General features: G+C 38.1%; 2 protein-coding genes across 13 annotated transcripts in view; both read left to right on the top strand.

The window, feature by feature from the left end:
- G3BP2 (G3BP stress granule assembly factor 2) overlaps positions 1–11,559 on the top strand; it is an 88,585-nt gene extending 77,026 nt beyond the window's left edge. For 5 of the 9 annotated variants that reach the window (XM_069594384.1, XM_069594387.1, XM_069594386.1 and 2 more), the window contains 5 exons: positions 941–1,039; positions 5,344–5,446; positions 6,687–6,815; positions 8,143–8,261; positions 8,591–11,559. In XM_069594384.1, the coding sequence (XP_069450485.1) occupies positions 941–1,039; positions 5,344–5,446; positions 6,687–6,815; positions 8,143–8,261; positions 8,591–8,863 (723 nt within the window). In that variant the 3' untranslated portion in view covers positions 8,864–11,559. The remainder of the gene's footprint in view (positions 1–940; positions 1,040–5,343; positions 5,447–6,686; positions 6,816–8,142; positions 8,262–8,590) is intronic. The other 4 variants (XM_069594389.1, XM_069594391.1, XM_069594388.1 and 1 more) reach the window with 1 other exon arrangement.
- A 6,738-nt stretch (positions 11,560–18,297) lies between these two features.
- On the top strand, positions 18,298–63,413 carry CDKL2 (cyclin dependent kinase like 2). Of its 4 annotated transcripts, XM_069594380.1 has the most exons (15): positions 18,298–21,089; positions 22,499–22,583; positions 23,621–23,820; positions 34,737–34,931; positions 37,180–37,358; positions 39,021–39,133; positions 41,835–41,974; positions 44,347–44,435; positions 46,210–46,345; positions 47,789–48,087; positions 50,254–50,347; positions 53,695–53,818; positions 54,044–54,150; positions 60,166–60,254; positions 61,297–63,413. In XM_069594380.1, exons 3-14 carry the CDS (start codon positions 23,653–23,655, stop codon positions 60,229–60,231), a joined length of 1,710 nt encoding a protein of 569 aa, XP_069450481.1. In that variant the 5' UTR covers positions 18,298–21,089; positions 22,499–22,583; positions 23,621–23,652; the 3' UTR covers positions 60,232–60,254; positions 61,297–63,413. The 4 variants fall into 4 exon arrangements, with proteins under 4 accessions (XP_069450481.1, XP_069450480.1, XP_070148536.1 ...); XM_069594379.1 differs by lacking the exon at positions 22,499–22,583 and having other exon boundaries at positions 20,562–21,089; XM_070292435.1 differs by lacking the exons at positions 22,499–22,583; positions 61,297–63,413 and adding an exon at positions 60,965–61,111 and having other exon boundaries at positions 20,562–21,089.
- Positions 63,414–72,089: the final 8,676 nt, after the last annotated feature.

Below are 72,089 nucleotides of genomic sequence, written 5' to 3'. Positions count from 1 at the left end.
TACAGTGCCGTTAATGAAGCATGACTTTTGTTCTGTTGTGTTAATTGCTGAATAGTAAACTGTGCTTTTTTATGTGTATGAAAGAAGCTGTGGGGTTTTTTTTTGTAATTCTGAGGAAATCATATTTCACCCCCTAAAAAACACCCCTCAGAATAAAATTTAAGATTGATTCTTATCTGTGTGCAGTGTTTAGTACCATACATGAAATTATTCGAGTCCATGTAATAAAGCCAAGTGTTGCTCTTCCATTCTGTATTAAGTCCTCTACACACGGATGCAAATAGGAGTCATGCAGTTTCCCAAGTTAAAACAAATTGGCCTATTGTTAAAACAAGTGATAACGTGTGCTATTTCTGGTTTAAATGGGAACAATTTCCTTACTACACCAAACTGTCTTGGAAAGATGAGTGATACCCATAGTGTTTCATTTAAACCTACCTAAAACATCTTTTATCTTTCTGTAAAGTAGGTATATTTGGGTAGTGAGAGGAGGAGATTGCTTGTTCTATTTGTGAATGTCTGTTAAAGTTTCCAGCTAGTACTCTCTTCTTTCCTGTCCTTCCTCTCTCCCCTTAGCGCCATCACAACACCTTATCTTCCCCCCAAAAGGGGAAATAAATTGATTCTATTAGGTTCTTATTTTTCTAGCATGTGTAGTTGTTAGTGGTTTTGCTTGCCACTTGCTCATCTACTTAGAGCATATAGGAACTTGCTTGTGGATTTATTTAGTAGTTCAGACAAACAGTCATTATCTTGCATAATGAGATTTTGAAACCTGGCACATAGACTGGCATGTGTGTGTGTGCCTTTCTTTTTAGGAGTCCTCCAATATAGAGCAATAGTTTAGAAATGAAAAGAAAATATATATTTGGAAGTTTCCCTATAGGAATGTTGGTGGTTTTCCATGATTAGTAGTCTAGGTTTGTTGCATTTCCTGCAGGCTTTCTCCTGGGCTTCAGTGACCAGTAAAAACCTGCCTCCTAGTGGCACTGTTTCTTCCTCTGGAATTCCACCCCATGTTAAAGCACCAGTCTCACAGGTAACCAATCTGTGAACACATTGGATTGTATCCTTGTTACATTGCCAATTGCTTATCTTTTTCATACTTTTTAAAATGAGTCAATCAGAAATTATGGATTAAATATACAGAAAAATTGTATTAAATGTCAGTTGCACCCACTTTAAATGCCAGATCTCCATTCATCATCTGTATAGGTGGTATTTGGGGTATGGGTGTGTGAAATACAGATTTAGTTAGTTTTAACAATATATATTGTCATTTAAAAGCCTTCTTAAAATAACCAAAAAACTCCTTTTTATAAGTTTAAAATATCATTTAGCAAAAATATTAGGGAAGAAATTTGAAAGCCACAGAGTAGTATGGCATTATAAAGAATCGTTGTTTTTTTAAAACAGAAAACTTAAAAAAAAAAAAAAACAAAAACACTGCCTAAGCTCTCAGTCTGTAAGTGGTTCATACTGTTTAATTGAAGCCTGTACCAACTTATGACTGTAGTGTTCACCTTAACTGATCATTCTAGTATTCTACCTTTTGTCTGTCATCTTACCCACCTCAGAGCTTTCAAAAACATTGAAAAATAAAGACACTGGCTACCTAATGTGTTCATTAGATACACTTTAGAGTTAACCAAATTCTAAAGTAAATAGGCACAGTTAAAGGGTGTCCAGTACTTCTCCTACATTTTGAGTCAAGCTTCATTCCGGTATAAAATTTACATGTAAAATGGTTAGTGCACATAAAATTGTGTTTATACACTTCTTTTTGTGCTCTAAACATTGAAACTGTGAGATTTCAGAAGTAGCTAGGAATTATTAGGCAGTCTGCCTGGTGTTGGTACACATAATTAGCTATGTAATAGAATACGTGGCCTTGTGGTAGCTTTTTTTTTTTTTCAGCTAGATATTCAGGAAATACTGAGTAATTACCTCAGAACACAAACTAGAAGTCTGTCTTAATGAAGATAATTATTTTGCCAAGTACCGATTGTACTTTTCTACCCATCTGAAGACTCAATAAGTGATTTTCTGAATTTTCTTTTGGAATTCTTGGTTTCTTACCAGATTTGTGTTTGGAATCTTTTGAATTATTACTTGAATTTCAGAGAGTTGGCTACATTTATTTTAAACTTAGTGCTTTGTTAAAAGTTAGAGTAACTAATGCCTATTATGCCTTTAGTCTGGCACCACACATTGTGCAAAGTACTTATTTATTCTTACCTAATCCTACAACCACCTTGTGAGAATGGTTACTATTATTATTCCTGTTTCACAGACAAGTAAATTGAGACCTCGAGTACTTCACCTAAGGTCAGACAGCTATATAAATAAAATAGCAGGGCTTCGAATTCATGCAGTTGGATACCCATGCAAGCCTGTAGGTTTCTTCAGCCCTTGCAGGGCAGTGTGTCTCTGTTTACATCAAAGAAGAGGAGTGCTATATCTAAGTCATGTCTGTATATTACATTATATTAGATCCTAGCCTTTTGTCTAGAGAAATAAAATTTTAAGAAAAAAAAAATAAGGGTAAGAGACTGGATTGTGTTTTAATAACCTATCCCCTTATTAAGACAAAATTTTAAACATTTATAATATAAACTTTAAGTTTGTGATCTCATTAAGCTGTATAAGAATGGATTCATAATTGTTTTCCTTTTGATTTAATAAACCATTCAGTTTTATTTTGTCACTATGGTATAGTATCCATTTCCTTAACACTTAGAGCATAGATTATTAATAAAAGGCTTCCCAGGTGGTGCTAGTAGTAAAGAACCCGCCTGCCAATGCAGGAGACATAAGAGACATGGGTTCAATACCTGGGTCAGGAAGATCCCCTGGAGAAGGAAATGGCAACCCACTTTAGTATTCTTGCCTGGAGAATGCCATGGACAGAGGAGCCTGATGGGTTCCAGTCCATGGGGTCGCAGAGTCAGATATGACTGAAGTGACTTAGCACACATTAATAAAAGGAGAATTAAATGTAATTCCAAAGTATTGGTAGGCATGAATTTAGAAGTAGTTAGGTTATTTTCTTGGCAGATTTGTTGGAAGTTGATTAGTTCATTTAAATAGCTTTTGTTTGGTTGAAGTACACATTAGTTGTGGTTTTACCTGCTGTTACTGAGTTGATTTGATGGTTTCATTTTTATTTCATATTCTGTTTACTTTCATTTGTGGAATTTGTCATGTGAGCACACTTTCTGGTTGCATGGAATCAATTTTCAGGCCTGAAGGTTGTATGTGGTTGTCTCAGTTACTTTATCTCCTTGGAACAAAAAGTTTTCATGAAATTAATCCTAAAGAATTGTAAGTGCATAGTTGGCTTAGTTGACACATATTGAAAGAAATATTGATAGATTTTTTTTTGTCTCATATTTTTCTTGTACTGACATCAAATATCTAAAAAGTTGCTAAATTCATGTATGGGTTATTTGTAAGATGTTGGAACTTATTTAAACTTGTGTTTTTAATATTAAATCCTTAAAGGATAATAAGAACTTTTTTGTTTTGCTACTTGTAGTTATTTTTGTTTTGGTTATCTTTTGAAAAGAATCTGAATCAGTCAGCTAGAATTCTTTTTCTTGGATTGAATGAATTGAGGTTTTTCTAGATATTTAAATTAAAAAGTGTGATTTGCTTTGTTCCTTAAGTATTAGCTTCATCAAACTTTAGAAAATATCTGTTCTTTAATAAGGTTTTTTATTCATATTGTTCAAGTTGTGCTTTTAAGCCCTGCCCTCCTCAGTTGAAATTTCTAAATAACTTGCCTTTTCCAGGCACCACATCCATCAGATTATTATGTAGTCTTAAATTCTAAATACAGATAGCAGTGGTCTCAGGGCTGTAATGTTGGCTCCCTGGTCAGGCTAGAACATTCTCCTACAGGTTTTGAATTAGAGAACCAAATATAATTTAATTTGAAATGAACTATTAGTTACTGAACATCTGTGTCTAATAGCACTGTACTTGGTACTTTTTCTGGCATAGAAATAAGATATGGTCCTTGTAGGAATAAAAACACATAAATAATTTAAAATGCCTAAAAGAGTTAGACACTGAAAAATTTTTTTTTTTAGCTAAAAATTCTAGAACATGGGAAGCAACTTCATTTTGAGAGAAGTAGGAAATCTAGAAGAAAAATAACTGAGTGAGACAGGCAAATTTATTAAAGACTGCTAGGATAGGAAATAAATATACCTTTTGGTTACAGTGGGTGAAACAAGAAATTGTTTTTGGAAAAAACATAGCTCTTTGTATCAAAATTTGTCCTTGCAAATTATAGTATCCCAGTTATATAAACTATGAAAGAGTTTGAGCCACTCTTGGGCTGAGGTACTCAGAGGTGGTCAGCCATAAAGATAGCTAGTTTTCTGACTTGAGGACACATTCTCCATATTCCTGCTGAGTGTTTTCAGCATTCTTTGAAGGTGCAAATGTTTTCTCTCTTCCTTGGACCATAAATATTTGGGCAATAGACTGCCTGAAGAAGTTGGAAATACTGAAATGCCATGTATGAAGGAAAAGGTAATAGATGTAGATGTCATTTTATGTTTTTAACATAGTTATTTAATTACATGTATTTAATTTAGCAGTTAGAAACTTTTGGAGGGTAACTTAAAATGTATCTATTACTTCTCCTACCACCCTCAAGAAATAGTTAAGAAACATTGGGGTCAGTCCTTAAATAAATGCATACCTCTCTCATAAGGAAGAACAACAGGGAGCTAAAGGACATCTTTGACTGTTTGAGATGCTATAAACGTTCCTGTATTGTTTTTTGTGTGCATCTTAACTTTAAGGTAGTAGTTTTAGGTGCCAGCGTATACTAAATTTTATATTTTGAATTACCAAAATATTGATTTAAAAATTATTCATGATGTGGAGTTTATATGAGCACTAAATTTGAAGGGCAGCAAACTAGATAATTAGAAGTATGTATCATATATTCTTGTCTTCCAAAGATAAAGACGGCTGTTTATTTTGTATATGTATTTACATGAAATGGCTCATCTTGCATTTTTTACTTTTGTAGCAGTATCTGTCTCAATGTGGATGTAACTTTATTGAAAAAATATGGTTGTAAAAAACAGCTTATTATGAATTATAACCTAGAGTGAGAAAACAAAATTTACCCTACAGTCCTAGATTGGTACAGAATATCTTTATAAAAATTTATGTTTCACATATATAGGACATATATTAAAAATATTCTAGACTTAAAATTACCATAATGCCTGCTGGTGATTTGGTTGTTGCTTTAGTTTGGTTGTTTTTCTCCTGTGAATTGTGTTTCTTTGTAATGTGTTTTTTTCCTTTGTATTTTAGCCTAGAGTGGAAGCTAAACCAGAAGTTCAATCTCAGCCACCTCGTGTGCGTGAACAACGACCTAGAGAACGACCTGGTTTCCCTCCTAGAGGACCAAGACCAGGTGAGTCAGCCCCTCCTGTGATCTTCAGCAGTTAGCACTTGAAAAGTTAGAGAAAACTGAACTGAAAAAATTTTTTTTAATTATAATGTATTTTATATGCAAATCCTTTTAGTACCAAGTTGCTTAGAGGCTAAAGTAATCTGATATATATACAGCCTGGGTAAAACTAACTTTGAGGGGAAATTAGTTGACATGCCATAGAGACATGTATTTTGAAAATGTTAAGAGAATTTTGAGACACATTTTCTTTGGTTATTGTCACTGGTTCTAAGAATTCAAAACCGAGCTGCCAATAACCTACTCGCTTACTTAGCACTCTTATCTCTTCACAGATAAACAATAAGCACACCCTGATTCTTCTTATTTTGATTGTCTTAGGTATTAAGTAAGTTGCCATGATTTTTGACTTGTTTCCATTGTTAGCTAATATATGTAGAACCTATATTTGAATTCTATAAATATGTTTAGATTGCTTTCGGGAGGAGGTGGGAGACAGTATATACATCATATTTAGAAAATATACTTTTTTTAATAAAAAAAAGTGTGTTATTAAACCAGGAGTTATGGGAGCTGGGATTTATCCCAGCCTTGTCACTGAGTTTGTGATCTTGGGTAAGACCCTTAAATCATGACATTCTCTTAAACCATTCAGTTACTACACAAATTTTTTCTGTATGATGCCTTTCTTTATATGCCTCATTCTGTTCTTTGTGGTAGTGGGAGGATCATATAAGATTTTACATATGTATATATGAGCACCCTAAGGTGTATAAAAGGTTATATAAATGACAGTATTGCTGTTAAATTGACTGATTTGGCTATAATTTTATACAATAATCTTTTTATACAAGATTAATTTGTGAACTGTAAAGTACTAAACAAATATTTAGTACAAACATCTCACTGTATCTAAAATCAGTTTGGTGCCTGGGTGATGCAAGAGTTTGGTTAAGGAGAAATACTTGTACTGCTGATACTTGGCTTTCACATGATCAGACCAGTAGATCTAGAAGAAGGGACTTTAGCAATCTAGTCAATACCTTCCGGTAACACTTCGGTGTCATGTTGTTTTCTAACTAACCTGCTAATAATAGGCAGTTCCACAACTCAAAGGAGCTTATTATCTTATTAAACTAAAACAAGAATATCAAGTGTTGGGGTTTTTAACTTTCATTGCTTTGAACTAATTTTTATTATATGACATTGTAAACTTTAATATCTGCTCTGTTCCTCTTCTCAGGCAGAGGAGATATTGAACAGAATGAATCTGAGAACCGCAGAATAATTCGCTATCCAGATAGTCATCAACTCTTTGTTGGTAACTTGCCACATGATATTGATGAAAATGAACTAAAAGAGTTCTTCATGAGTAAGTGGTTTAGTTTGCTTTATGGTAAAATTAAGCAGGAGGTGAAGAGAATTTTTTTTCTAATCATAAGACTTATTCTTCTTGACGTTTATTTCAGAGAAAGCATTCTGTTGTTAATAATCAGGATTTTCACATAATATTATATTGCAGATAATTGACGGTAATGCCAAATATTTCTGACAACTATTTTGATTTGCTGTAGTTTCTAGAGTTAAAAAAAAAATTTTTTTTCTAGACTTTTCTTCCCCTTTGTTAGTTACCGATTATTTTTTTAAACTTTTTAGCTTGTATTGGGGTGTAGCCAATTAACAGTGTTATAGTTTCAGGTGAACAATGAAGGAACTCAGCCATACATATACATGTATCCATTCTCACTCAAGCTCCTTTCCCATCCAGGCTGCCACATGACATTGAGCAGAGTTGCATGTAGCTCTACAGTAGGTCCTTACTGGTTATCCATTTTAAATATAGCAGCGTGTACATGTTGATCCCAAGCTCCCTTAACTATCCCTTCCCTTTTATGTGTGCGCCCCGCCCCCCCCCGCCCCGCCTCCCCCGCCTCCCCCCCCCCCCCCCGCCCCGCCTCCTGAAACAATAAGTTCGTTCTCTGTGAGTCTTTTCTGTTTCATAAGTAAGTTCATTTGTGTTGTTTCTTTTTAGATTCCATGTATCATGTCATATGATATTTCTCCTTCTCAGTCTGACTTACCTCACTCAGTATGGCAATCTCTAGGTCCACCCATATTCCTGCAGATGGAATTATTTCATTCTTTTTAATGGCTTAGTAGTATTCTATTGTATATGTGTTCTACACTGAGGAGAGTTCTTTTTTCATAATACGATTTTTAAAAAAACATTTACGTCTGTACATAGTGTGTATCTCTAGGTACCGGTCACCTTTAATTGATCAGGAGTATAAGGTTATATCAGATGTTTCCCAGTGAGTGTACTTCGTGTTGATTGACCTGGTTCTGTAGAGGTTAGAAGAAAGAGCTGGGTGAATCAGTCTTAAATTTGGAAATGGGATTCATCCGGCAAATACAAATCTAATATAGAAAATAAAATTGTCTCTCTAAAATGTGTAGGTAACTTTTCCTTTTGAATGGACTGACAAAGATGCAGGGCAACAGAATAGGCTAGTTGTTGGCATGTTAAATGAATAACCTGTAAGAGTGAAAGTACCTTAATGCACTGGCTATAGCAGCTTGCAAGTTGTGTTTTGAAATGGATCAGGAAGAATGAGGTATTTTATTCTGAACAGTTAAAGTTACAAAATATTCTGTTAAAGTATTTTATTTTATCCTTTGTGTAATGTATATTTTCACAGGTTTTGGAAATGTTGTGGAACTTCGCATCAATACCAAGGGTGTTGGCGGAAAGCTTCCAAATTTTGGTTTTGTGGTTTTTGATGACTCTGAACCAGTTCAGAGAATCTTAATTGCAAAAGTAAGTGACTTAAATGGCATAATTGAATACCTTATTATTCCTGTTGTATTTAATGTGAATAAGTCTTTTTTAAATGGTACAGTTAAAAATAGTTTACTATGAACTAGTATTTATGCAAAGAATAAAGATATGTTAGTAATTTTAAAATTTGAGGTATGGGTCATTTTAAAATAAATGTGTTTGATTATTTACTCTGGTAAAGAAGGTTGGATATCGAGAATGGATTGCATATTGAGAATTTCGAAAGTTTTTTTTATGTTTTTCACTATTTCTTACACCACTGTTACCGTCTAACCTGCCCATGTACATTTTTTTCTTCCTTTTTAAAGCCAATTATGTTTCGAGGGGAAGTACGTTTAAATGTGGAAGAGAAAAAGACAAGAGCTGCCAGAGAGCGAGAAACTCGAGGTGGTGGTGATGACCGCCGGGATATTAGGCGCAGTGATCGAGGTCCTGGTGGTCCCCGGGGAATAGTGGGCGGTGGAATGATGCGCGACCGGGACGGAAGAGGACCCCCTCCGAGAGGTGGCATGGCACAGAAACTTGGCTCTGGGAGAGGAGCCGGGCAGATGGAAGGCCGCTTCACAGGACAGCGTCGCTGAGGCTCCACTGTTGGCAGAGTCTTGGCAGTGGTACATTATTCATCGTGTTTGCATTCTTGTTAATTTTTTTTTGGCTTTGGAATGTGACACAGCCTTTTTGATCATTTCTTTGATGTGAAAAGCATCTTTCGGTTATCAGTTAAATTGAGGTGGACATTATTTCCCCAATTTTACAACAGGATTCGCATTGTTAATTTATAAATCTAGACTTGGAGAATTAAGGACTGAGAAATGACTATATCTTAAACTGTCTACAACAAAGTGAACTTAAAAGGACATGCCCAACTGAATTCAGGTCCTTTGAGTCAAAAAAATCCTCTGCTGCACATTTTGTTTAAGTGTTACTGTTTCTGCCTATTATTGTTGGAAACACAAATAGTGCAATTTGTGCAATTGGAGAATCTTGCCTTTTTTTCTTGGCTCCCCCCAAAAATACAAACCAACAGAAACTTGTTATGCACTCATCAGAATGCACTAATGGGTACTCTGAACTCATTAACCTTGACATCTGCAACAGGAGGCAAGAGGGGAAAAAAATCTTTCATCTTTTTTTCCAGTAGAGCATAGTTTGTGAAATGATGAGGGCATTTTTACCTGCTTGCTGTGACCAGCGTGTGTACACATAAATCTTAACAAGACTACAAGTATATTCCAGAAGGAAGTCATTTAGTTATGAACGAAATAACAAAGATCAGAACTTCAAATGCTATGGTCTTGAATGTTAGACCAGATTTAGTAGCTCCATATCTAAGGTTTTTTTCTACCTGCCCCTCTTCAGTACAGGGATGGCTGGCTGCTCAACACACTCCTCCTCCCCCTTTTCCTTTCTTTAAGCTGTGTACAGTGAAAATTGTCTTTACTGTATTTTTGTTCTCTGGTAATGTAATACGCATGATGGTGCCTTCTATTAATACATCATTCCAGTCTTGCTGGTAATTTTGTACAGTATAGTGTATAAATTGCTGTGCTGCAAAGCCAAACAGCTGCAAAATGTTGAGAAATCATTGAAGTATATAAAAATTGCAGTATCTTTAAAATCAGTAAAATTGACTAGTATATTATTTACCTTGTTCTTCAGTTAACAACTTTGTGTTCTCTGTGGGAGGGAGTCTTGTGTGTTTGGGAGGCAGAGGGAAGGAGGAAGTCAGTTATTTGAGTCAAAGTCTCTTGTTGACTTTTCTCTTAGCCTGAAGGTGAACATTGAAGCGTATCACTTGAGAGGTGCTTGGAAAAGTCAGTCAACTTGATGTACATTGTTAGTGACCTTTTAAAAGCAGTCAGATTCCATAAATGGCACGTAAACCTAAAGTAAGGATACTGCAATTTTCAGAGAAAAAAGAACAGCAGCTCTTAAGTGTTTGCATTTTCTATTTGAGGGGGCAGGGAACTGTCATTCATTTTGCACAATTCTTGACCTGATGTCAGCACCCGAGTGGCTCTGAATTTAAGTCTGGGATGACATCTTTTATTTTTACATGAATCTCTAAACAATTCTGTGAGCAAAGTTTGTAGCTGCTGGATTATTGTCTGTCTTTATAGCAAGTTCCGGTAAACCACAAATATGACAAAGGATATCCGATTTTATGCTTGGAGTATTTGGTACCTACCAGTTTCTGATGTTTCAGGCCAGGAGTGGGGTAAATAAGTGTGACCACTTAAAGCTGCTTGTAGCATGGAAGACTTCTCCATTCTGTCTTAGTAAAAACAAACAAAAAATGCACTTGACATAATAGCAAACTGTTTCTTAATTATGAAACTGTTTGCTATTTAGTAAACTAGCAAATGATGCACATATTTTGTTTTCCATGTACTGGGCAATGTAAGTAAAATTAAGCCTGTCCCCTTTTTCCCCACCTTGAATGAGGTCTTCCATGTTCGAGGAAAAGTCTTGCACTATTGGATATATTTTGGGGACACAGATTTCTCAGTTTCCATTTTGGGGGGCTTAAGGATTTTTTTTCCTGTTTGAAATACATTTACGCTTTCTAATGTATAGTACTTGAAGTTCTTACAAGAAAATTACTTTTGAGTTTTGAAGCTTTTATTCAAACTGCTTTTAAATAAGTGGTTTCTTGTCAGTGTTTTTTTTTTTATATATAGCATATTGTTCCTCTTTCATTTCTTTCTCCTCCTTCATTTGATATATATATATGTAAAATTTTCAATCCAAGATATTGCCCTACCGCCCATGAAAACTGTTCTGGCACCAAAAGTAATGATAAATGTTAAGTGTAATAGAAAATTAAAGCAAAGAGCCATTCAGCTTCAGTCTTTACATACCATGAATAAAACTTTAAAACATCACATGGAGAAGTTTACATGGTGATTGTTCACCTGCAGTACTGTGGACTTTTAACATTTTGTCCCCTTTTCAGTGAACCAGAGTAAAAATATTCATCTACCGTAACTGTTATTTGCTGGGTTTTTTTATTGTTGTTGTTGTTTGTTTTTATTTTTTGGATGGTAATATTCTATTCTATCCTTATGACACTATTGCAACCAAATTGGCTTTACCATCTTGGCTTTAGTAGGTATAGAAGACAATGGATTACCATCTTTATTGCTGTAATGTGTTAAGCATTATATGCTAGTAGTATCTAGTTTAATTGTTTCAGGTGGAAAGTATTCTTTGAGTTTCCATTTTGAATGTGTTTGGACTAAACAAACAATAAACTACTGATGTCTGCAGCATTTTATTTATGTCCCTAATTTAATCTTTAGGTTTGTGTTCCGAAATATTTTCTCCCAGTTGCATTTCACACAGCCTCAGGAAATAAGGAATTGTTCTAACATCAACTGATGATTATTTGTGAAATTTGATATGTAAAATTATTTAAGACTTGGAACATAATTACTTGAACTGAGATAGATGCCAGTTCAGTTAGATAATTGGTAAACAAGATAGAGAATGTTAGATCAGAATAATAAGTAGTGAGGAAGGTGAGAAGCAGACTACTAAACGTTTATTTATTCGTTTTTAATAATCTTGGGTTTTCTAAAGGATTGCTACTTCATCTCAGAAGGAAAAAAGGATGGGAAGATCGAGGTGATCTGAAGTTATGGACATGACCAGTTCAGCAGTTGGAACAAACTTGTGAAGCTCTAAAAGAATATTAAAAGGGAAAAGAATCATTCACTCATAGTTAACAAATATATTCTAAAATCACAAGGCATATGTAATTTTAGAACTTGAGACTTTTACTTTGTTAATAGGGATAGTATAAGTGAATTTTTCCTGATATATTTATAACACTGTATGAAGATTCCATAAATCAATCTTTACTAGTTTGTACTGGAGAAAAGCTAGACTGTTGCAAGTACTTTTAGGAAGTAAGACTTAAGATTTTTTAAGTGTCTATTAAGCTCACTTTCAATTTTAATTATAATGTATAATATTTAATTTTATGGCTGTGGAAAAACATTATTCAGAAGGGATAAAATGTATGTGCCATACTATATTGAAAAAAATTTGAAGAAGTAAAGTATCATTTGGTCCAGGAAATATGGAACAAAATATTTGAAAGTTGAACCACACATGATGCTTCATTTCAGTTGTGTTATATAATATAGTCTTTGTATCAAGTAAATGAAAATGTAATGAATAGCTAGCTGTTCATATCTTTTCTTCAGGATGACTTGCTCATCATGATTTATATTTCAACTTCAGGTGAAGACTTGATTTTTTTTTTTTCCTTTCCAGTCTGTTTTCATAAGACTTTCTAATTATTGATCATTTTAATGCCAGAATTCTAAAATATCTTAAATGACTGGATAAATGAATTAACGTTTCATTATGTTCTGAAAGAGATTTCCCTTCATAAAAGATATGAGTAGGTTCATGGATCATAAAAAATGTGAGTAGTTTTGTTTAAAGCTATTTGCGTAGTTAAGTCAAAATTCCTTCAGTTTTCAAGGTTTTTTGACAATTGAAGTCTTCCAATCTGTTTATGTAGTATGTAACCACACCTTATACTTAAGAATTAATAGGAAATGAAATTGGTTTTTAGCATTACCGAATACTGGGCAAAATACTATAAGTGAGAGTTTAGAATTAAACATTCACAGTAAGATTACTACTCTTTTCCTTGATCTCCTAAGAATTTTGATAAAGCTGGCTGCCTATTTGGAATGCTTTCAGTTTTATGACAACTCATCACCCCATAACCACCACCACCTGCCCCCTACGCACATACCGATCCTTTCTGTCCTCAGCCTCTTTCCCCACAAGTTTTCTCTGAATGGTTTCATTTAGGCTAGGAATTACCTTAGCTTCAGTGTATTGTCCATTCAGTAAATTTCATGTAGTGTGATGATAAGAGGTGGGGAGTGTGAGGATTCAGTGAGTTAATAGGCGAAGCTCTTGAAACAGTGTATGGGGTCTTCAGTAAGTGTTACCTGTTACTTTTTTTGTAACAGTTGAATTTCTACTGTCTTAAGGATAACTATGTTTCAAACATTTCTTTTTTTAATCCTATTTTGCCTTGTCCTCTTAAACTCCTGGTGGTGGTTTAGTTGTTAAGTCATGTCTGACTCTTGTGACCTATGGACTGTAGCCTGCCAGGCTCCTCTGTCCGTGGGATTCTCCAGGCAAGAATACTGGAGTGGGTTGGCGACTCCTTCTCCAGGGGATCTTCCCGACCAGGGCTCCTGCTTGTAGGAAGATTCTTTACCAGCTTCAAAGAGGCAAGCCCTTTGAAGTCCTAGGTAATTCAAAATTCAGAAGTCCAAAGCAATGTGTTTTCTAACTGCCATGCTTCTCTAAGTGATGTGCATACTTAATTCTGTGTTAGTGAACATCTCTATTAACCTACAAATGTTTGAAGTCTCATCTGTTCTGCTTAATATTTTCTCTTTGTCTCCCTTCTGTCCATTTTTCAGGATGCAGGAAGATTTGTTCATGCTATTCTGATTAACTTTCACTGGCTTATTTAAGTCATTAACGATTGAGCTTCTGAATGCCAGGTGTGTTTTAGGCACTGTCGATAAATGATGAAATAAAACAAGGTTGCCTGTTCTCAGGTTAAAAGGTCTGAAACGGTGGTTGCATATTTAAGGTAGCTAAGGGGACTTCCCTCACAGTCCAGTGGTTAAGATTCCATGCTTCCACCTCCAGGGGAGCTCAGGTTCCATCTTTTTTTTTTTTTTATAAGGAGAAACTAGGAAGCTGACTGTGAGGAGGTGGTCTTTATGACAAAAACAATAGAAAGTTGAAGGTTTATTTGGCAGGATGGTAATTCTATTTTGAAATATCTGGCTACAGAGTAAACAAAGTGAAGGAGTTAATGAGTAAGTTGGGTGAAAGGATGCTGTATTTCAGTAAGCCATGATAGTAGAGTGGTTGTACTAGCTTGGACTAGAGTGATGTTAGAAATCTAGACAATTTGAAAGACTGTGGGTAAAACAGCCAGGTCTTGGTGAGGAAAAAGGTCGTATCAAAGAATCCAAAGTTGTTCCCTTGCATAACTACAAAAGCAAAGTGATATGTGGAGTGTTTTAAAACCAGCCTTTCATGATAGGGAGGCAGGAATATTCTAAAAATGTGTATGTTTAAAAAAACCATGCTTTCATGATAGGGAGGCAGGAGTGCTAGTGGAACCCTCTTGGATTTTGATACGAAGTGGACCTAAAAAGAAGCTGTATGGGAGAGGGTGATTTTTGACTTGTGCCTTTTAATTTCAAAAAGAGTATATAGAATGATTTATGTACTGTGCTTTAACACAAAAAAAGCATGCTGTGCCCATTGTAGAAAGTACAGATAATCCCAAAGAATGAAGTTGACAATGTAACCCATGGGTGATTTCTATAAATAGCTTGGTGGGTGTGGGGGTGTGTTTTCCTTTATAATTGTTTTAATGAAGACAGACCACTTAACACTGTTTGTCAAGTGTTTATTGAGCACCTGTGTGCCCCAGGCCCTGTTCTTGAAGATAAATGAGCAAGAAGTTTCCTTAGTAAATGTGATGTAAAAGAAGATAACACAAAGCAACTGAGTGGCAACTTTAGAGAGTGTTCCCCAATCACCTAGAGTTGACATGGGACATAGGAGCACTCCAGTCAGAGGGACTAGCTTATGTAAAGCCTATGAAATTAGAAAAGTGAAGAGGGTAATGAGAAGCTGGGATAGGTGGAATTGGGGTTCAAGGGGTGGCAAAGTGGTAAGAGGTGAACTAGACTGGATCATGTAAGCAGCCCACATACTTAGTTTATTTGGAGAAACTAATTGCTACATGTATACTACCTAAAGCAATCTACAGATTCAGTGCAATGTTTCAAAATTCCAATGGCATTTTCCACAAAATAGGATTTAAAAAAAATCCTTAAACTTGTTTAGTAAGTAAGCATTAGTTGCTCAGTCATGTCCAACTCTCTGACCCCATGGACTGTATAGCCTGCCAGCGTCCTCTGTCCATGGAATTCCCCAGTTAAGAGTACTTGAGTAGGTTGACATTTCCTTCTCCAGGGGACCTTCCCGACCTAGGGGTCTCCTGTGTCGCAGGCAGATTCTTTACCAACTGAGCTACTAGGGAAGCCCAATTGCAACATGAAGCCATTAATTATGAAGACAGTTAATAATGGGAGTGATATGCTGTGTACAGGTTAGGTGGTAGGAGCATAAGAATGGAAACAAGGCTGTTGTGATATCTGAGGGGGAGGGAAATAGATATAGGTTATTTTTTGGCAGTTGACATTAGGTGTCTGAAAGGAGTCTGAAAGTTCTAAACAGCGTAAATATACAAATCAATGAAAACGGTATAACCAGTAAAATAGTTATCTTTATACCCATTTTCATCTCCAAAATTGAGTTTTCTCCAATATCTGACCTAATATTTAGGCAAACTCAGGTGTAGTTATCTTTTACAGACAGCGAGACTGAGGCTCATACAGTGTATGTAGTTATACAAGCATGAAGTAATTTGAAATACTGGATTAGCTAAAAGTGTTGATGTGCTTCAAACAGTAATTTAAGAAAAAAGATGAGTTTTAAGCAGTGAGAGTTTAAACTTTGAATGCAGTGCATTTTATTCTGGTTTTATTTTAGAAAATTGAAAAAAATCTGTTTCCAGCATGAGTAGGCCTAAAATTAAGGATCCTTTAATCAGGAACTACAACATTCAGGAAGTTCAGCATTAATTAAAGTAATGAGGCAGGGTGTGGACTTGGAACAGAAACAAAATACCTGTTAAATACTGAGAAGAGAATAATTTTTGAGGACCTGTTATTTTACTTAGGTTACTACATCTTAAACTCTGATAATCTGATTTTCCTTTATTATTTTTAAAGAGGTGAACTAAAGCTTGGAGAGGTGAAAACAAAGCTCTGCTTGACATGTAGCAATGAGGATAGTGACCTGGAATAGAAAATAGATGTGAGACATTTCAGTTGGAATATCGCTTACCAGGAAGGATTAGTGATGTTTCAAAGCAAGCAGTGAAATTACCAATATGTGTGAAGGCAGTGAGAAAGATTTGTACAGCAGTCAGTGAATATTAGCATCTTCTTTGGTGGCACAGATGGTTAAGAATCTGCTTGCAGTGGTGATGCAGGAGACCCAGGTTTGATCCCTGGGTCAGGAATATCCCTTGGAGAAGGGAATGGCAACCCATTCTAGTATTGCCTGGAGAATTCCATGGACAGGGGAGCCTGGCGGGCTACAGTCCATGCAGGTCACAAAGCGACATGGCTGACACATGTGCCAGAAACTCTACTCCTTGGGTGCTGGCTGGCAATACAGCTGATCCAGCCTACCCTCAGAAAACTTGTAGTTTTTGAGGGAGGCAACAGACAAGCAATTACAGTCCTCATTAGTCCTGGGCATAATACAACTCATTTAGTTCCAATAGTAATCCTGTGAGGATTTTACAGATGGATAAACTCAGGCACAGTGGGGTTGACTGCTTTTCCAATAGCACATGGCTAACAGTAGAACTAGTAGAGGATGTAATAGTGACTAGAGATGGGGCTGTTCCTTCATCCCTCCCAGGGGTGGTATGAAAGGCTTCAGGAGGTACATTTGAGATCTGAAATGAAGAGATGGCAGCTTTAAGGAAGAAGAGCATTCCAGATAGAACCAATGCTGTGCTTGCAAGGAGCTTGGTGTGTTTAAGGACATTAACACCAGTGTGGCCATGATAGTAACCAGATGATATCAAGAGGTAGTGAAATGAAAGTCGCTCGGTCATGTCTGACTCTTGACGACCCCACGGACTGTGTAGTCCATGGGATTCTCCAGGCCAAAATACTGGAGTGGGTTCCCTTCTCCAGTCAAGAGGTAGGTAAGAGCTAAATTGAGGATGGCCCTGTAGTTGGATTTTACTCTTGAACTGGGATTGTAGGCATCTGGGCAAGGAAATGATGTGAGGACCCTGTCAGGAAGGGATGCTGTGTTATGGCAGTGGTCTCTTGGAGTAGTGAAGATGGTGATAAATGGTCAGTTAATAACTGGGATACAATGGATTGGATTTTTTGCACCTCATGGCATGTGGGATCTTAGTTCCTCCACCAGGAGGGAACCCTTGCCCCTGCACTGGAAGTGTGGAGTCTTCACCACTGGACTACTGGGAAAATTCCATTATGGATTGAATTTTGAATGTGAGTGAAAGATATTCAAGGATAACTCCTAGGATTTTGAAGCAACTTGGGTGGAAGGCAGTACTCTTACTGAGATAGAGAAGGAGATAAAGAAGGAGTGTGAATTAAATGTGGAGGGAAAATCGACATTTCTCTTAGGGATTTCCCTGGTGGCCTAGTGGTTAGGATTTTGGGCTGTCACTGCCACAGGAGCTAGAAGCACACGGTGTGGCCCAAACAAAATATCAGTTCTATTATATCCATGTTTTGTATGCCAATTGAATATCCAAGAAAAAAATGTAAGGCAGTATGATTTTGGAATTCTGAGAGTGCTTTGCTGTGACTGGTCAGTATAGGTCTTTGCAGTTATTGGGTTAGATGAGATCATCTAGGAAGAGAGCACAGAGGAGGCTGAGGACAGCGCTCAGATAATCCCCACCTTTAGGGTTCTACAACAGGAAGAACATGCAGAGAACACATAAAATGTGGCAAGTATTGGTGTCAAGGGAAGCTAAGTTTCGGGAATTTGTTTTGCAAAGTCAAATATTTAGATGGACACTCAGATGGTAAAGAACCTGCCTGCAATGTGGAGACCCAGGTTCAGTCCCTGGGTTGGGAAGAAGATCCCCTGGAGAATAGAATGGCTACCCACTCCTTTATTCTTGCCTGGAGAATTCCATGGACAGAGGAGGCTGGTCGGCCACAATCCATAGGGTTGCAAAGAGTCAGACATGGCTGAGTGAATAACACACAACTGCTAAAATAAACAGACCCTGAAATGTGTAATAGCTCAAACACAATAGTTTTCCCCCCTCTCATATAAAAAAGGAGTGGTGGTGAAAAGGTCAGTAGTCACTCCCTCACTCAATCATTTAGGGACCTAGATGAATGAAGGCTCTACCAGCTTCATGGTGTGGTTTGAAGATCACATTATAGTCATTTCCATTACTGCTAGCTGGAAGGGAAAAGTAACATGGAGGATCTTGAATGGAGATTTTCATGGGCAAGATCTGGGAATGGTACACATCTCATATTCCATTGACTTCAGTCACATGACCACCCCTAACTGCAATGGAAATTTCAGAAAATAAGCCACACGTAGAGAAAAAAGGATCCAGCTTATTGTGAGTGTCCAGTAGTCTGCCACAGATAGCTTTGTATAGGTCATAGTGATTTTTGGGAAGAACTATTCCAATGAAGTGAGAAGGATGAAAGCCCAAGAGAGAACAAGAAATTAACAATTTTTTTCTGTAGGTTGGCTATAAATATCTTGAAGGAAATGGCAACCCACTCCAGTATTCTTGCCTAGAGAATCCTGTGGACAGGGGAGCCTGGTGGGCTGCCATCTATGGGGTCGCACAGAGTTGGACACAACTGAAGCGACTTAGCATGCATGCATGCTATGAATATGAACAGAGGAAGGGGATAGAGGCTAGACAGAGAGAGGGAACATCAAGGGAGAGTTTATAAGAGTCTTGTTATCAGTGCAAACAGAATATGCTATTTTTAACATTTGAGGAATGGATTCCAGGTTTATACTATTATGATATAGCTGTTTTGGTGACTGACAGATCAAATATGGTGTATATTGAATTTGACCAAGTAAGTGGTGTATTTAGGTTTCCAAATCTATTTGTCTTAGTCACTTAAATGTGGCAGTGAGGCACTGAATCAACTACTAGGTTGAGACAAATGTCCGTCCTTCCATCAAAGAACAAGAACTGCAAAATGAGTCAGTCTATTTTCTTAATACAGTGACAGAATGCATTCATAGCTGCATGAGCCATAATATACTGAAGATAACCTTACTTTTTGTAGTCTGAAGATTTTATGGCCCTTCTGTTCATTTGGTAACTCAACTGAAGTGATCCCAAAATCCCATGATCATTCAGTATCTCAAGAGACCTAAGTGAGAGGTTTTTTAAAGTTTTCTGGCAAGAAACTGACTGAAGCACATTGTTTTGGGATATCCAGATACAAGAGAATGATTGTTGCCAAAAGTTATTTAACAGATGACTGCTAAGGTGAGAAAGAACTGGGCTGCTTAAAGCTAAAATATATAAATTTACTGAAAAAGATTTCTGGGCCAGCTGTGAATTTGTTATCCTCCAGTATGTCTTGTTTTATTGCAATATCATTCACATACATAAAATGCACCCCTTTAAAGTGTACAATTCAGTTTTTAGAAGATCTATCCAGGACACACTCCTAACTGGATCAAGGAATTACAGAGACCAAATACCATTATAAAATGATTTTTATGATTTAATGTGAAAATAACAGAGTTTAAGGTGTCCTCATACCTTACCTTGCAGAGGTATGGAATGAGGAAAAACCCTGTTGTTGTTTTTTTGTGTGTGTGACTTAAGCACCTACATGAGTCTGGCCTACCAGTTTTGCATAATCATGGATTGAGTTAGTCTGTGCCTTAAACATAGCATTCCTAACTGCACCCTGCTTGGCTGTCATATGGCAGTATTGCTCATGTCTTTTAGTTCCCCAACCGTCTTAGCCACTTTCCTGTTATTTCATCGCTGTCCTCCCTTCCCCTTTCGTTATCTCCAAAATATTTCCCTCACTTTCACTGTCCAGGCTGTCCTCCTCAAGGTCCCTTCTAAAGTCAGTTCTGTCGTCACTTACCTACCTTCACCTTGCCTCGCCTACTTATCACCTCCAATACTGTCACTCTCATCTACCTGCCCCACACTGGCCCCACTGCCCAGACCGGAAAGGAAGGGTCGAATCGCTCTCAAGTCCGAACATTCCCGGGTGAGGGCTGCAGAGCCCTCTTCCCGGCTCAGCGGAGGAGCTTGAAGAACGCTTCATCGCGCTATTTTCACCGTTTCCCCCTTCCATTTTCACCCATTCCTACAAAACCACTACCACTTTTAGCGTCTCCGTGAGCACCAGAATCGCTGTTCTCCCAGTCTAGAGGAGAGATCTCCCAGCGAAGGAAAGAAGGAAAGGTGCTCCCTTACTTGAGAACGTAGATGTATGCTGATACTAGGGTCCGTGCATCCGAGATTAGATCCAGAGCCCAGCCCCAGGAGAACTGGCTGGATGGGTGACGCTAAGCCAATCAGAGAGCTTGACGACAGAGCTCAACCAATCAGAACACGGGCGGCTTGGCGCACTCGGGGGCGGGCCTGGGCGGGTGAGGATCCGCCCCCTTGCAGCTTGGTGGCCAACGCCTTCGCTTAGGGCTAGCCGGAGCTGAGCAGTTTCACTGACTACAAGGACCAGGCATCTTAAGAGCTGCGGGGCGGTGCCCTCTCACCTTCGCTAATTTCCGTACAGGCTTTGGCCTTAACAGGTGTTGGTGCCTGCCGTGGACGTATTTATACCCCGGCCTTCTCTCTCTCTGGAGACTTTGTGCCTATGGTTGTGGACAGAGTGAGGTCGTTGCCTTGACGACGACAGCATGCGGCCCGCGGTTCTCCTGAGTGTAAGCTTGCGGCGGGTTGAGGCCAATCTGCCTACCTGCCTGCTTCACCTGGGACCCGTGACTGTGTCCGCAGAAGAAATAAAGACAGCAGTGGAATTGCTAGTTTGCTAGTCAGCATCTTTTAGACCTGCGAAGAAGATGCTCTTCACCTCAATTTTGTCTCCAAGTTGAAAACCTTTGGGACTTTCCACGCGGAAAGATTTAGAACAAACAGTAAGTATAATACTTTTTAAAGCTTCGATTATCTCGTTCTTTCACCTATAGTAGATTTGTGTTTTTAACAAATAAAAACAGCATTATTTTTATTATCTAAATTATTGGTAGAAGAACTCTGTGCTTCCTTGGCATATGTCCAAAACTACCGCATTGCCAATTGGTCAGATTTCCTTTTAGTTTGTATCACCCTTTACATTCACAAGTAGAAGGCATGAGAAGTTATGGTTTATAAGTAACTGTTTCACGAAACAAGAAGCTTTTTCAGCCTTGATACTTTTAAGGTATTTGTAGGCAGTGCCACTTGAAAAAGCAAGTGTTCAATGTACCGTGACCCAATGTGCTGTTGGTTGGAGAATACATTTGGATTAGTTAACTTGCAGAATGTTAGCTTGTGACATGCTTAAGGTAATTTTAACTTTGTTCACTTTGCATTTCCAAATATTGAGGACACCAATTACAAATTTTTTTTATTGGTTCAAGTTATAGATTCCAGCTATTTTTGTCCTTGGTATAATAAGCCTGAAGTCTAGTCCTTAATAAAATATGCTGTCTTAGTGAAAGGAGAAAAACTTAAGGAAAGGAGAGAGAGAATTACATTAATGTTTTTTCAAACACTAACATTTTATTTAAAAATAGTTAATAGAAGTTAAATGGAAGTTAAAATGTCAAATGTATGACAAGTTAGTGTCAGGGACAGTTTATTGGAGAACCTCCTATCAGAGCTGGTAGTAAAATAATGACATAATTGGGTTGGTGTTGACTGGGATTTATTTTTTCTCCTTTCGAAGATCAGTCTTCTGATTTTCCATGTTTATCAACATATATATATTTCATTTAATCTCTCTCTATTAACTATTTTCAAATAAAATGTCAGTGTTTGGAAAAAATTATCAGTGTAATTCTCTCTCTTCTTTCCTTAATTTTTTTCCTACCACTAAGACAGCATATGTTACTAAGGACTAGACTTTAGGTTTATCATACCAAGGGCAAAAATAGCTGGTGTGTATATATATATATATATATATCCTAAACTGTCAAATGTAAACTGATGAAAATGTATACATGGGGTTTTCACAGTTTGCTAGAACAAAGAGAATATTTGTTTTGTCGTAGTCATTAGTGTACCAATAGGGAAGAAAAGAAAATATAACAGTTCACAGTCTGGGTGGGTAAATTAATTTTAGATTTTCATAAGTACACAACTAATGTTATAGGTAAGAATTTGTTTCTCTCCAAGTTTTATGAATGAGTGTTTCTGTATTGTCAGGTTAAAAAATTTCAATTATGAATCATCATTTGAATACATATTTTGTTGTTGCTTAGTAGCTAAGTTGTGTCTGACTCTTTTGTGACCCCAGGCACTGTAGCCCACCAGGTTCCTCTGTCCATGGGATTTTCTTTTTCAGGCAAGAATCTGGAGTGGGTTGCCATTTCCTTCTCCAGGAGATCTTCCCAGCCCAGGGATTGAACTTGTGTCTCCTGCACTGGCAGGTGATTATTTCTCAGCCACCAGGGAAGCTGGACTATATTACCAAAAGACTCCCCCCCCCCTCCAAAACTTTTAGAATCACATTGAAATTAAAAGCAATATTTTTTATTTTCTGCTTCTGGAATTTAATTTCAAAAACAGATATAAAAGTAAATTTAACTTTGAGGTTATAGTTTATTAGTTTTTATATTTCTTGACAATCAAAACTTATGAATTAAAACCTAACTGTGTCTGGACTGAAAAGTTTCTTTCTATTCCAAAATATCAAGTGGAATGGTTGCTAGTCCTTCACCAATCATTGGTAAAGTAAGACAGATTTTGTTAGGATTGCCTTTTTTCAGAAAATGTCATATAATGTGATGTAAAATAATTCTAAACACAAAATTCAAATAGTCATACTTCTAGTGATTAATCATTAAAGGATTTTTGAAATACAGTATTTGGAACATTAACATTTAATTTTTAAAAATCTGCTTACATACTGTGTGACTGTTATTTAATATGTTCAATGTAAGAATTTAATTACTATGGTAAGAAAAGTTAAAAAAAATAGTTTATCAGAAGTTGTTAGTGTTACCTTGGTAATACATTCCCCAACTGATTAGAAAGGCTATAAAGATCCTTAATTTTGATCTTTTAAACCTGATGTAAAAAAATAAATTTTATCTTCACTAAAACCAGATTCACTTGGTTTTCACATTTAAGTGAAAAGGAACTGTGTTTTTCTAAGGTAGACTGTAATTGTTTTGTATAATAGTTCAGGCATTGCTTTATCTGCATTAAAAATATATTGAGATTTCACTAACATGACATTCAGTTATTTAAATTTGAAGTTAATGGCTTCAGTTCCGCTTGCCTTGTCTATTATGAAATGTATGTGAATATTTTGAAAACATAGCTTAGATGGGAATAAATACACAGGACAGCTATTAATGCAGTGTCTGCTCTAATATGGAAAACAAGTGAGGAAGAATTAATTTGGGAGGGTAGAGGAATTAATGTATTCAACATAATTAATGCCATATTTTGGTTCCCACAGAGAGAAAAATTCCTAGTGGTTTTGAATTAAAAATGGAAAAATATGAGAACCTAGGATTGGTTGGAGAAGGGAGCTATGGAATGGTGATGAAGTGTAGGAATAAAGATAGTGGAAGAATTGTGGCCATCAAGAAGTTCTTAGAAAGTGATGATGATAAAATGGTTAAAAAAATTGCCATGAGAGAAATCAAGTTACTAAAGGTGAGTAAACACATATATTGAATTGAGAAAAAAAAAAAAAAGAGTTGTTTCTTGGTCAACAGTTTTGAAAGTGCTTTTTTAATATTTGTTTTATTTCCATAAGTAAATTTAAAGTATAGATTTTTGTTTTCTCTTTTGGTAATAAACAGAAGGATTACATCTGAGTATTTATTTATCCATAACATAATTTTTTATTATTTATTTGGATGCTCCAGGTCTTAGTTACTACAAGCAGGCAGGATCTTTAGTTGTGGCATGTGGGATCTAGTTCCTTGACCAGGGATCGAACCTAGGTCTCCAACACATTGGGAACCCAAAGTCTTAGTCACTGGACCACCAGAGAAGTCCCAAAACATAATTTTAAAAGTATTTGTTGCCCCTCTCTCTCTCTGTCTGCCTATCTATTTACCAACAACTGTGTTGGGAGTCTTAAAGACCACCCCAAGTTTCAGTGATTAGGAGGACTCACAGCACCCAGCAAATAGTTGTACTCTTGGCTATGACTTGTTAAAGTAAAAAGATATACAGTAAAATAAGCAAAGGGAAAAGGCACATGGGGTGAATTTCAGAGGAAATCTGTCGCTTTTCTCCCAGTGGATTAACACAGGATGCACTAATTTCCTCCAGCAATGAGTTATAACACTACTTGTGATTGTCTAGTAAGGAAATTCATTAGAGACTCAGGGCCCAGAGTTTTTTTTACAGGGCTTGTCATAGCAGTACTCCCTGCTTTGCTTGTACCAAAATTCCAGACTCTTAGTAGAACTGCAGGTATTCAGCATACACCATATTGTTTGCACCATGAATCACTTTATCAGTTCTAGAAATGAGGGAACACTTCTGAAATCCAAGTACCTAGGTACAAGCCAAGGGCTTACTTCGCAAGCCAACTTTCTAAGGATAAAGATCTCAGACCTGCTATGTTAACTCCCTCCCCCGCCCCATCCCCATCAATCTAACTGGAAGTTTATCCATTTTATTTATCTTTAGAAAGAACCAATGTTTGGCTTTGTTGGTCTTTCTTGTGTATTTCTTTTCTATTTCATTAATTTTTGTTCTTTAGCATTTTATACCTTCTACTTATTTTGGGTGGGTTATTTTACAGTTCTTTTCTTTAATGTTTTGAGTTATATGCTTAACTTCTTTTATTTCTAGTTTTTTTTTCCTCATATATGCATTGAAGGCTGTCATTTTCCTTCTAAGAATAGCTTGTATGTGTCCTAGAAATTTTGATTAGCAGTGCAAAATATTTTCTCATTTTCCTTCATTTCCAAACGTGTGGAAATTTTCTAGGTTTTTCTCCCTTGGTTATTTAGTTTTGACACAATTGCCCTGTGATCTGAGTATGTACTATGTAAGATTCTTATTCCTTTGATAAATACCTAATATTTGTCTTTTCCATTATTTATCAATTATTCGTACATTTCTGAGCTTCCATCTGGGATCATTTTCCTTGTACTTAAATCACATCCTTTTATTTTCTTTGAAGCAAATCTGCTAGTAAGGAATGTTGTTCGTTTGTGTTTGTCTTTCAAAAAAAGTCTTTGCTTTCTGTTTAAGAGAGTGTTTTCACAGGATATAGAGCTCTACGTTGGCAGTTAGTTACATTTGATATGCTCAAGATAACATTACACTGTTCGGCTGGCTTTTATTTGCATTGCTTCTATTGAAAGGTCAGACATTCCTTAGTGGGTCTTTTTTTATTTTATTTTTCTGGATGCATCGAAGCTTTCTCTTTGACTTTGGCTTTCAACACTTTTACAATAATATGCCTAGGTGTGGGTTTCTTTATATTTATCTTGCTTGGATTTTATGGCCCTTGCATCTATAAAATAATGTCATTTGTCACTTCTAGAAAATGCTCAGCTATTACTGTTTCAGGTATTGCTATGGTCCCATTCTTTCTCTTCTCCATATAAGATTTCAGTTTCATATATGAGACCTTCCTCATATGTGTCTTATATTCTCATGTGTTTTTCATCCTGTTGTTTTCCCTTGCTTCATTCTACAGATTTTCTTCTGACCTATCCTCTAGTTCAGTAGTTCTTTTTTAAAATTTTATTTGTTTCTGACTGTGTTGGGTCTTCGTTGCCATGTGGGCTTTTCTCTAGTGAGGCATGGGCTCTAGGGCACTCAGGTTTCAGTAGTTGTGGCATGTGGACTCAAAGAGTTGCAGCTCCCAGGCTCTAGAGCACAGGCTCAGCAGTTGTGGTACACAGGCTTAGAAGCTGCGAGGCATGTGGTATCTTCCTCGATCAGGGATCGAACTCCCGTTTCCTGCATTGGTAAGGCGAATCCTTTACCAACGAGCCACCAGGGAAGCCCCAGTTCAGTAGTTCTGTTTCAGCTATATCTAATCTATTGGTAAACTCACCCACTGATTTCTTATAGACATATTTTAATGTTCTAATTTTTAATTCAATCCTTTTCCCTATAATTTCCATTTTGCTGCCAAACCCTCTATTTTGCTTTCTATTTAAATCACAGGCTTTTCTAAAGTCCATGTCCAGTAAATAGCTCTCCCACGTTTATTTCCATTGTTTTTCTCTTGGTTTTGGATTGAGTCTTATCTCTTGATATGCCAGTATTAATTTCTAAAAGTTCTATAGAGTTTCTGGATGATGCTGTCTTCGCCCCGAGAGGAGTTCTGTTTGCTTAAATGAGGCTCTTGAGGGTACTCTTAAGGTGCTTGGTGGCACTAACATTCAGAAATTTTCTGGAACTTTTCTGTTCTAGAGTTTTTCTTTGGGTTCAAATCTATTGTATCACTTTTTTATGGTTTCAGTTTCCCTCAGTTTTTTGACATTGATTTTTTATGCATAGTCACTTATATGTGATAATTCCAATATCTGAACTCATATTGCATCTGTTTTGATCAACTTTATCTTCTGATTTTTTTTTTTACTTATAGTAACATTTCTTTGCATGCCCTGGTTATCTTTATTTTTTTCTCTAGATATTACATTTGAAACATTTTTTTTTTTTTAGGAATAATTTGAGGCTAAAGTGAAGATGTTTTCTTCCCAAGATTTTTTTTCTTCTGTGTTCATGGGCTACTGTGCCAGATATCAATTTTCAGCTTCGAATCACTCCTTTTTGCTCTGCTTTGTGAAACTGGAGGGGGCCTCTGCAGACAGTTCTCCTTTTGCCGGCTTGTATGATTTTAGGCATTGTCAGTAGAGGCTTCCATACCTGGTGGGTCCTTTTTTTGGCATGAAGTGAGCAGATCACTGGGGGCAGGAGAAGAAGGAGACGACCGAGGATAAGGTGGCTGGATGGCATCACTGACTCGATGGACGTGAGTCTGAGTGAACTCCGGGAGTTGGTGATGAACAGGGAGGCCTGGTGTGCTGCGATTCCTGGGGTCGCAGAGAGTCGGACACGACTGAGCGACTGAACTGAACTGAACTGAGCAGATCATCATATGGTGGACTTGGTAGCTTGTGTCAACATCATTCATGGAACACTTCTGGTGCACCTGCACTTTCTCCACTTGGCTGGCTGATGTCCTGTGGCAAATGTCTTCACCACTGGCAGTCTGTACATTCCTATGGCACCCATGCCTTCTCTAATGAAGTTGGAATCTCAGCTTTGGTCCGTTAGTAAGAAAAGCAGAGCAATAGAGGAAGAGAGAGGGGGATGGGGGATAATATGAAACAGCCTGTGTTTTAATTTAATTCAGAAGTGTATTGTTCAATCTCTGCCTATTTTGAGATTTTCCAGTTATCTCTGTGTTATTGATTTATAGTTTAATTCCATTTGATCTAACAGAAGGCATTGCATGATTTCTGTGTTTCAATTTGTTAGTGTGGTCTGTGGCCCACAGAGTGGTATATCTTGGTGCATATTCCACGAGGTTAAGAAAAAAGTTACTTCTTCTGTTGTTGGATGAAGTAGTCTATAGATGCCAGTTCTATCCAGTTGTTGGATTGTGTTCTTGAGTTCAACTCAGGCCTTACTGATTACCTGCCTGCTTGGATCTATTTCTGTAAATGTTGACATTTCCAACTATGATAGTAGATTCATGTATTTCTCCCTGCAATTCTCAATTTTTGCATCACATAGTTTGATTCTTTCTTGTTAGGTGCATTTTGTTGTTGTTGCTCAGATGCTAAGTTGTGTCCAAGGCTTTGTGGATACAAACTGTAGCGTGCCAGGATCCTCTGTCCTCCACTATCTCCCAGAGTTTGCTCAAATTCACATCCATTGAGTTGATGATGCTATCTAACCATCTCATCCTCTGCTGCCCTCTTCTCCTTTGCCTTCAATCTTTCCCAGCATCAGGGTCTTTTCCAATGAATCAGTTCTTTGCATCAGGTAGCCAAAGTATTGGAGTTTCAGCTTCAGCATTAGTCCTTTCAATGAATATTCAGGGTTGATTTCCTTTAGGATTGACTGGTTTGATCTCCTTCCTTGCAGTCCAAGGGACTCTCAAGAGTCTTCACCACCTCAGTTCAAAATCATCAATTCTTTGACACTCAGACTTCTTTATGGTCCAACTCTCACATCCGTACATGACTATTGGAAAAACCATAGCTTTGACTAGATGGACCTTTGTTAGAAAAACGATGTCTCTGCTTTTTAATGTGCTGTCTAGGTTTGTCATAGCTTTTCCTCCAAAGAGCAAGTGTCCTTGAGTTTCATGGCTGCAGTCACCATCTGCAGTGATTTTAGAGCCCAGGAAAATAAAATCTGTCGCTGTTTCCACTTTTTCCCCTTCCATTTGCCGTGAAGTGATGGGACTGGATGCCATGATCTTAGTTTTTTGAATGTTGCGTTTCAACCAGCTTTTTCAATCTCTTCTTTCACCCTCCTCAACAGGCTTTTTAGTTCGTCATCACTTTCTACCTTTAAAGTGGTATCATCTGCATATCTGAGGTTATTGATATTTTTCCCAGAAATCTTGATTCTAGCTTGTGATTCGTTCAGCCTGGCATTTTAGGTGATGTCTCTGCATATAAGTTAAATAAGCAGGGTGACAGTATACAGCCTTCTTGTACTCCTTTCCCAATTTTGAACCAGTCAGATATTCTGTGTCTGGTTTTAACTGTTGTTCTTGACCCTAAATGATGATGCTGTCAAAGTCCTGAATTCAATATGTAAGCAAAATTGGAAAACTCAGCAGTGGCCACAGAACTGGAAAAGTTGAGTTTTCATTCTAATCCCAAAGAAGGGCAATGCCAAAGAATGTACAAACTACTGTACAATTTTGCTTATTTCACATGCTAGTAAGGTTGTGTTCAAAATCCTTCAAGCTAGGCTTTAGCAGTACATGACCTGAGAACTTATAGTTTACAAGATAGTTTCAAAGAGGCAGAGGAACCAGAGATCATATTGCTAGCATTCTTTGGATCATGGAGAAAGCAAGGGAATTCCAGAAAAACATCTACATCTGCATCATTGACTATGCTAAAGCATTTGACTCTGTGGATTATGAACAGTGACAAATTCTTACAGAGATGGTAGTACCAGACCACCTTACCTGTCTCCTGAGAAACCTGTAAGTGGGTCAAGAAGCAACAGTTAGAACCAAACACAGAACAACTGACTGTTTCAAAATTGGGAAAGGAGCACACAAGGCTATCTATTGTCACCCTGCTTATTTAGCTTATATGCAGAGTATATCATGTGAAATGCCAGGCTGAAATAAAGATTGCTGGGAGAAATATCAACAACCTCAGATATGCAAGGAATACCACTCTAATGGCAGAAAGTGAAGAGGAACTAAAAAGCCTGTTGAGGAAGGTGGAAGAGGAGATTGAAAAAGCTGTTTTGAAACTCAGCATTCAAAAAATTAAGATCATGGCATCTGGTCCCATCACTTCATGGCAAATAGAAGGGGAAAAAGTAGGAACAGTGACAGATTTTGTTTTCCTGAGCTCCAAAATCACTGTGGACAGTGACTGCAGCCATGAAATTCAAGGACGTTGCTTCTTGGAAGGAAAGTATAAAAATGTTAATCGCTCAGTAGTGTATGACTTTTTGCTACTCCAGGGACCTGTCGCCCACCAGGCTCCTCTGTCCATGGAATTCTCCAGGCAACAATACTAGAGTGGGGTGCCATTCCCTTCTCCAGGGGATCTTTCCCACCCAGGGATCGAACCTGGGACTCCTGTGTTCACAGGAAGACTCCTTACCATCTGAGACAAACCTAGACAACATATTAAAAAGCAGAGACATCATTTTTCTGACAAATGTCATTATAGTCAAAGAACCACAGACAGGTCATGGTGGAGAGTTCTGACAAAACGTGGTCCACTGGAGAAGGGAATGGCAAACCACTTCAGTATTCTTGCCTTGAGAACCCCATGAACAGTATGAAAAGCAAAAATATAGGACACTGAAAGATAAACTCCCCAGGTCGGTAGGTGCCCAATTTGCTACTGGAGATCAGTGGAGAAATAACTCCAGAAAGAATGAAGAGATGGAGCCAAAGCAAAAACAACACCCAGTTGTGGATGTGACTGGTGATGGAAGTAAAGTTCAATGCTGTAAAGAGCAATGTTGCATAGGAACCTGGAATGTTAGGTCCATGAATCAAGGCGAATTGAAAGTGGTCAAACAGGAGATGGCAAGATTGAACATCAACATTTTAGAAATCAGCAAACTAAAATGGACTGGAATGGGTGAATTTAACTCAGATGACCACTATATCTACTATTATGGGCAAGAATCCCTTAGAAAAAATGGAGTAGCCATCATAGTCAACAGAAGAGTCCAAATGCAGTACTTGGATGCAATCTCAAAAATGACAGAATGATCTCTGTTCCTTTCCAAGGCAAACCATTCAATATCACAGTAATCCAAGTCTATGCTCTAACCAGTAATGCTGAGGAAGCTGAATTTGAATGGTTCTGTGAAGACCTGTAAGACTTTCTAGAACTAACACCCCAAAAGATGTCCTTTTCATTATAGGGGACTGGAATGCAAAAGTAGGAAGTCAAGAAACACCTGGAGTAACAGGCAAATTTGGCCTTAGAGTACCAAATGAAGCAGGGCAAAGGCTAATAGAGTTTTGCCAAGAGAATGCACTGGTCATAACAAACACCCTCTTCCAACAACACAAGAGAAGACTCTACACATGGACATCACCAGATGGTCAATACCGAAATCAGATCGATTATATTCTTTGCAGCCAAAGATGGAGAAGCTCTATACAGTCAGCAAAAACAAGACGGGGCGCTGACTGTGGCTCAGATCATGAACTCCTTATTGCCAAATTCACACTTAAGAAAGTAGGGAAAACCACTAGAACATTCAAGTATGACCTAAATCAAATCCCTTATGATTATACAGTAGAAGTGTGAATAGATTCGAGGGATTAGATCTGATAGACAGAGTGCCTAAAGAACTATGCACAGAAGTTCGTGACATTGTACAGGAGGCAGGGATCAAGACCATCCCCAAGAAAAAGAAATGCAAAAAGGCAAAATGGCAGTCTGAGGAGGCCTTACAAATAGCTATGAAAAGAAGAGAAGCAAAAGGCAAAGGAGAAAAGGAAAGATATACCCATTTGAATGCAGAGTTCAAAAGAATAGCAAGGAGAGATAAGAAAGCCTTCCTCAGTGATCAATGCAAAGAAACAGAGGAAAACAATAGAATTGGAAAGACTGAGATCTCAAGAAAATTAAAGATACCAAGAGAACATTTCATGCAAAGATGGGCACAATAAAGGACAGAAATTGTATGGATCTAACAGAAGCAGAAGATATTAAGAAGAGGTGGCAAGCATACACAGAAGAACTATACAAAAAAGATCTTCATGACCCAGATAATCACGATGGTGGTATCGCTCACCTAGAGCCAGACATCCTGTAATGTGAAGTCAGGTGGGCCTTAGGAAGCATCATTACAAACAAAGCTAGTGGAGATGATGGAATTCCAGTTGAACTGTTTCAAATCCTGAAAGATGATGCTGTGAAAGTGCTGCACTCAATATGCCAGCAAATTTGGAAAACTCAGCAGTGGCCACAGGACTGGAAAAGGTCCGTTTTCATTCCAATCCCAAAGAAAGGCAATGCTAAAGAATGCTCAAACTACCACACAGTTGCACTCATCTCACACGGTAGTAAAGTAATTCTCAAAATTCTCCAAGCCAGGCTTCAGCAATGTGTGAACCATGAACTTCCAGGTGTTCAAGCTGGAATTAGAAAAGGGAAAGGAACTAGAGATCAAATTGCCAACATCTGCTGGATCATGGCAAAAGCAAGAGAGTTCCAGAAAAACAACTACTTCTGCTTTGTTGTTTATGGCAAAGCCTTTCACTGTGTTGACCACAACAAACTGTGTAAAATTCAGAAAGAGATGGGAATACCAGACCACCTGACCTGCATCCTGAGAAATTCGTATGCAGTTCAAGAAGCAACAGTTAGAACTGGACATGGAACAACAGACTGGTTCCAAATTAGAAAAGGAGTACATCAAGGCTGTATATTGTCACCATGCTTATTTAACTTCTATGCAGAATACATCATGCGAAATACCAGGCAGGATGAAGCACAAGCTGGAATCAAGATTGCTGGGAGAAATATCAGTAACCTTAGATATGCAGATGATACCACCCTTATGGTGGAAAGTGAAGAAGAACTAAAGAACCTCTTTAAAGAGGAGAGTGAAAAAGTTGCCTTAAAACTCAACATTGAGAAAACAAAGATTATGGCATCTGGTCCCATCACTTCATGGGAAATAGATGGGGAAACAATGGAACCAGTGTGAGACTTTATTTTTTTGGGCTCCAAAATCACTGCAGATGGTGACTGCAGTCATGAAATTAAAAGATGCTTGCTTGTTGGAAGAAAAGTTAAGACCAACTTAGCATATTAAAAAGCAGAGACATTACTTTGCCAACAAAGGTCCATCTAGTCAAAGCTATGGTTTTTCCAGTAGTCATGTATGGATGTGAGAGTTGGACTATAAAGAAAGCTGAGCACCGAAAAATGGATGCTTTTGAACTGTGGTGTTGGAGAAGACTCTTGAGAGTCCCTTGGACTGCAGGGAGATCCAACCAGTCCATCCTAAAGGAAATCAGTCCTGAATATTCATTGGAAGGACTGATGCTGAAGCTGAAGCTCCCATACTTTGGCCACCTGATGCAAAGAGCCGACTCATTTGAAAAGACCATAATGCTGGGAAAGATAGAAGGCGGGAGGAGAAGGGGACGACAGAGGCTGAGATGGTTGGATGGCATCACCAACTCAATGGACGTGAGTTTGAGTAAACTCTGGGAGTTGGTGATGGACAGGGAGGACTGGCGTGCTGCAGTCCATGGCGTCACAAAGAGTCAGACACAACCGAGTGACTGATCTGAACTGATGTTTTTTCCATTAGTAATGCATGGATGTGAGAGCTGGATCATACAGAATGCTGAGTGCTAAAGAATTGATGCTTTCTAACTGTGGTCCTGGAGAAGACTCTTGAGAGTCCCTTTGACTACAAGAATATCAAACCAATAAATTATAAAGGAAATCAACCCTAAATATTCATTGGAAGGACTCATGCTGAAGCTGATGGTCTAATACTTTGGCCACATGATGAGAACTGACTCACTGGAAAAGACCCTGATGGTGGGAAAGATTGAGGGCAGGAGGAGTAGGGGGCAACAGAGGTTGAGATGGTTGATTGGCATCACTGGCTCAATGGACATTAGTCTGAGCAAAATCCAGGAAGTAGTGGAGGACAGAGGAGCCTGATGTGCTACAGTCTATGGGATCGCAGAGTCGGATACGACTCAGTGACTAAACAACAACAAATAGTTGATTTAAAATGTTCTGTTAGTTTCTGGTGTACAGCAAAGTGAATCAGTTACACATATACATACAATCATTTTTAAAGAATATTATTTTCCCATATTGCATTACAGAGTGTCCTTCTCTTTTCTTATTGTATTCTGAATAGATTCTGAATTCGTTCCTTTTTGATTGTTTCTTATCTTGCAACAAAGTGAGACCCTTCTGGACCAGCTATCTGAAGGAGGTTCATTTTCAGGAGAAGCTGTGGTCTTGTTCCAGGCTAGCAGGAATCCACCCTGGTTCACAGTGATATTCCTAACAACAGAAGCCCGAGTGTGGGATTTATTTACATTCTCCTTAATTTCTCTGAAACTTGTAATTGCAGATTTGTTCATAATGAATTGTTTTGCCTTCCACTTGGTTTCACTGACAGACTGCTTCCAGCAAATGAGTTTCTATGGGATTGTTCACCCCTCCTCTCTTGTTTCCTGGTACCATTCAGTTCTTAGGATGCTTTCACTGACAGTCTGTGAACCCTGTTCTCATTAAATCAAAGAAGGGTAATTTTTTGGTTTTGTTTTTCTTTTCAGGGTATGTCATCAGCTTTGGAAAACTCTGCTCTGCTAGCTTTGTAACCACAGATAATCTTATGGTATATCCCTAGACTCCTGTTTGACCTTGATGGTGCCACCTCATTTGTTGGGGGTCGGGGTCCTCAGTTCAGTTCAGTCGCTCAGTCGTGTCCGACTCTCTGCGACCCCATGAATCGCAGCATGCCAGGCCTCCCTGTCCATCACCAACTCCCAGAGTTCACCCAGATTCATGTCCATCGAGTCAGTGATGCCATCCAGCCATCTCATCTTCTGTCGTCCCCTTCTCCTCCTGCCCCCAATCCCTCCCAGCATCAAAATCTTTTCCAGTGAGTCAACTCTTTGCAAGAGGTGGCCAAAGTACTGGAGTTCTAGATCCTTCTTAATTTCATCAGAGATGAAGCTACCTTCTTTTTCTCATTGGCTTTATTGTGTTCTCTGAGAGGAGAATGGAGCAGTAAGGATATAGTTTCACAATTTATACTGTTTATGCATTTTATTTAGATGTTTTTCTTGTGCTGAGATCTATTTTATGCTGTGACTATTACTAATAATTGGGTCCTCTAAAAAATTATTTTTCACTTTTTTTTTTTGATAGCAACTAAGGCATGAAAATCTGGTGAATTTGTTGGAAGTATGTAAGAAAAAAAAGCGATGGTACCTAGTCTTTGAATTTGTTGACCATACGGTTCTTGATGACTTGGAGCTCTCTCCAAATGGACTAGACTACCAACTAGTTCAAAAGTATTTGTTTCAGGTTATCAGTGGGATTGGATTTTGTCACAGTCACAATGTAAGTATTCAGTTTAAATAATTATTTATAAAGTTGAAAAGTTGGGAGCATATACAGTGAATACCCATATACCTATTGCTGAATTCTATACTTGCTAACATTTTGTTATATTTGTTTTATGAAATATTTATTCATCTTTTCTTCCATTTGTCTACTTATTAATCTGCCTGATTTATTTATGCATTATTTGAAAGTAAGTTACAGACATCAACTTCAACTCTATATACTTGAGCTATGCATGTTATTAACTAGCCTTTACTGTGGATATCTAGGATATAATAGAAGTTAGTAGCTTTAGCCTATGCAAAATGCTCAGCAGTGTCAGTTTCTGGTCCTCTGAGAGTTTACAATAAACATATTTTCAAAATTTTCAAAATAAAATTTACTTGTATTAGAGAATTAGACCTAATTGAATTGTGGTGTTGGAGAAGACTTTTGAGAGTCCCTTGGACTTGCAAGGAGATACAACCAGTTCATTCTAAAGGAGATCAGTCCTGGGTGTTCTTTGGAAGGACTGATGCTAAAGCTGAAACTCCAATACTTTGGCCATCTCATGTGAAAAGTTGACTCATTGGAAAAGACTCTGATGCTGGGAGGGATTGGGGACAGGAGGAGAAGGGGACGACAGAGGATGAAATGGCTGGATGGCATCACTGACTCGATGGACATGAGTTTGGGTGAACTCCAGGAGTTGGTGATGGACAGGGAGGCCTGGCGTGCTGCGATTCATGGGGTCGCAAAGAGTCAGACACGACTGAGCGACTGAACTGAACTGAACTGACTGAGAATTTGTACTATTGTTTCCCAGTGTCCTGTTTTCTCTTTCCATAGTCTCTTTTATAACCAACTGACCTTTTTTACATTTATAATTTTTACAAATGTAAAAATTTATGTTTTTTGCCTCTTTACATTTATAATTGCTTGATGTATGCCTCCACCTGGGTGCTCAGAAATCCACCTAAAAACACATATTGCTGAAACTAAACTGCTAATTATTCTTAACCACAATTAACCTTCTCTAGACTTTTCTATTTTTGTTAATGGATCCACCATTCCTTTAGATTCCCAAGTTTAAGGAAAGTATCTGAGATTACTTCCTAAATTCTGTTGATTTAGAATATTTCTACATTCCACCTCTTCCTTTCCATTCCCTTGAGCACCAGACTAGCACTGGCCCTTTGTTTTTGTTGTTCAGTTGTTAAGTCATGTCCAAGTCTTTGAAACCCCACAGACTGCAGCATACCAGGCTTCCCCGTCCTTCACTATCTCCTGGAATTTGCTCAGACTCATGTCCATTGAGTTGGTGATGCTGTCCAACCATGTCATCCTCTGTCATCCCCTTCTCCTCACACCCTCAATCTATCACCTCCTATTTGTCCCACTGCTCTTCTTCCCACTTCTAGTCACCCTCTTTGCTTTATCTTGTTTATGGCCTTCTTTAAATGTTCAGTATCTTCTTTAAACACCATATGGGTCATGTCATGGGTTCCCATGGGTTCCTATCACCTTGACATGAACTCAGACTTCCCAGGCTGGCAGTTGAGGCATAACCTGTTAAGTAACCTCTACTCCAGGAAAAACATTTCCCTAGTGGCTACTGGTCTACTCTCATTCTCACTCTTTTGCTCTTTTTGTCCCCTTCACTTGGATTGCCCTTTCATTTCTACATTTATCTAGGTCACATTAGTATTAAAGACCTGTCTTAGAGCCCACCTTTTTCTTCAAAAATTTTCCCTGACCACCGCAGTCTTCAGTGATAGCTTTACTGTCTTAGTCTTGAGAGCCCTCATTATCAGAGCAATTGATTGGAAATTCACTGAAGGCAAAAGAAGGGGCTGGCAGAGGATAAGATAGTTAGATAGCATCACCAATTCAATGGACATGAATTTGAGTGAACTCCAGGAGATAGTGAAAGACAGAGGAACCTGGTATGCCACAGTCTTTGGGGTCACAAAGAGTTGGACATGCCTTAGTGACTGAACAACAACAGCAACATATATTTCACCCAATATCATTATTCGTTTAAGTACAATTTAATTGTTTAAATAAAATTTCAAGCATAAATGTTCTTTTTTCCCCAGCTAGGTCTCAGGTTCTTTAAACTCAGGAACAACTTTATCTGCTTCTATCTGTCTTCATTATAGGAACAGAACCAGTGCCCTGCATGTAACAAGTGCTAAAAAAAAGTTAATTTGCTTAACTTGATGTGCCGATCAATATATGTCATACTCTGCTTTTTATATCATAGATTATACACAGAGATATTAAGCCAGAGAACATATTAGTCTCCCAGTCTGGTGTTGTCAAGCTATGTGATTTTGGATTTGCACGGACACTGGCAGCTCCTGGGGAGGTGTATACTGATTATGTGGCAACGCGATGGTATAGAGCTCCAGAGCTGTTGGTTGGTGATGTCAAGTATGGCAAGTAAGATGTCGTTAGCAAGGTGGGGGTGCAGAGGGCAGACTTGACTCTCTTTTTTTCATAAAGTGGAATATGTTTTCAATATAATGACAGTCCCTCTAATTGGGCTTCCTTGGTAGCTCAGCAGTAAAGAATCTGCCTGTCAATGTAGAAGCCACGAGTTCGATACCTTGGTTTCGGAAGATCCTCTGGAGAAGGAAACGACACCCCACTCCAATACTCTTGCCTGGGAAATCCCATGGACAGAGGAACCTGGTGGCTACAGTCCTTGGGGTTTCAGAAAGAGTCAGACATGACTTAGTGACTCAATACTTGCCCTCTGCGATGGCCCACACCCTTGTCTGTGGAGTGTGTTTCTGTCTAAATAGATCCTACTTCTTAGATTAAGAAAAAAGAAATCCCTCTAATACTGAAAGGAAGTTTTCAGTTTAGAAAACTTGAGAAAGTGATTTGTAATCATTTTTATGTTTCCCCTTTAAACATTCTTGTGAAATGGGTTGGTATGAGTATGATTATTTTAGAGGTAGAGAAATCCAGGTGAGTAAGTGGTCTGTTTTTAACAGTAAGTTAGAAATAGATATATTTATCACTTGTAAAGAGAGGTAACATTGATTAGGTAAGTCTGACACTTGCATTGAGGCCGAGCTGAGTGGGCAAGGGTGGGGGTAGAAATGGAATTAAGTGAACCATTTTAAAAATACAAATCATCTTCATAAATGAATTCTTCAAAGAAGAAGGGATTGCAGGTTTTACCAGTTTCAATAGAAATTATTCTAAAATATTTTCTATAATTTCTCTGTTTTTAGAGCATATATCACTTAATATTTTCTTGATTACTCTGAGCTCTCATTTACTGCCATGCTGTAATTTCCGCCAGCTATGGCCTTAAGCAATTTCAAGGTAGCTGTTCCTATGGTAATGATGCCAGAATATTCTAAGTTCTTGTGACCAATTTTTAAGAGAGTTTTTCTGTTTTCTCAGTATTAGCTTTCTGTTCTCCTTGTTGTTTGTTTCCCCAGTCACCATCTTGTTCTGGCATGCTGTTTTCAGTGTCTAGTTGGATAGACTGATGAACCTTGTTCAAATTATGTGTAAACAAAAATGAGTAGCCTCTGAAAACAAACCTGGAAGGCTTATTTCCAGAATTAAGTATACTTAACAAGCATTTTGACTCTTTGGAAGCCTTGTGTCACATGCTTGAAGTTTCCTGAAATCTGATTTATGTAATATTGGAAGTTAATACTTAAAGTTTATAGAAAAAAAAAACTTGAGCATAATTTAAGGCTTACTATTACTTTTCTTGATACCAAGAATACAAAAATAGTAATATGCAAACGACAGAGGATGAGATGGTTAGATGGCATCACCAACTCAATGAACATGAGTTTGAGTAAACTCTGGGAGATAGTGAAGAACAGGAAAGCCTGGTGCACTGCAGTCCATGAGGTGGCAAAGAGTTAGACATGACTTAGTGACTGAACAACAACAGCAACAATATACAAAACAGATTCAGTCATAGTGAACATATTAGGTGTTGGTGATGGACAGGGAAGCCTGGAGTGCTGCAGTCTATGGGATCGCAAAGAGTCCAACATGACTGAGCGACTGAACTGAACTGAAACCTATTAGGATCCCGGATTTTACATCACATTGCTTTTCTTTCAGGGCTGTTGATGTGTGGGCCATTGGCTGTCTGGTAACTGAAATGCTTATGGGGGAGCCCCTCTTTCCTGGAGATTCTGATATTGATCAGCTATATCATATTATGGTGTGTTTAGGTAAGATTATGCATCTGTATTTTAAATTTTAGTTATTTTTTCCTATGTGGTTTTGTTTGTATTGATTTTGCAAGTTGTTGGTTCACTAAAGATGATGCGTGTTTTGAATGAATATAGGGAGCAAATAGGAAAGCATCTCTCTCTCTCTCTATATATATATATATAGATGTATATATTCATATATTCATTCATTCATCCTCTGCCTGGCTTTTGTCTATCTGACATATGATCCTAATAATGCTTTTACGTGTCCTCCTGCCCAGCTCCCCTCTAAAGAACAGAGCAGACACTGGACATTTTTCTGCACTTTTGCATTCAGTAAGTCACACGTAGAGAGAATACAAATGATCATATTATCTTTGGGTCAGCAAGCATTTGGTATAATATGACTATTACCTCATTCTCATCTTTACATTGAGTGGCACAGGGACTTCCAAGGTAATTTAATCTTGCCTCAGTTAGGACTTTTGCTGTTTGGACAGAATTTCAAAGCAACATTATCAAAGTCTTCTCATATTTGTTGAAATGTCAACTTTCTGTTGGGTGAAGGAGTTTGGAAAATGGAAATTATGGGAAATATCTTGAGGATTAAATGTTTAGGTTAGAAATTCCATAAACAACACAGTGGTTTCTTACAGCAGAATTTTCATATGTATATTTTATATCCAGTCAGTTAGTCAGTTCAGTCACTCAGTCGTGTCCAGCTCTTTGTGACCCCATGGACTGCAGCACACCAACTTTCCTATCCATTGCCAACTCCCGGAGCTTACTCAAACTCATGTCCATTGAGTCAGTGATACCATCCAACCATCTCATCCTCTGTCATCCCCTTCTCCTCCCGCCTTCAATCTTTCCCAACATCAGGGTCTTTTCTAGTGAATCAGTTCTTCTCATCAGGTGGCCAAAATATTGGAGTTTCAGCTTCAGCATCAGTCCTTTCAATGAATATTCAGGACTGATTTCCTTTAGGATAGGTTGATTGGATCTCCTTGCAGTCCAAGGGACTCTCAAGAGTCTTCTCCAACACCACAGTTCAAAAGCATCAATTCTTCCATGCTCAGCTTTCTTTATAGTTCAACTCTCATATCCATACATGACTACTGGAAAAACCATAGCTTTGACTAGATGGACCTTTGTTGGCAAAGTAATGTCTCTGCTTTTTAATATGCTGTCTAGGTTGGTCATAGCTTTTCTTCCAAGGAGTAAGTGTTTTTTAATTTCATGGCTGCAGTCACCATCTGCAGGGATTTTGGAGCCTCCCAAAAGAAAGTCTCTCATCTCTTACTGTTTCCATGGTTTCCGCATCTGTTTGCCATGATGTGATGGGATCAAATGCCATGATCTTAGTTTTCTGAATGTTGAGTTTTAAGCCAACTTTTTCACTCTCCTCTTTCAAGAGGCTCTTTAGTTCTTCTTCGCTTTCTGCCATAAGGGTGGTATCTTCTGTGTATCTGAGGTTACTGATATTTCTCCCAGCAATCTTGATTCCAGCTTGTGCTTCATCCAGCCTGGTATCTCGCATGATGTACTCTGCATAGACGTTAAATAAGCAGGGTGACAATATACAGCCTTGACATACTCCTTTCCTGATTTGGAACCAGTCTGTTGTTCCATGTCCAGTTCTAACTGTTGCTTCTTGACCTGCATACAGATTTCTCAGGATGCAGGTCAGGTGGTCTGGTATTCCCTAGAATTTTCCATAGTTTGTTGTGATCCACACAGTCAAAGGCTTAGGCGTAGTCAATAATGCAGAAGTAGATGTTTTTCTGGAACTCTCTTGCTTTTTCAATGATCCAGTGGTTGTTGGCAATTTGATCTCTGGTTCCTCTGCCTTTTCTAAATCCAGCTTGTACATCTGGAAGTTCACTTACTGTTGAAGTCTGGCTTGGAGAATTTTGAGCATTACTTTGCTAGGGTGTGAGATGAGTGCAGTTGTGGGTAGTTTGAGCATTCTTTGGGATTGGAATGAAAACTGACCCCTTCCAGTCCTGTGGCCACTGCTGAGTTTTCCAAATTTGCTGGCATATTGAGTGTAGCACTTTTACAGCATCATCTTTTAGGATTTGAAATAGCTCCACTGGAATTCCATCACCTCCACTAGCTTAGTTCGTAGTGATGCTTCCTAAAGCCCACTTGACTGCATTCCAGTATGTCTGGCTCTAGGTGATTGATCAACCATCGTGGTTATCTGGGTATTTTATATTAGGTTAGGTATTAAAATTGAAAGTGATTAAATCAGGCAAAAATCACTTGGGTAAAAATCAAATTCTTAAAGAGTGGAAGTTATTTATTTAGATTAGATTCTGACCATACAACTATTAGTATTTTCACTTTGGGTCAGCATTTTGTGCTTTGTTGTTGGAAATAAAGTATTTTTTTATACAATTATAAGAAATTATGCAATGTTCTTTACCTGTCCTTTTCCTAAGCTCCACCCTCATGTCTTCAAGTTTCTACACAGTGGCGTGGGAACTTTTTGAATGAGTATGTTGAGATATGAATGTCAATTTCCTTTGAGTTGACTTTGTGTCAAAACCACCATAATGACTGCCAGGCACCACCACAATAAGAGCACTGTCTTTGGTTGCTTTTGCATGCTGAGAGAGTCCCCACTTTACATACTGAGTTCCTCTCAACTCTACTCCTCACTGCCTGTCCTGTGATGCATAATGACAGAGATGTGTGCCATTCTCACTGCCAGGGAATCTAATTCCAAGACATCAGGAGCTGTTTTATAAAAATCCTGTGTTTGCTGGAGTGAGGTTGCCTGAAATCAAAGAAATGGTACCTCTTGAAAGACGCTATCCCAGACTCTCTGAAGTTGTGATTGATTTAGCAAAGGTAATCAATACTTTTTTTTTTTGCTCTTTCTGACAGGGAATTTATATTATGGGGATTTGATTTTCTCTTTTTCTTTTCTGATCTACTTGATCTTTTCGGTCAACAGTTTCCTCTGACAACTTAAATTTTTGTACATTAAGAAAGGAGAAAGGGGCGACAGAGGATGAGATGGTTAGACAGCATCACTGACTCAATGGACAGGAATTTGAGCTAATGTGGGGAGACAGTGGAGGACAGGGGAGCCTGGTGTGCTGCAGTCCATGGGGGCACAAAGAGTAGGATACAACTTAGCCGCTGAACAACAACAACAACATTAAGAAAGAGTTTAATTTGGTGGGAACAGAGATGGAGGAATGTCAGAGATAAAGGCCTGAAAATTTTGCTTGTTTTTTTAAAAAAATCATTTTGTATTATCTAGTGTGTTTTAAGTGTGAAAACAGTCCCATAATGATGTGTTTTTAATGTTTAACATTTAAAATGTAGGCCTTGTATAAGTGGAAAAGAGAAGAAAATAGGATAAGAAAATAAAAAGACAAGTAGAGAAGTATTAAAGTCTAGGGCTTTAATTTAAAGTATTAAGGTCTACAGATCCTGTTCTGTAGTATATTGTTAAAAAGCAGTTTTGTTCAACCACTAGATTCACTGAAGCTAATTTTTACATGATCATCACCTTTGTCTTGTATTTAATTGAGGAAGATATTAGGGACATTCTCACTGGGGATCAAATTGTTTTTAAAAGTGGACCTTTTGAAATTATTAGCTCAAAAAAAACCTCATTAGTTAGGATTGTCCTAATGTGTTGTTTTTTTTAGGGGGTGGCCCACGCCATGTGGCATGTGAGATCTTGGATCTTGGTTCCCTGACCAGGAATCAAACCCAAACCCATGCCCTCTGCTGTGAAAGCACAAAGTCTTAACCCATTGGACGACTAGGGAGGTTCCTGTCCTAAAGTTGATAAAATAAATATCTCTAAAAGAGCAGGGTCACTAAGATATTTTTTGCTTTTTTGCTTCTTTAAATAACTCATTTTAAAAAAGTTTAGTAAGCTTATGAATAGTTATAACAAGTTCTTAGAAAAATACATTGTTATTTTTCTACATAATGTAACAGATCCAAATATTCCTTATTTAGACTAGCTTTATGATCTGTCTATAAAGAGATTTAAAAGGAATAAAGGTAAAATGATTGTCCAGCTTATGCCCCTTATGGTAGAATCATATGACTTTTTGAACATTTTATTATAGGAAATCTTAAACATAGAAAAGGAAGTAGAAAAAATAGTGGTGTCACGAACCCCCATAAGCTGGTCATTAGCTACAATGGTTAGAAATCTTTGGCAAATATTTCATCTATCCTTTCCACACACTTAGGAATTTTGTTTTCCTCATCAGTTTTTTACTGTGCGGCCTGGGGATCTTATTTCCTTGACTAAGAGTTGAACCTGTGCCCCCTTAGTGGAACCACAGAGCCTTAAGCACTGGACCACTAGGGAATTCCCTCAGCGACATATTTTTTTGGAGTATTTTGAAGCAAATTGCAGATATTATGGTATTTCACTTATAAATACCTTAATTATTTGTATAATTTTCTTGTTCATGTAAAGCTACTTATTGAGTCCCTTCTATTTTTACTAGCTGTGAGTGGTTCCACTGGGACAGAACAAGATATAATAAAATGTATATGAAAATGAAAGAACAAGATAAAATGAAATCATCTATGTCAAGTATCTAGCACAATAGTAAGCGCAGAGTAGTTCCCTTCCCTTCCATTCTGCAAATACTGCAAATTTTAAAAATTCTCAAAAATTTCATAATGTAAAATGTCTAATCAGTGCTCAAAGTTTCATTAATTTTCTCATAATTCCTTTTTATGGTTTGAATTAGGATCCACATGAAGTCTAGAGATCACAATCAGTTGATATGTCTCTTTAAGACAATTTACAAGCTCCTCTTCACCTCTTTGTTTTTTATTTAAACCTTGCCATTTATCTGTTAAAGAAAATAGGTTGTTTGTCCCATAGGATTTTTCACACAGTATAGTTTAATATGTTCTTCCATTTCCCATATTTTATATAAACTCATAGTAGAGCTAGAGCTTGATTGGAATTAGGTTGAATTTTTGGCAAGAATACTTCATAAGAGGTTTGTATATTCAGAGACACTGAATGTCTGGTTGTCTTTCTTTTTGTGATATTAGCAGTCATTGGTGGTCACTGTCTAGATTTGTGCTTTATTCCTTATCACTTATTATAGATGTTTAAAATTCATTGACTCTGAAGAAGAATTTTCTATGTTTACACATGTAAATGTAGGCAGTTTTTCTTTGATATGAACTATATATACTGAACTGATATATATTCCTTGGTTTCCCAGAAATGCTTACATATTGACCCAGACAAAAGGCCCTTCTGTGCTGAGCTCCTGCACCATGATTTCTTCCATATGGATGGATTTGCTGAGAGGTATGGTACTATGTGTTCTATGTCACATCAACCTAGAGTCAAAGTAAGGCTGCCATAGCAGTACATAACAGTAACAAACAGTATTTCTGTACCCACCTATTCTAACAGGATCTCAAATGTTTACCACCCTACCTCCATTCACCCTCAGCAACAACACATTCCTAGGAGTGGTTCCCTGTATTTGCTAAGTTAGGGCCCTTGGTTTTCACAAAGCAGTCCCTTCATGCCATTCTTTCTGTCCCTGTGATGACCTCTGTCACTCAGGTCACTGATTTCTGGTCTTGCTATCAGCTGTGCGATGCTATTATCTTGGGTCCTGATGTATTTGCAAAGGTGTCATCTCCTGTTGCTGCTGAACTTACACCACACCCAGTCCTATGACACTGCTGACTCTGTGAATGCACATGGAGACCCTGATGTGCCAAACCTGTGGGTGCCAGAGTAGCTGGCATGGTCTCCTGTGCTGCTCCAGCTGCGGGCATCAGTACAGCTGACAAAACAAAAAATAGGGAGATAAGTGGCAATGATATTGCTTTATGTTTTTGCTAATCTATTTATTATTTAACTTAGTAAAAGATAACTAGATCCTCGTATTTGCTTCCACATTTGATTTCTTATGATATGTTGTTTTGGTTGAAATACACAGAGAAATTGTGGCCTCACATACATATGTAGTTGGAAAATGGAAGAGAATTTTGATAGTTGTTTTAGGTCACCGTGGGTATTTTTCTTTGATTCCATACCAAAAACTTTGATACCATACCAAAACTTGACAGTGGTAGTTTCTTAAAGGTTGCTTGTATTGTGGAATCTGAAACCGTATCAATGAACTTTTCCCATTACATTAAAATCCACTTGTCTGTCTTGCACTTTGAGTAGATCATGCATGCTTTTGTAGAATCATTCATTAGTCATTTGGAAAATACTCTTTTGCTAACTTATGTAGAGCTTTATTTAATAATGTTGACATTTCATTGGACTATATAAAAAAGTTACATTCTCATCAGAAAAACCTTTAGTATTAGGAATCTGCTAAGTTCACGGTAGTGGATACAAGTTGAATGAAATTCTAATTTTTTATAAAAGTGTGAATTTTATCATTAACGCAAATATTATCGGATTTTTCCTTGAAGTAATAAACTCCTTTGTTCATTTTTTAAAAGAAAATATCTGCTGATTACCCCAAGTCTGAGTAGTAATAATTTTTCTGTCAGTTTTTCAAGTAATAATGTTCCATGAAGAAAAGTGGCTGGTTTAGCTTGTAACTCAACCAGCTACACAAGTGCTTTTCTTAAGACAACCATTGCACTTTTATTTGCAGCAAAGGTACCTTTTCAGGGGTATAGACTTAACAGTAAATATATATATTTACTGTTCCATCAGGGACGTTCTTAAAACTGCCCCCTCCCCAACTTAAATTTGAGAACTTGTGGCTAGAAGAATATAATAAAATCTGTGTAAGGTCTGTAAAGTTTGATGCCTCTGCTTCAATCTTGGTAAAGTACCTGCAGTTTACCCCCCCAGTGCTTTTTATTTCATCAAATGTCAGATGGTGAAAAAGAAGTCACCTTCATAATAAGATAAGAGCTTTGATCTTATGAACCTCCTGAAAGATTTTCAGAGATCCCCAGTGATCTGCAGAAACCTCATTTCTCATTTTGAATAACACAGTCTAGTTTAGTACTCAATTCTTAAAGATAAGTATCTTGAACACCAATTTTTCCTAGATTTATCTGTTTCATACAGTCTTATTGACAAATGTATTTTTGTGTAGGTTTCCTCAGGAACTGCAGTTAAAAGTACAGAAAGATTCCAGAAACATTTCTTTATCTAAAAAATCTCAAATCAGAAAGAAGGAAAAGGAAAAGGATGAATCTTTGGGTGAAGAGAGAAAAACACTTGTGGTACAGGTAAATTTCCATGTTTTAATGCATATTAAATTTCAAGTTTAATATATCCTTAAATTTGAGGGAGGTATCGGATATGAAGATCTTAAAAGTTTCCTGGGTGGTTAACAAGTTCACTTTTAGCTTAGTATAAAAATGTATTTTCTGTAGACATTACCTGTTTTAAAAAACATCTTAGGATATCATGTACTGAGTGCCTACTGTACACAAATCTGTACAATAGGGCTTGTCAGTAAATCATACTCATTCAAGAACATTTAGACATGCATGTGTACACTCATATGCAAATACATACACCATTTTTCCCCCTTAGATAATAGGAGAGAAAAATAGAATTTTTAGAATTTTGTATAAAGTAGAGCATTTAAAGGAGAAGGCAGTGGCACCCCACTCCAGTACTCTTGCCTGGAAAATCCCATGGATGGAGGAGCCTGGAAGGCTGCAGTCCATGGGGTCGCTGAGGTTCAGGCATGACTGAGCGACTTCACTTTGACTTTTCACTCTCCTGCATTGGAGAAGGAAATGGCAACCCACTCCAGTGTTCTTGCCTGGAGAATCCCAGGGACAGGGGAAGCTGGAGGGCTGCCGTCTATGGGGTCGCACAGAGTCGGACACGACTGAAGTGACTTAGCAGCAGCAGCAGAGCATTTAAAAATTGAGATTTGGGTACTCAGTTTATTTGAAATTTACTTTTCTTGGTAATTTATGCAGAATCTGTTCTCAGTAAGATAATTCAAATCTACCACCAACTCACTCACATTTTCTCAAATGAACCCAAAGAAGAAAGAGGACTCAATTTTGTGTTCCCTGACTCTAAATACAAGAGAACAGAAGTCAGAATGCTGGAGTCCTCTTTCATTGTTTTCCACTGAAATATAATTTGATATGTGTATACCTGCTTATGTGTATATATAATTTTTTAAAAGTTATTTATGTTTGACTGCACTGGTCTTCTTTGCTGCATGTGGGCTGTCTCTAGTTGCAGTGAGTGGTCTTCTCACTGCAGTTGCTTCTCTTATTGTGGAGCACGGACTCTAGGGCATGAGCTCAGCAGTTGCAGTACTCGGGCTTCAGAACTTGTGGCTCACAGCCTTAATTACCCCTTGGCAAGTAGAATCTTCCTGAATCAGGGACTGAACCTGTGTCTCCTGCATTGGCAGGTAGATTCTTAACCCCTGGACCACGAGGGAAGTTCTGTGTATACATCATTAAATCTGATATATATATATATATATGTCAGAGCTAGTGTGAGTTGCATTTTCATTTGAAATAGGTGTCTGACTGAGAATCCCAGGTTTAGTTTTACTTCCATAGGTAGAATAAGAAAAAACCGGAGCACAAGAAGGTGTTCTGTCTGGAATTCTGGTTTTGTTGACAAGTACTTCATAGGAAAAGGTGATTTTTCCTTCTCCTCAGATCATTAATGTTGTTAACTTTTTATAACAGGATACCAATGCTGATCCCCAAACTAAGGATTCTAAAGTATTTAAAATAAAAGGATCAAAAACAGATGGAGAAAAAGTGGAAAAAGCAAGTCGAGCTTCAAATGCCAGCTGTCTCAATGACAATGGGATGAGCCCCGTCAAAATAGTGCCTTCAACAAGCCTCCGAGATTGCAGCAATGGCAGCGTGGACCAAACAAGAAATCCAGGCATGGCAATTCCCCCACTCACACACAATCTTTCTGCAACAGCTCCCACTATTACTTCTGGAATGGGAACTATCTCAGGAATTCAGAGTTACAGGTATGAATTAGGAAAAGAAGAACAAAATGTTCTTACATATTTACAAGCTGCAAATATTAATCAGTCCAACCACCTGCATTATTACTTTCAGACTTCTGGATACTATTCATTTTTCAAAAAAATTATTTATTTATTTGGCTGTGTCAAGTCTTTCTTGCAAAACACAGGATCTTTCATTGCAGTGCACAGACTCTCTAGTTGTGTCTCACCAGCTTTAGAGGGCACAGCTCAGTAGTTGAGGTGCACAGGCTTAGTTGCTCTGTCGTATGTGGGATCTTAGTTCCCTGACTAGGAATTGAACCCATGTCCCCTGCAATGCAAGGCAGATTCTTAACCACTAGACCACCAGGGAAGTCCCTGCTATTCCTTCTTGTGAGGCTGCTGTTTCAAAAGACTTCTTGGCCAGTGTGATGAAAATTATTAGTCTTTGATCAAAAAATTTACCGAGTCCTAAGAAAACAGAGTTGTATTATTTAAGGTGAAGAGACTCTCTATAGCTGTTTAGTGTAATAACACAAAAAGAGGTTGTCGTAATAAAAGAGATAATTGGTTTTGCATGTCTGCTGCTCCATGGTGTGGCTGTGGGCATTTAGTAGTACAGTTCAGTTCAGTTCAGTCCTTCAGTCGTGTCTGACTCTTTGCGACCCCATGGACTACAGCACGCCAGGCCTCCCTGTCCATCACCAACTCCCGGAATTTACTCAAACTCATGTCCATTGAGTTGGTGATGCCATCCAATCATCTCATCCTCTGTTGTCCTCTTCTCACCTTCAATCTTTCCCAGCATCAGGGTCTTTTCAAATGAGTCCACTCTTCGCATCAGGTGGCCAAAGTATTGGAGTGTCAGCTTCAACATCAGTCCTTCCAGTGAACACTCAGGACTGATCTCCTTTAGGATGGACTGGTTGGATCTCCTTGCAGTCCAAGAGACTCTCAAGAGTCTTCTCCAACACCACAGTTCAAAAGCATCAACTCTTCAGCACTCAGCTTTCTTTATAGTCCAACTCTCACATCCATACATGACCACTGGGAAAACCATAGCCTTGACTAGACGGACCTTTGTTGGCAAAGTAATGTCTCTGCTTTTGAATATGCTGTCTAGGTTGGTCATAACTTTCCTTCCAAGGAGTAAGCGTCTTTCAGTTTCATGGCTGCAAGTCACCATATGCAGGGATTTTGGAGCCCCCCCAAAATAAAGTCAGCCACTGTTTCCACTGTTTCCCCATCTATTTCCCATGATGGGAATGGATGCCATGATCTTAGTTTTCTGAATGTTGAGTTTTAAGCCAACTTTTTACTCTCCTCTTTTACTTTCATCAAGAGGCTCTTTAGTTCTTCTACACTTTCTGCCATAAGGGTGGTGTCATCTGCATATCTGAGGTTGTTGATATTTCTCCCAGCAATCTTGATTTCAGCTTTTGCTTCATCCAGCCCAGCATCTGATGATATACTCTGCATATAAGTTAAATAAGCAGGGTGACAATATACAGCCTTGACGTACTCCTTTTCCAATTTGGAACAAGCCTGTTTTTCCATGTCCAGTTCTAACTGTTGCTTCCTGACCTGCATACAGATTTCTCAAGAGGCAGGTCAGGTGGTCTGGTATTCCCATCTCTTTCAGAATTTTCCACAGTTTGTTGTGATCCACAAAGTCAAGGCTTTGGCATAGTCAATAAAGCAGAAGTAGATGTTTTTCTGGAACTCTCTTGCCTTTTCGATGATCCAGCAGATATTGGCAATTTGATCTCTGGTTCCTCTGCCTTTTCTAAAACCAGCTTGAACATCTAGAAGTTCACGGTTCACATATTGTTGAAGCTTGGCTTGGAGTATTACTTTACTAGTGTGTGAGATGAGTGCAATTGTTCAGTAGTTTGAGCATTCTTTGGCATTGCCTTTCTTAGGGATTGGAATGAAAAGAATAGGCAATAAATTCTGATTAAACTGCATGTCATTTGGTGGTAAGTTTTTGTTCAGTCACTAAGTCGTGTCCAACTCTCTGCCACCCCAGGACTGCAGCACACCAGGCTTCCCTGTCCTTTACTATCTCCTGGAGTTTGCTCAAATTCATGTCTGTTCATGTCACTTGGTGTTGGGTCATTTAATTTTGTGCTTGAAAAAAATAATTACTGCTGATTCTAACATAATTTTTTGTTGTTGTTGTTACAGAGTGGATGAGAAAACCAAGAAGTATTGTATTCCATTTGTTAAACCAAATAAACATTCTCCACCAGGAGCTTATAATATTAATGTGACCACATTGGTAAGTGAACTGTTCTCAGTGGTAGAAGAGCAAGCATTAGTCATTTCTAGATTTTATTAACATTAAACATGGTAGTGAAGAACTGAGAGTTTTGTTGGGAGACACATCATAATGTAGAAGCTTAACTATGTATATATCATCCCAGCCCATCAAAGTCAAGTTTAAGTTTTATAAATCTAGAAATTTAAATGTAAGATGTTATTATTATATAGAATGGATAAGCAACAGTGTCCTACTATATAGCACAAGGAACTATATTTAATATCCTAAGATAAACCATAATGGGAAGGAATATAAAAAAGAATGTATATATAACTGAATCATTTTTCTGTACAGCATAAATTAACACAACATTGTAAATCAACTATACTTCAGTCAAAAAGATGTTATTATTAAAATGACATCTGCTTTAATTTTTTTCAGTGATCATAAATTTTCTTAACCTAATGTTTGGTGATCAGTACTTTTATAGAGTAGATGAAAAGGTAAATTATCTTATCTTACCCAGATCAGATATCTGGTAGAAATATTCTATTTATTCACTTAATATATTTATTATCTATTAAGCAGAAAACATGGAGAAGAATAAGTTAATCTTTTTTTCAAGGAGCTCATGGTCTAGTAGAGAATAAACAAATTAAAACATAGTGTCAGATTGCAGTAGTAGAATCATGTCAAGGTTCAGAGGTCTTCCGAAGGTTTAGAGGAGTATTATCAGGCCAGAAGTCTTCTAAAAGTGAAGTTGAATCATCGTTGCTCTTCCACTCAAAACCCTTTGTTGGCTTCTTATCTCTGAGAAAAACCCAAGTGCTTTCAGGGCCTTTTGGCCCCTGAGTGATTTACCCTCGCCATCCCTCCATCCCACTCCTGGCTACTCTCATTTTGATCACTGCAGTCCCTCCAGCTTGATGGTGGTTAAGAATCTACCTGCTAATGCAGGAGACACAGGTTCAGTCCCTGGGTTGGAAGATCCCTGGGAGTAAGAAATGGTAACCCACCTCAGTATTCTTGCTTGGGAAATCCTATGGACAGAGGAGCCTGGGGGCTCATGGGTTTGCAAAAGAGTCAGCCATGACTTAACAACTAAACAAGTCCAATCACATTGATTTCCTTGCTATTCCTAGAACGTGGCTAGACATGCTCCCACATTTGGGTTTTTGCACTTGCTGTTTCCTCTCTTTTAGAGTGTCCTTACCCCAGATAATCCAAAGAATTTGCTTTCTCTCCTTCTTGACTTCGATGAAATCTTACTGTGAAGTCTTCTCAAATATTTTAACTAATTTTGTCTCCTATTATTTTCTCCCCTCCCCTTGTTTAATTCCCCACCCCTAATTACCTTACCTGACATCCTCTGTATTCTCTTATTTATATAATGTCTTTCCCCACTACCCCTTTCCCTGAATGGAAACTTCCCAGAAGGAATTTGTGCTTTCTTTGTTTTCATTACTGTTCTGCCCCACACCTTGAGTAGTGTCACATGCATTTAAACTGCTTAAGAAATGTGGTGAATGGATTCTTCTGCCAGGAATAGGGAGGTATGGATGTATATTTCCAAAGGAGTATTTTTCTCACAATTTTCCCTTCTCTACCTCTCTCATCATTCTCGGAGCTGAAAAGTATACCCTTCTTTTCCTATCTCTCATGACTGAGACATTGCATTTATTTTTCTTTTAACTATTCTTTAGCCTATAATTTCTGTATCCATAGTACTTTCATTTTTTTTTTTTTTTGCTATACTCTGCTCATTTATTTATGGATTTTTTGTTTTGCATTCCTGATCTGCTTTGGAAGACTTTTAATCAGCAAGGCTTTTCAAAGTAGCTGGCTCAACACTGTTTGCTGCAATTGATATCAGGCTTCTTTCAGGCATTACATAATCAACGCTGGCTGATAAACAGATCTCATTTCTGTTTATCTTCCTTTGGAGCAGGGACTCAAGAAAGGAGGTAAAGATTAGTGGGGAGAAGACCCATGGAGTCTTTTCTTAATGAAAATTAACAGAGGCAGAACTAAGCATACACTTTCTTCAACTTCTAGGTTGAATATCAATACCCTTCTCCCATGCTTTGTACCCTGATTCTGAGATGTAGATAAGTATACTATTATAAACATCTCTTACGTATTTTAACTTGTCACTTTTTGAGTATACAAATCTAGTAGTTTGTACTCATTATTTTATTTTATTGTTTTTTGCTTGTGGATAGTTTTCTTTTGTAACTAATTATTTTATTTTATAGTTGATTTGAAACTTGAGGCTTAGCACTAATTCTATTAAAAGAGTAAATAGAAACATCCAAAATAAAGAAACTCAAAAGTTCACTACAGGACTTCTGAAGACTTTCTGGGAGGCAGAGTAGTTCAGAGAATTTTTTTTTAAATATAAATTTATTTATTTTAATTGGAGGTTAATTACTTTACAATATTGTATTGGTTTTGCCATACATCAACATGAATCCACCACAGGTATACTCAAGACATCTGGAACCTCAGGGGCTTAACACTGTCATTATAGTCTTTGTGTGTATATTTCACTGTTTATACATGTATGTGCACATACATGGACATACATATGATTTCATCATCTATATGTGGTTTTTTCCTTTTAGAAAATCATATAATATCTCTGTGTATCATCTGTTTTGAAAATGTGGAAAAGATTTTAGAGTTTCTGTGTCTCTTAAAGGAAACAGATTGGGAAAATGTCAAACTCACAAAGGTGCAGAATTGAAGTGTTACTGCTGTTCTTTATTATTTTTCCAGACTTTATAAAATATGAAGTAATAGTACTAAGATTAGGAAAATAATTTGAATAATAATTTTATAGTTTATACCTTAATAAAATGTATTTCTTGGGAGATAATATCATTTGCTAATGCTGAGGAGCGAGACAAGGACAAATGTAAAAATCGAGTAACAAGATTACCATTGGGAAAGTGAAAAATGTGCTAGGCGATGTGATCTGTAACAAGATGAACTATTCACAATTCAGGTGTCAGTAACAACTATATGCATAAAAGTCCAGCAAGTGTCACAAGGCCTGACCTTGCTGGCCTGAAAGACCAGGACACTGATGCCCATCTTTTAACCTTGTGACGCTTGTCAGAACCTTGGAGGGAGAAACTCAGCAACCAAGCACCCCACTTGTTAGCAATTTTAGTAAATGTAATTAGGAAGAGATTTGAAATAACTGGGTGAAGTTGTTTCATTTGTTATTAGTGTTCCTCAAACTTTATATTTTTCCAGCTTTTGAATTCCATAAATTTTAAGATATGAGTATAGTAGTTATGAAAGGGGACAAGCTTACCTGGAAGCTAATTCATTTGTGTTAACCATTCTGATGATATTAGGTTGCTAGTGAAAAGAGCCTGCTTCAGGCAAATAAGAAAAGAAGGGAATACTCAAAGACAGATGTCCGTTTGCCTGAACTAAATTATAATCATCTCCCTGAACTAAAAGCCCTGGAAGGCATCGGTATGTTTATAATGCTTTTACTATTTCAGCTCTTTTGTATACATTATTTAAAATGTATGTTAAGTAAACTAACAATATAAAAAATTTTTAGTAACTTTACATATTTAAGCATGTGAAAATGTAGACTTATGTACAATAACTGCAGACTGAAGGACAGATATAGAATGTGAAAAACTAACAAAAATGTCTCATTTTCTCACTCTGTTTATGGTTATTTTTGTCTAGCTCGGAATTCCAGGCTAATAAAGAAAGAGAACAAAAATCTTTCAGAATCTCGAATTCCATCTCTGGCCACAATTGACTTGCACACCCCCAGTATCGCATTACAGCAGGTACAGAAATACTGTCTGTAGGTTTCATGGAACTTGGCTTTCTCTCCTACTTTCTTTTGGGCTTACCGGGTGGCTCAGTGGTAAAGAATCTGCCTGCAATGTGGAAACTGCAGGAGACGTGGGTTCTATCCCTGGGTGGGGAAGATCCCCTGGAGGAGGCTATGGCAACCCATTTAATATTCTTGCCTGAGGAATCCTGTGGACAGAGGAGCCTGGTGGGCAACAGTCCTTAGGGTTGCAGAGTCAGACACAACTGAAGTGACTTAGCATGCACACATACTTCCTTTTAAAGTGTCATATGGAGAGTTTGCTTTTATTGATTGGGTAGGTTTATTAGTGGTATCTATAGAATTTGCATGTTAAATTTTATTTTATGATTCATTGCATTCGGTTCAGTTCAGTTCAGTTCAGTCGCTCAGTCGAGTCTGACTCTTTGCGACCCCATGAATCGCAGCACGCCAGGATTCCCTGTCCATCACCAACTCCCGGAATTCACTCAGACTCACATCTATCAAGTCAGTGATGCCATCCAGCCATGTCATCCTCTGCCGTCCCCTTCTCCTCCTGCCCCCAATCCCTCCCACCATCAGAGTCTTTTCCAGTGAGTCAGCTCTTCACATGAGGTGGCCAAAGTATTGGAGTTTCAGCTTTAGCATCATTCCTTCCAAAGAACACCCAGGGCTGATCTCCTTCAGAATGGACTGGTTGGATCTCCTTGCAGTCCAAGGGACTCTCAAGAGTCTTCTCCAATACCACACTTCAAAAGCATCAATTCTTCGGCACTCAGCCTTCTTCACAGTCTAACTCTCACATCCATACATGACCACTGGAAAAACGATAGCCTTGACTAGATGGACCTTTGTTGGCAAAGTGATGTCTCTGCTTTTGAAAATGCTATCTAGGTTGGTCATAACTTTCCTTCCAAGGAGTAAGCGTCTTTTAATTTCATGGCTTCAGTCACCATCTGCAGTGATTTGGGATCCCAGAAAAATAAAGTCTCACACTGTTTCCACTGTTTCCCCATCTATTTCCCATGAAGTGATGGGACCGGATGCCATGATCTTTGTTTTCTGAATGTTGAGCTTTAAGCCAACTTTTTCACTTTCCACTTTCACTTTCATCAAGAGGCTTTTTAGTCCCTCTTCACTTTCTGCCATAAGGGTGGTGTCATCTGCATATCTGAGGTTATTGTTAAGCACCCTTATTACATATATATTTACATAAACATTTCCCAGCTTACAGTGATCAGTTTTTTATAGGTTAAAAAATTGTGTGTGTGTGTGTGTATGTAGCCTATCTGTGGCTTTAATATACCTATTATTTATTCTCGGTTATGGCATTTCACTATAATAATACCAAAATTATTAATATTACCCATCTTTCAAAGAGTTAAACTCTGGAATTGTTTTTATCTTCTTAAAATGTATTGTTTATTTGACACTTTTCCCTAGGGCAATCTGCTCCATCCATGCTAGAGATTTTCTTTTTAAATTTATTTATTTTAAATTGAAGGATAATTGCTTTACAGTATTATGTGGGTTTCTGCCATACATCAGCATGAATCAGCCATAGGTACACACATGTCCCCTTCCTCTCGAACCTCCTTACCACCTCCTACCCCATCCCACCCCTCTAGGTTCATGCTAGAGATTTTCTAATCCATATAGTCTTTTTCTATCATTTCTCTTATCTCTCCAGAATATTTATGTTTCTGCTACTTTCATATCAACAACAGTCATATCCCTAAGAAAGCTGGCAAACTTTATAATCTCTTGGGCCATCCATAACTAACTGCAAACTTGAGACATGTATCACTGAATTTTTCCCTTTACTTCTTTTTCCCCCCCACTTTTCTTCCTCAAACAAGTTTTCACTTCTGCTTGATGCAACTTTTATTTTGGATTTCTCCATCCCGATTGTTTAAGTATCTCCATTTCACAGACAGCCCCTGTGCGTACCCTCTTCCTCTGTGTGGGTACTTTTTCCTACTGTTACTCCTGAAATAATTTGTACAACTCTGCAAACAAGGGGAATGCTATAGCTGAGGATAACAAATTACAGAGGCAGTTACCGAGTGATTCTGAGAAAAACATTTATAGACAGTTGTTGCTTTTTTGGCTTATCCCTTACCAGCCATTTTGGGAGCAACATCATTAAAGCTAAACAAATTCCTATTGTGTGAAGATGAAGCATGGCCACAGATTTTATTTTTAGGAACTACAGTGTTGCGGGAAATTCCTTGTATACTTCTAAACTTAAATGTAAAGCAGATTTTAAAGGCAAAATTTTGCACTTGCTCTTTGTGAGCACATTATTGTTCAAAGCACTTTTTGGGTCAACATAGCTCAGTCTAGTTGCATGCGATGGAAGAAAAGCTTTGGCTGCCTTCCCCCTTCTTCAGTATTTTTCTTTCTCATTCTGAACTAATCATTTTATATCTGTAAACTGGTTCTGCATTTTTCCTCTCTGGTTATTTGTTCAGTTTCCATTTGTATTTAATATACAATGAAAGAGAAAGTAGATGTATTGAAAATGCACAGATTAACACCAAAATACCATGAATTTATGTGTGGAAAATCTGAGTGGAAAGAGACACGACTGGAGACTGAAAGCCAAGGGCCTGCCTTCTGAGGCTGTGACCTGCCTTGCACCCTTACTTTATGGTGTTCATCAGTGCACTGAACTACATAACATTTTCACATTTATAAAAGTATATTACATATCTTCTGGAACAATCTGTAAGATAAATTTTGTAAGTGAAGTATTGCTTAATCCATGGACTCTGTCTCCACTCCCTCACCCCACCCCATGCTTACACATCTTATATTTACAGACATAACTTCAAATGTTTTCCTCTAAGCACTGTTTGCTTCATCCCACAAATTTCCATATGTTATATTTTGATTATCATTCTGGTCAAACATATTAAAAATTTCCCTTGTAATTTCTTCTTTAACCCAATAATTATTTATGAATGTGTTGTTTAACAGATACTTGGGTATTCTTTAGATACTTTATTATTAATTTATAATTTAATTCCATGTGGTCAGAGAATATACCCTGTATGATTTCAATTTTTTTAGATGCATGGATATGTGTTTTATGGCCCAGCACATGGTCTGTCTTGGTGAATAAACCTTGTTCTCTTAAAAAGAATGTATATAATTAGTTAGTTGTTGGATGTAGTGTTTTATAAATGTGAGCTTTGATTAAGGTTGATAGTGTTCAAACATTGTATATTCTTGATGATTTGTTTAGTTCCTTCAGTTCCTGAGAGATCTTGATAGATCTTTCACTATGATTGTGGCATTGTCTATCTTTCTGTTTATTTTTGCCTCATGTATTTAAAAAAATCTGTTTTGTTAGGTACAGACACATTTATACTTGTTTTGTCTTTCTGATACATTGTCCCTTTTATTATTTTGAAGTGTCTCACTTTATCTCTCTTGGTGCTCTGTGCCTCAAAGTCTATTTTATTTGAGATTAAAATAGTCACTTCAGCCTGCGTGTGTGGTAAGTCACTTCACGCACTCTGTGCAACCTTGTGGACTGTAGCCCACCAGGCTCTTCTGTCAATGGGATTCTTCAGGCAAGAATGCTGGAGTGGGTTGCTCTGCCCTCCTCCAGGGGATCATCCTCACCCGGGGATCAAACCCACGTCTCGTATCTGCTGCACTGGCAGGTGGGCTCTTTTACCACTAGTGCCACCTGGGAAGCCTTCACTCCAGCGTACTTACAGTTATTTGTCTCCATAGTGTATCTTTCTATCAATACTTTCAGCTTATCTGGTTTTTATGTTTAAAGTGTTTCTTTTGCCAACAGCATTAGCATCCATTCTGTCAATTCTGATTCTCTTAATTGGAATGTCTGTTTGTTTTCTATTTCTTCTAACAAGTTACTACCAATTTAAAACAATCTCCACTTGTTCAACTTCACAATTTCCATAGGTCAGAAGTCAAGGTATGGCTGCTGTTCTCCTTAAGAGTCTCATAGGCTGAAATGAAGATGTTAGCAGGGCTGTGTTTCTCTCTGGAGGCTCTAGAGGGGGAATCCGTTTCCAGGCTCTTTCAAGTAGTTGGCAGCATCTAGTCCATGTGGTTGTGGGGCTGATGTGGGGCTGACTGACACCTGGGGGGTGGTTATTGGCTTCTAGAGGCCATTCACGTGGCTCATGGCCTAATTCCACAGCCCTCAAAGCCAGCAACTGTGGTTGAAACTTTCTTACTCCTTTGACTCACTCTTACCTCATCTGCCTCACCTCTCTGACATTCTTCCGCTTTTAAGGGCACATGTGATTCCTTGGGCCCACTGGGATAATCTCTCTGAGGGTCAGCTGAATTGCTAAATTAATTTCATGTGCAAAGTTCTTTCACAGAAGTAGCTAAGTGAATTCAATTGACTAACCAGGGACAGATATCTTAGGGGAATATCTTTAGAATCCTTCCTACCACTGAATATTTAGGCCAGTTAACATTAATGTGATTATTCAAGTGCAAGTGTTTGGATCTAGCACTATGTTTTTATTAGTTGCTTTTTGTTCCTCTGTTTTCCCTTTCCAGTCTTATTTTGTATTTAAGTACTTTTAGTACTGGCTCTTTGGTCATAATCTCTGCATTTTTTTTTTTTTTAATGAATTCTCTAGGGATTACAGTGTATGTAACTAATTTTTTCATAGTCTATTTAGAATAAGTATTGTATCACTTGTAAAATGTAGAATCTTTCAAAACTGATTTCTTTTCTCTACACCTGAACTTTATATTAGAGTTAGCATATGTATTTTATTCAGATACATAGAAAGCCTCACTACACTATGTTATCTTTTTGCTAAAATAATTATAAGTATTTTAAGCAGTTTATGCAAAAAAAGGTAGTTTTCTATGTTTACCTAGCTATTGACTTTTAATGTTGTTTTTCCTTCTTTCTTAAAGATTACAGTTTTAATTTCTGATATTATTTTCCTTCTGTCTGGAAAACCTCCTGTAATGCTTTTTACTGAGCAGGTATGATAATGACAAACTCTTACTTTTCTTTCATTTGGGGATGACATTATTATTTTGCCTTCTTTCCTGAAATATATTTTCACTGGATATAGAGCACGAGTTGGTAGATTTTTAAAAAAAATTTTTTCTCTCAGCACTATAAAGATAATTATTTCTCTGTCTTCTAGTCACTACAGTTTCTGGTGGGAAATTATCAGGTATTTGAATTGTTCCTCTATATGTAGTGTTTCATTTTTCTTAAGCTGCTTTCAATATCTAATCTTTGTCTTTTGTGTTCATTAGCTTGAATATCTCATGTTTGGGCATAGTTCTCTTTGAGTGTATCCTTCTGAAATTTGCTGAGCTTCTTGAATCTGCAAACTGATCTCTGTTACCAAATTTGGCAAGTTTTGGTTATTATTTCTTCAAATATTTTTTCTTGCCGTAATTTCTTTCTTTTCTCTTTATGAAATTCCAGTGACTTATATGATAGACCTTTTGGTAGGTTTTATTTTTTACAGGTTCTTGAGGCTTTTCACCTTCTTCAATCTTTTTTTCTGTTTTTCAGATTGAGTAATTTCTACTGATCTATCTTGCACTTCCTCACTACTCTGATAGTGGAGCTTGCCTTTTGGGCAAAGTCACAGCGGGGAAAAACAAACAAAACTGGAAACTTACTCCCACATGAAGGGTTGTATCTCCAAGTTTTGACTCTTGTCCTTCATCCTCAGTTGTTTTTTTGTATTTTCTTCCAAACGGTTTTGATTTGTTTATTTTGTTGATAGGTAGTAAACATGGGTTACAGCAGGTTTACATTGCCATGGCACATCAGAAGTATCATTTAGCATATATGTCAACAACAAGGTCAAAGAGTAAGATGAAGCCCTTACTTCATCTTTTTCTGTATAAGCAGCTTGAGCTATCCATATGAATAGTTAACCCTGATCATCTGATGTTTGAACAAGAATTGGGATTTGGGGGAAGTAGGACTTTGGCAATTACTGAGAATCTATTATGCTCAATTATTAACTTCTAGGTATCAAAATCTCCCCTGTCAGATGATTCAGAGGCTGATTTGCCTTCCGTGGAACACCAGCATTGAGTGTCCTGTCGATTCTGAATTGGGTAGGTCTGGTTTCTCACACTTGGAGCTGTGTTAACCTTCATGGGAAATGTTTTGTGTTGATAGCTTGCTAAAGCTACAGATTTTCAGCCAAAATATTCTTCCATGTTTGGCTCTGTGGGAACTCCTGATAGACAAAGAATTGTACCACTTAAAAAAACAGGAGTAGCATTTGTCTCTGGGATGAAATCCTTTTTCATAGAGTCTACATCTCTTGCTTTAAACTAATCTGCTGTATTTTATTGGATACAGTAATGTGAACTTAGGGTGACAAGCACTCCAGGAGGATATGGACTTATCTCTCTTATCAGTCATATGCCCTTTGGGCTTGTAAAACAAGAAAGAGTAAATGATTGCTAGATAATCTTTTTCCTAATAAAGAGGTATCAGCACTAAACCCAGTGATTGCTTTTCTTTTAAATAGAACTTTTTAATGCTAAAACCTTCTCCCCCTCCAAACCAGACCTTTTGGGGGTGATACTTTTCTATGAGAGCTCACACAGGTCATTCAAAATTGAGTATCTCATTAACTCTGTGAAATGTATTATTAATAAAATACCACATTCTCATAACTGTGTTGATTATGTTAATTAATCTTTCGACTGTGTTAATTAATCTTTCAACCTCCACAAAGTATTTTGAATGTCTGTGACACCAAATGTGAATTTACTGTGACGTGAACAAATTTTAAATTTTAATTTCTCATTTTTAGAGGTCCTTTCCAAGGCCCTAGTGGAAGTCATTGCAATGCATTCATTGTACATACTGTTTAAACTTCAGGCTCTCTTAAAACTTGGATCTGTTTTGTCAAAATTAATCATTATTTATATAAAAGTGGATTGCTACACATTATAGTTTGGTGAGTAATTATCCTGAAGATTGTCTTTAAAATCTTGTTTTTGATATGCATGGTTTTCTTAGACCATGTAATACCTACCAAGACTATCAATATATACAGGGTAAGAAAACAAGAGAGGTAGAAATCAATTTCTAGAAGGAATTTATATAAACTATTGGGTGGTGTATATCCCCCTTTGCTTTTAGATGCTGCTATGGTACCTGAGATAACATTCTTGTGCAACAGAATTCTAGAAGCACAGATTCATGGCTTTGAGCATTGACTTCTGAACTGCCTGCATTTTCTGAGAAAAGCCTTGCAGCAGAAGAAAAGACATCATCCATGTGTTTCACAGGAAGATTGAATAACTGTTATCTCCTCACCTTTCAAGTCTGTTGATGCTATTTCAAGATATATCAAATGAAAGAATAGTGATAGGGTTTTTGTTATATGAATGTGTATTTACTATTAGTAGATTGTGTATTTAAAGTGAGTAAAAAAAGAGAGAGAGAGAAGCATTTAAAAGGTTTTGTTATTTATGCATTGAATCTTATGTGTTATCTGTATAAATGTGTACATTTATTTGGAAGTGAGTTCAGTGGAGGTAGATGATCAAAACTAGGATCAATTGAAGAAAACAAAACAAAAAAAGATCAAAAAGAGATCTTGTTTCCTTTACTCAAACTTAATTATAAAACATTTAAAAATTTTGCTTGTTTCTATGCTTTAAGGAGAAAAGTAACTACTCTCTATGGATAGAAGTGTATCTTTGCTTTCTGTGATTATTGTTAATGTTTGATCAGTGTTATTGTGGGAATTTGGCCTCTCTGCTGATCTTCTAAGAACACATTAAAGCAAATTTTGCAAAGAAACCTTTATTTGTAATAACTTAGTGTGGTTCTGGCATTGGATAGTCCTCTGTTTTGTAAGATTCTAGTGCTAATGTTCCTGTGTGTAGGAATGTGATTGAAATGAGTGGTGAAGAAGAATTTTGTTAAGTTTACCTTGGAGCTGAGTACTGTGCTTCTCATTTGTAAAAAAAGAGACAACCATACAGAGTTTGAGGCCTGAAACTGCGTTATGCCAGTCGACTCAGGCTGATTACTCTTTTCTGGGCCAGTGTCTATGAAACTCCCCAGTTGGAAATGCTTTAGGGAGGGAATGTCCACCATTAGGACTTCACTCTTGTCCCATTGATAGTTTGAAGGTGACGTTAGCCAGAACCTAGAGATGTTCCTCTCTCCTTGTTTCCTCAAACACTTAGGCCTTCCCCAAAACTTTTTATCAAGCTGCAAAATCATTTACCATCAGCCCATACATCTTTTCTAGTGCACTGGTCCAAACTTAGGTGGTAATGTTAAACCAATTGGACTGCAGGTTTTTGGTTTCTGGGTTGTAAGTCATGCTCCTCATTTAGAGAATGGTTGTTAAGGGGACCAGAATTTGTGTGGACACTTTTTTTTTTTTTTTTTTGCCTTAACCAATTAACAACGTGTTGTTTTCTTCCAAAAGGCATTGGCTAGAACTTAACTCCCAAATTTAACTAGCACTTTTCTCTATTACTCTAAGGAGCTTAATATTGAAATTCTGACCTTAGATATCTGGGCTTCAAAAGAGTAGGACATTCCAGAGGAGGCAAAATAAGAGGCTCCAATGTGGAGTCTATCCATGGTTCAACTAAAATTTGGTCTTGATTCTGAAGTTCTGTTTTTAACCTCTGACCAGGTATTTGACTAGATTGTTATGGCTAACATGTTGAACAAAATTTGTGTATAAGTACTAATTGGCTTCACATTAAAATATTATCTATTTTCACTTTGAAAAATATTGCCAAGAGACTCTATAGCTTTGAAAGAAGATGATACTTAAAAAGCCAAGTGTTTCTCTAGTTTATTTCTATGTTATTTTAATTTATAGATCAGTGTGAAATATCATCTCAGCGTCTAAGGATCTAAGATCAATAACCTTCTCATTTCTATATTTGCTTTCGGGCAATTTTTTTTGTTTATTAAAACATATTGTGAACTTCAGAGTTAAGGAATAAAAAATGATTCACTGTAAGTCCAGGTTGAGACTTGAGGATTTTATCTGGTTAGAACTTGCAGAACTACTTGAAAAAGAAGATTTTGCAAATTGGGGCCGTAGATACTGAACCAAAATAATCCCCCTTTTCAGTTTGAGGTTACTTTAACTTTTTCTCACCTACAAGGATATGATTGAGCCAATTACTAATAGAAAATATATGTATGTACTGGTGGGGGAATTGGGCTTGCTGTGTGTATGTGTTTTACAATTAATAAATACTGTATCTTACTGAGTTCCATCTATGGTTTTTGCTTGATTTTTATTTGAGACCATGAATAATGCATGCAGCACTGTATCGTTTTAACAAATAAGTTTGAAATAATCCATTAATTTTCTTTTCAAAATTTAGGAACCAGGGGTAGCAGGTTAATTTTCTTGTACAGCCAGTGATACAAGCAGCCTGGTCCTATCTTGTCCTTTACTTGTCTTATAAAGATGACCTGGTAAAAACTGGGACAAACTCAATCTTAGAACCTGGTTCTTTTGATTGAGAATACCTTGCTTGGTTAGGATAGCTAACATCCTATAGAAATGGGGACACAGAAGACACGTCTTCTCTTGTGACTCTCTCATCATGGGTTCCTTCACTTTAGTTTTGCTGCAAGGCTGATTCTATAATAAATTATGTGTTACACAAGATGGGAAAATGTGCTTGACTTGTTTTCTAAGCCCTGCTTCCTATGACCGAACTATCGGCAGGAATTAGAGACCTTAGCATCACTGCTTTTCAGGTTTTAAGGCTGGTCCTAGAAAATTGGACTAAACGGATTTTTTCCCCGTTGTTTTGTGTTGTGTTTTAGCAACTTCCCTGGTGGCTCAGATGGTAAAGAGTCTGTCTACAATGCGGGAGACCCAGATTCAGCCCCTGGGTTGGGAAGATCCCCTGGAGAAGGAAATGGCAATCCACTCCAGTACTATTGCCTGGAAAATCCCATAGACAGAGGAGCCTGGTAGGCTACAGTCCCTGGGTTTGCAAAGAGTCGGACACGACTGAGTGACCTCACTTTCTTTATGGGCCCTTAACACTCCTCCATGTGAATGAAAAAGTATGTTCTCACATTACGTTTTAAAAGGTCTTATTTTCTCTCTTTGTAGCTTCAGACATGGAGTAACTTAAAGTGTAATTACCATGTTGTTGTTCAGTCACCAAGTGGTCTCTGACTCTTGCGACCCCGTGGGCTGTAGCCTTCCAGGCTCCTCTGTCCATGGATTTTCCAGACCAGAATACTGGAGTGGGTTGCCATTTCCTTCTCCAGGGGATCTTCTTGACCCATGGATAGAACCCAAGTCTCCTGCATTAGGAAGCGAATTCTTTACCACTGAGCCACCAGAAAAGCTCATAATTATGATAAAGCTTATCTGTTTCTTAACATGTCTTTCTGAGAAGTGCCTTACCACAAATCACTTGTCATCACTTGTAAGTAACTTGTGATTTAGAGCTTTGTGTTTGTAGATATTTTGGATATTATTATTGTGGGTATTTGTGATGTTATTATATACTGAGAAACTGAAAACAAAAACTCACCCACAAAAATGTTTTCCTTTGCTTTCAGTGAAATTTTATTTCCCTCCATTGCACAGCCTTATTTAATCCCTTCTTGCTCTACTTTGGCGTGTAGGATCATCTCCTGTAGAAGTAAGGAAGGCTCTAGCCAAATTTTGGAAGCTGTGTTATTGGTTAACATGAATTAAATGAGGAGTCAGCAAAGTGAAACCAAAATATTTCAATTCAGCGTGTTTTCTTCTCCCTACAGTGGAGTAGGATCTCCAATCAGTCAAGAGAACAGGTTTTTGTATCAGTTTATCTCCATTTAGCTACCTCCATGCTTCTAGAGCTTCGCCAGTGGCTCAGTGGTAAAGAATCCACCTGTCAATGCAAGAGACACAGGAGACACAGGTTTGATCCCTAGGTCAGAAGAGCCCCTAGAAGAGGGAATGGCAGCCCACTCCAGTATTCTTGTCTGGAGAATTCCACAGACAGAGGAACTTGGAGGGTTACAGTCCTCAGGGTTGCAAAGAGTTGGACATGACTGAAGCTGCTGAACACACACATGCCTCTAAATTTGGAAACAACCTCCATTAACTGCTGCTCAATCCTTCTGTCCCACAACAATGTCTCCACTGGTTATTTCTCTCCTGAACCTGAAACTGTTTGGTGTTGTTTCAGGGGTTCTGACGAGCTCTGGTACTATAGTCCTTTATGTCTCAGCATAAAAAAGAATTCAGTGAGAAAAAAGTGGTAGATAAGAAGTGATTTATTACAGTAGGATGCTTCTGAGGCTTACAAGTGGATGGGCAAGAAATGCTGCATACCGAGAACTTACTGGGCTACAATTTTACAGTCAAAGGAAAAGTGGGGAGGAGGAGAAGAACTTCCTTGTCTCTCTTAACTGGACATTGTGCTTCTATCATCAGTTCCTCCTCCAGGTTGAGCAGGGGAGTTTTCTTGTCCTTACGTGGTTCATCTAGGTCCACAAATTATTGTTGTTTCTTCTGTGTGCAGAGAGCATGTCCTAGGGATCATTGACTTACTGAGTTCACTGGGCAAGTGGTGGGCCTCATGCCACCCTTGTTTTATTGCTTTGGGGCATGTCTTGTGCTTCTGTTGCATGGTTTTGTTGCTAAGAAAGCCTGCTTGTTTTATGGTTAGGCAAACTTGCTTTCTTGAGCTATCATTACAAGGGTTTTCCATATTTTTTCTACTTACACTCCCCTAGTGGGATTAACTAATCACTTATATTGTCCCTTTACTCTGTCCCTGTCAAACCTACATTTAGTCTCCTTCCTTTGATCATCAGTCCATTTGCTTACATACATACCTACCTGTCTGTCTCCTTCACTGTATATTTTTCAAATAGAAAAGATGTTTACTGAATTACTTCTAGACCTTCCAGGAGAGTCAGGGCCAGATTCTGAAAGCACACAGACAGGCAAGATCAATACCCAGTGTTGCTGCCACTACCAACATTTCTGTGTCTTTAAAGATTGGGAACCACATCTATTTTCAATAACCTCTTTCTGTTCCAAACCATCTAGTTCTGTGATTTTTATCTGACAATAGTAATAGTAGTCCTATGAAGGTAGGAATGTTAGTCATAGTTTACAGGCAAAGTATAGGCTTCAAAAGCTTAAGAAATTTATTGTGTCACTCAATTCATAAATGATAGAGCCATGGGTGTTTGTTGAGAAGACTCTTGAGAGTCCCTGGACAGCAAGATCAAACCAGTCAATCCTTAAGGAAATCAACCCTGAATAGTCATTGGAAGAACTGATGCTGAAGCTGAAGCTCTAATACTTTGGCCACCTGATGTGAAGAACCAACTCATTGGAAAAGACCCTGATGCTGGGAAAGATTGAGGGCAGGACAAGTAGGCAGTGACAGAGGATGGGAGGGTTGGATGGCATCACCAACTCAAAGGACATGAGTTTGAGCAGACTCTGGGAGATAGTGGACAGGGAAGCCTGGCTTGCTGCAGTTCATGGAGTCATAAAGAATTGGACATGACTGAGCAATTGAACAACAACATGATTACTTAGATCTGGAATCAATAAAAAATATATATTTTTTGTTTAGATAATATAAACTTTTGGAGTTTAGACTCCTGGAGCTACAAGTAACCTCATCCATTTACAGAGGAGGAAGCATGTTTCTCCAGCCATAATCAAAACTTCACATTAATTAAATCTGATTTAGATACTACTTACCTTGAATCAAACATTGTAGCCAGGGGAATGGTGTGCACTGCTTGGCTTGGGTCTCTTTTAAATGTCTTTGTATTAATGAAAAAGCAAAAGGAAACGGGATTATACTGATTGGTCTAGGTTAGTGATCACCTGGCTTCCATCCAGCTGGGAGGCAAGCAAGGAATGGATGCTGGAGAAACAGCCGCAGTGCTCACCAGGGACATTTTGAAACTGCAAAAGGTATGCTTCCTCTTAGATTTTGACCAATTCTGACATATTGTCCTCCAGAAATGCCATGCCAATTTACATTCCCACCAACAGTGTATGAGAACGTACTTCCCCACAACTGGACCATATTAGAAAATACTACTAATAGTTTCCATGGGGCTTCCCTGGTGGTCCAGTGGTTAAGAATCTGCCTGCTGATGCAAGTGCCTAGAATGTGAAGTCAAGTGGGCCTTAGAAAGCATCGCTACGAACAAAGCTAGTGGAGGTGATGGAATTCCAGTTGGACTATTTCAAATCCTAAATGATGATGCTGTGAAAGTGCTGCACTCAATATGCCAGCAAATTTGGAAAACTCAGCAGTGGCCACAGGACTGGAAAAGGTCAGTTTTCATTCCAATCCCAAAGAACGGCAATGCCAAAGAATGTTCAAACTACCGCACAATTGCACTCATCTCACACGCTAGTAAAGTAATGCTCAAAATTCTCCAAGCCAGGCTTCAACAATATGTGAACTGTGAACTTCCAGATGTTCAAGCTGGTTTTAGAAAAGGCAGAGGAACCAGAGATCAAATTGGCAACATCTGCTGGATCATGGAAAAAGCAAGAGAGTTCCAGAAAAACATCTATTTCTGCTTTATTGACTATGCCAAAGCCTTTGACTGTGTGGATCACAATAAACTGTGGAAAATTCTGAAAGAGATGGGAATACCAGACCACTTGACCTGGCTCTTGAGAAATCTGTATGCAGGTCAAGAAGCAACAGCTAGAACTGGATATGGAACAACAGACTGGTTCCAAATAGGAAAAGGAGTACGTCAAGGCTGTATATTGTCACCCTGCTTATTTAACTTATATTCAAAGTACATCATGAGAAATGCTGGGCTGGATGAAGCACAAGCTGGAATCAACGTTGCTGGGAGAAATGTCAGTAACTTCAGATATGCAGATGACACCATCCTTATGGCAGAAAGTGAAGAACTGAAGAGCCTCTTGATGAAAGTGAAAGAGGAGAGTGAAAAAGTTGGCCTAAAGTTGAACATTCAGAAAACTAAGATCATGGCATCTGGTCCCATCACTTCATGGGAAATAGATGGGGAAACAGTGGAAATGGTGCCAGATTTTATTTTCTTGGGCTCCAAAATCAGCACAGATGGTGACTGAAGCCATGAAATTAAAAGATGCTTACTCCTTAGAAGGAAAGTTATAACCAACCTAGATAGCATATTCAAAAGCAGAGACATTACTTTGCCAACAAAGGTCCGTCTAGTCAAAGCTATGGTTTTTCCAGTGGTTATGTATGGATGTGAGAGTTGGATTATAAGGAAAGCTGAGCACTGAAAAATTGATGCTTTTGAAGTGTGGTGTTGGAGAAGACTCTTGAGAGTCCCTTGGACTGCAAGGAGATCCAACCAGTCCATCCTAAAAGAGATCAGTCCTGAGTGTTCATTGGAAGGACTGATGTTGAAGCTGAAACTCCAGTACTTTGGCCACCTCATACGAAGAACTGACTCATTCATAAAAACCCTGAGGCTGGGAAAGATTGAAGACAGGAGGAGAAGGGGACGATAGAGGATGAGATGGTTGGATGGCATCACCAAGTCAACGGACATGAGTTTGGGTAAGCTCTGGGAATTGGTGATGGACAGGGAGGCCTGGTGTGCTGTAGTCCATGGGGTCGCAAAGAGTTAGACATGACTGAGTGACTGAACTGGACTGAACTGGGAAGATCCCACATGCCTCGGAGCAGCGAAGCCCATACACCACAATTACTTGAGCCTGTGCTCTAGAGCCCATGTGCCCAGAGCTTGTGCTCCGCAAGAAGACAAGCCACTGCAATGAGAAGCCTATGCTTCACAGTGAAGAGTAGCCCCTGCTTGCTGCAACTAGAGAAAGCCCTCACTCTGTATGAAGACCCAGCACAGACAAAAATAAAAATAAATGAGTAAGTCTTAAAAAATTTACCATGGGGACCAAACTGGGTGAAATTCACTTCAGTTCAGTTCAGTCACTCAGTTGTGTCTGACTCTTCGTGACCCTAAGGACCACAGCACGCCAGGCCTCCCTGTCCATCACCAGTTCCCAGAGTCTACCCAAACTCATGTCCATTGAGTCAGTGATGCCATCCAACCATCTCATCCTCTATCGTCCCCTTCTCCTCCTGCCTTCAATCTTTCCCAGAATCAGGGTCTTTTCAAATGAGTCAGCTCCTTGCATCAGGTGGCCAAAGTATTGGAGTTACTATGCTTTAGTTAATGAAGGATATTAAAAGTCTTAAAAACTGAAGCAGATTTCAGCTCTACTATTGGAGATTTTTCTTTGTAGGTATGTTTCCCACCTCCTGAAAAGAAAGGCAAACACCAGATTCAGATAACGTAGTATGGTACAAAGTATATTGTAGATCAAAAATTATTTTAAACTGGGAAATGCAATGCAGCCTGGAGAATGTATTTTTTTATTTATTTTTTTTACTGAAGGATAACTGATTTACAGAATCAATTATTGTTGTTTTCTGTCAAACCTCAACATGAATCAGCCATTGGTATACATATATCCCTTCCCTTTTGAACCTTCCTCCCACCGCCCTCCCCATCTCACCCCTCTAGGTTGATAAAGAGCCCCTGTTTGAGTTTCCTGAGCCATACAGCAAATTCCTGTTGACTATCTATTTTACATATGGTAATGTAAGTTTCCATGTTACTCTTCCCATACATCTCACCCTCTCTTCCCCTCTCCCATGTTCATAAGTCTGTTCTCTATGTCTGTTTCTCCATTGCTTCCCTGTAAATAAATTCAGAACCATTTTTCTAGATTCTGTATATGTGCGTTAGAATATGATATGTATCTTTCTCTCTCTGACTCACTTCACCCTGTATAATAGGTTCTAGATTCATCCACCTCATCAGAACTGACTCAAATGCATGTATTTTTATGGCTGAGTAATATTCCATTGTGTATATATACCACAACTTCTTTATCCACTCATCTGTCGATGGGCATCTAGGTTGCTTCCGTGTTCTAGCTGTGTACATAGTGCTGCAATGAACAATGGGATCCATGTGTCTTTTTCAATCCTGGTTTCTTCAGGTTTCCTTCTATGCCTAGAAGTGGGATTGCTGGGTCATATGGTGTTTTTATTCCTAATTTTTAAGGAATCTCCATACCATCTTCCATAGTGGCTGTATCAATTTACATTCCCACCAATAGTGCAAGAGCATTCCCTTCTCTCCACACCCTCTCCACCATTTGTTGTTTGTAGACTTTTTGATGATGGCGATTCTGACCGGTGTGAGGTGATATCTCATTTGGTTTTGACTTGCATTTCTCTAATAATGAGCGATGTTGAGCATCTTTTCATGTGTTTGTTAGCCATGTGTATGTCTTCTTTGGAGAAATGTCTGTTTAGGTCTTTTCCCCACTTTTTGATTGGGTTGTTTGTTTTTCTGGTATTGAGTTGTATGAGCTGCTTGTATATTTTGGAAATTAATCCTTTGTCAGTTGTTTCATTTGCTATTATTTTCTCCCATTCTGAGGGTTGTCTTTTCACCTTGCTTATAGTTTCCTTGCTTATAGTTGCTTATAGTGCAAAAGCTTTTAAGTTTAATCAGGTCCCACTTGTTTACTTTTGTTTTTATTTCTGTTACTCTAGGAGGTGGGTCATAGAGGCTCTTGCTTTGACTTATGTCATCATGTGTTCTGCCTATGTTTAATTATACTTGTCATCCCAAGTAAGGTGGTCAGATCTCAGATCCCCTTTCTTCCGTTGAGTCTTGGGAGAAAATAAGTTAATGAGATAGAGGCACTTTTCCCATTTAGGGTAGAGGAATGAAGAAGTCAGTTCTGCCTGGATGGCTGGAAGTTATTTAAGGAGAGTTATGAAAGTTCTGAGCTCAGGAGTTTCTGTAGTTGACATTGCCTCCACTTGGTTATGGTGATCCCTACTCCTTTGGCTCCGCCCAGGGCTGCCCAGTGCTGCCAAGCATGATCCAGGAGGTGGCAGTAAAACCCCATTCACTGTAAGTGATTTTTGTCCTAAGGGGAAAAGTGCTAAAACCTGTGATGAATTTCACCTGAGGGCTATTATTTGCCCTTTTGTCCATGCAATAAGTGGTCTTCTTTCCTCGTTTTTAAGGGCCCAGTGTTAAGGATTGCTTAATCTATTTGATTTGGCAAACAGAGAGGGCAGCAGAGAATGAGACAGTTAGATAGCATCACTGACTAAATGGACATGAACCTGAGCAAACTCTAGGAGATAGCGGAGGACAGGGAAGCCTAGTGTGCTTCAGTCCATGGGGTCGCAAAGAGTCGGACACGACTTAGCAGCTGAGCACAAGGAGTTCTAGGAAGCATAGAGGGAGCCAAAGAGACCCAAGGTGTGTGGACTTTGTCTCTGATTGAGTCAGGTTCTCCCCTAATGTCAGCAAGTGGCTGGTGACTCAGAGGTCAGCGAGACAGAAGCAGTGGCTGGAGGAGAGCTATGCTGGTGGGAGCATTCCTGTGGGGAGGAGGAGCTGTGGATTTCACTGAGAAGCCTGAGCAAAAGAAAAGAATTTGGAAAATTATGAAAGTAAACTTGCCTCACAACGATGAAAGGTGAGCAGAAGGGTAAAGGCAGAGTGGCAGGAAGGCGGATCAGCCCACTTCGAAGAAGGCTAATCCCAAAAGGGTGCTGAACATCTTTGGAATGAATTGGAAATACAGTTTCCAAGTGTGATTTACAAGTAGCCAAATGTAAGCTGATGCTCACAATGAATGGAAATTGGAGAATCAGTCTGCACTGGCACTGGTAAGGATGTGGAGAAAAGGGAGCCCTTGCAAACTGCTGTTGGAAATGTAAATCGGTGCAGCCACTATGGAAAACAGTATGGAGGTTTCTCAAAAATCTAAAAATAGAACGACCATATGCTGGCAATTCCACTCTTGGGTATGTATCTTGGGAGAAAAAGCAAACCAAAAACACATGAAAAAAATACATGCACCTTAATGTTCATAGCAGCATTATTTA

Source organism: Ovis canadensis, chromosome 6 (assembly GCF_042477335.2).
Source record: "Ovis canadensis isolate MfBH-ARS-UI-01 breed Bighorn chromosome 6, ARS-UI_OviCan_v2, whole genome shotgun sequence".
Classification (NCBI taxonomy): domain Eukaryota; kingdom Metazoa; phylum Chordata; class Mammalia; order Artiodactyla; family Bovidae; genus Ovis; species Ovis canadensis.
This window is presented reverse-complemented; position numbering and strand designations above follow the sequence as displayed.

What these genes read in the sequence shown, in the direction of transcription:
- CDKL2 (XM_069594380.1), top strand. Translation starts at nt 23,653, where the DNA reads ATGGAAAAATATGAGAACCTAGGATTGGTTGGAGAAGGGAGCTATGGA. An exon ending in GAAAAACACTTGTGGTACAG is followed by an intron (nt 46,346 to 47,788) that starts GTAAATTTCCAT and finishes TTTTTATAACAG; the next exon opens with GATACCAATGCTGATCCCCA. An exon ending in CCAGTATCGCATTACAGCAG is followed by an intron (nt 54,151 to 60,165) that starts GTACAGAAATAC and finishes ATTAACTTCTAG; the next exon opens with GTATCAAAATCTCCCCTGTC.